Here is a 72,089-nt window from a genome sequence, read left to right as displayed (position 1 = left end):
TCTGCTGGAAGCAGCAGTTCCTGTTCCGCCTAGGGACAGTCCAGGTCACTTTATGTATCAGAAACATGGCATAAGCGCCATATTGTATCTAGATTTATGGGTAGAGTATACCAAACAGTTAGAAGAAAAGTATAGATGGCCCGTATCGGGTACATGGGATGCCGAATGTATCATGCGAGTAGAAGAAGCATTATGGAAAAAGAAAGCCAGACAGTCACAGAAAGATGCCATCGAGTTATGGCGTAAGGAAGCGCATAGAAGAACGGAAAAGGAAGTCAGAAAGTCAGAGTTAAGTAGAGAATCCCAAGAACGAGCCCAAGAAAGAGAATTAATCGAGATAGGTGAACAAGTCAAAGTCGAACAGTCAGACAGACAGAGGCATGCCCTTATTAAGGGTATGTATCCTCTCCTTGCCGAAGGCTTGCCAAAAGCGACCCCAGAGGCACCCAGTAATTTCCCACCACCATTAGTTCCGACCAAGCTACGTCACCAACCGACCGCAGCTGATATTTTTATTTCGTCCTATTTGGACGACACAGTTCCAGAATATGCAAATCCAGTTCGCGCTCCACCTGTCCCTGTAAATCAGGCACTTCCCGTTCCTCCAGACACCGGAGTACCTGTTACGGTACCCCCGGGTCAGCCTGCCATACAAGTTCAGCCCACGTTACAATTACCGACCCTGCAAGCACGAAGAATGTCAGTCGACGATTCCAGTCTAGGGGCCGCAGGAGGAGGTCCTCCTCAAACCCCGCCGCCACACAAGCGTCTATCAGCACTCGAATTACATGCTCAAGCATCACAGCGTACTCCTAAAAGTAATAAGTCTGTTACAGAAATCAGACAAGCCCTTGCCGAATGTGTCTATGACACAGTCCCAGGCGAGTATAATATGGTTTTATATTCCGTACGCGTAAGAAGGGTGACCGAGTATCTAGTCACCTTACCAAATATGAAAGAAGATCTAGACAGAATATATCGTTTCATCCGTACAGGGGATGATCCAGAAAGTATTGGCGAGATTATGTCTCAAAGGAAAGCCGAGATTCAGCTCATGGTATTAAAGTTCCTGATCAATTGTCTAATAAGAGAACAAGATTATCCGTCTAAAGATCCCGCCGAAATGAGAATTCTAACAAGGTGGAGTGATAATATAGCCGAGGGTAAGCACAAGACCATTAGTGCCATGGAAAGTATGTACAAGAAAATTCGTAAAGAAATAATAAGGTTACACGAACAGCGTAAAGCAGCACAAGTAAGCGAGAAAGAAAGTATCTCTGATCCTGAAGAGGAAGACGAGAATCCCGCCAGAATAGCGTATGTAGGAAAATCCAGATTTCCAGATCGCCATTTACGTCCAGAACCTAAGTCTATTTTTCATCATCCAGCACCAGAACAAAGCTCTTTAGAACAAGTATTTCAAGCTACCGATCACATTCTGAAATCACGAGTCGGTTATAGCGAATTAAGTACCATGCATGAACAAGAACTAGCCCGATCAGCAGTCCGATGGATTACTGATTCTACCACTTTTCCAGACGAAATAGTGGCACAAATGTTTCTGAAATTGCCCCCAGCCGAGCAACGACTGGTGGGTATGTATATGATCCAGCACCTCATTACCCTGTATGAGGGTCAACATTCTGATCCAGGCCCGTTACATGATATCCTGAACGAGTTACTCCAGTACAGATGGAGAGGTCTAGGTACCGATTTAATTAGTGTCATTCTAGAACAGCGCCACAAGTATAGAACGTTCCTGAACCCGCATTTTGTTCATGTCTCACCCCCAGAAAGTAAACCATTCTACATAGACAGACAGAATCCGCTACGAGAAGTCCACCCAGTCCAAGGGGCGGGTGGCGTAATGCAACGAGTGTTTGTATACACTCCGATATCAAAGATGGAACTTCTTGAAATGAAGAAATTAATTCCCTGTCATGACAAAGATCCAGCAGGGTTCCATAGAGAATTAAAAGACATGCTCCGAATGGGAGAATACACTTACCCAGATATCATTAAAATGTTAAAGGTCCTGCTACCCGCAGGGGTGTATGAAAAGTTAAAAGAAAAAGAATGGGAGGTGGGAGAGAAAAAGATCGATTGGACAGCTCTAGAAGCTGAAGACAAGGCACGAGTACCAGGTACCGGTCTTGGAGATAAATGTAAAGAATTACCAGAATTATTGATTCAAGTTTTACCCAGATTATTGACAACTAGGAAAGAAGACTGGGATGCAATCTCAGCCTGTAAACAGAAACAAGATGAGGATATTAGTGATTTTTATTCTAGATTTGAGAAATGTTTCAGTATTAATAGTGGTCTCAAGACAAGTAGTGAGTCATACCCTCATCTTTTCGTTACCAAATTAGTCGAGAATTCAAGTCCACAAATTAAAAACCGAGTTTTGAAAGTCGAAAGCACCTGGCAAGCAAATACTCCGTCCCAGATGCTCCAGATGCTCCAGTACCACCAGAATAGAATCAGAGAAGAGCAAGAACACGAAAGAAAACGTATGAAAGACACGAAAATGAAAGTGCTAGTTGCACAATCTATTCCTCAAGACAGTCAGAGGAGGGGTCCAGACAGATCAAGGATGGTTAACGAAGGGTAGAGCCACATGGTTTCTCCCCGATTCTATGGTTCAAGTCATTATTAATACCGCACATAGTCCAGCACATTTAGGAGAAAAAGCTATGTTAGACAGTATCCAGAACATTTGGTTCAACAAGCATTTACGAGCTGCAGCCAAGCAGAAAGTCCGTACCTGTATGATATGTTGTCAGTTTAATCCAGGTAAAAGTGTCCCGGTGGAACAAGGTGGTTTCCAGCCCCCTGACCACCCTTTTGAGGTCCTCCAGATGGATTATATTCAAATGGAGCGATGTCGAGGTTTCAAGTATGTCCTTGTAGTTGTATGCGCTTTGTCCAGGTGGACAGAAGCATATCCAGTCCCAGATTACACAGCCGCGACCACTGCCAAGCAGTTGGTTCGTGAATTCTTCCCTAGATATGGACTCCCTAGAGTCGTATATTCTGATAACGGCCAGCCATTCTCATCTGAACTCATGAGACATGTTTCCCTTTTGTTAGGGTACCAGTGGAAGTTCCATTGTGTACGCCATCCAGAAGCAGCTGGACTAGTCGAAAGGCATAATCAGACTCTGAAAATCCGTATAGCAAAAGTCTGTAAAGACAAGGGTGTGGACTGGTTAGTAGCTTTGCCAGTCGCTCTGTTTTACATGCGTATGGTCGCACATTCCAGATCAGGTCTGTCCCCGTATGAGGTCGTTTTCGGCCGCCCCCCTAATATGTGGGGTACTCCTAGACCCCGAAGTATTACCGATGTTTCATGTAATATGCTGACAGATTACCTAGCTTCCTTGATGTCTGCCCTCAACTCATGTCGTTCACAGGTTGCCGCCGCATTTCCAGACAATACCGAGGTGGCACCGCACGAGATCGTTCCAGGCTCCCTAGTGATGATCAGAAATTTCGACAGATCAAGTCCGCTGGAACCACGTTGGAAGGAGCCACGTCAGGTCCTCTTGACCACCCGAACTGCCGTCAAGTTGGAAGGCAGGAAGGGGTGGGTCCACCTTTCTCATGTAAAACTTTTCAAAGGATCGAAACCAGTCTTCAAAAACATTTCCAAGAACATTTCCCAGGATTCGAAGGATTGCCAGAACATTGTTTTAAAGGACTGTCCCGCACAAGACATTATTACAACCCCTCCCTTGTTAGAGAAAACTCCGCAACAGGAGTATAAGTTAAAGCTCAGGTCTAATAAGTCAGCCAGTTTGATTGTATAAGTCCTCCCCTAGGTGAAACGGTTAGACTGTTTCTGACATGTATAAAATAGACCCCCATAGTGAGAGAGTCAGTCAAAGCTCAATCAAATGTATCGTTTTTCTGAGTTTCGTATTATTCATCAGCATAATGATTTCCTGCACCAGCTATGCTTTCTATCTGTGTTTTTCAGTTCCTCATGTAAATATGTCTGCTCATGCTATAGTAGAGCACACGTTTAGTGATCTGCCTCCTCACGAATATTCATACCGCCTCGCCATGCGTAATAACACATTTATCCGTATGTTACATTATTCACACCAGACCAGCAATGCCACTAATTGTTGGGTGTGTGGTCGACTCCCCCCTTTCCAGACACCGAAGGGAGTTCTGCCACTCTTTCCTTATCCATTCTCACACAATGGTTCGTGTGGAGCATGGTCCACGTTAACGTCATCCTCAACAGATATGTCTTTTCTTAACAGTACATGTTTCCCAGACAAGCAAGGTTTCCCCCACAGAACAGGTTTAGATTTAGAAAATGAAGTATATAATTTAGGAAATTATTCGTCGAATTTCATGGTTCTGAATGTTCAGTCTGATACTACTCCAGACTCACCCGTTATTTCAGTACTACCAGTCAAAGGCGAATTATGTGTCCGTAGTTATGGTTCTGTACATATAGGTCATAGTGAATGTACTACTGTTATCCAGTATAGTGACAGTGGGAAATCTATTTTCAAAGCTTCACGTCATTCTTATTTTATTTGTGGTCAAACCGCATATGTCCGTCTGCCCCTCGATTGGGAGGGAACCTGTTACATTGCTTTCCTACTGCCACCTGTTTTTCTAGCCCCACCTGACTATCATAGGAATTCTTTCTTAGTACACACTAGACACAAGAGAAATCTCCCGATTGTCGATTATACTGAAACTGCCGCAGAGCAATTCATTGATATAGATAAAGGTGTTTTCCCTTATTTAGGTACAGTTGTAAATAGTAAGCTTATTCGTAGGTTAACAAGAACCCTTGAAGCAGTAGTAGATGAGACTGCCTCCGCTCTAGGTAACTTAACTGAAGAACAATCCTTTATGAGAATTGTCGTTTTACAGAATCGTCTCGTCCTTGACGTCATACTGGCCGATAGGGGCGGGGCCTGTAGAATTCTCGGATCCAGTTGTTGCATTTTCATTCCTAATAACGCGCCGTCTGTTTATTCAGCTATAACCAGACTCCATAAAATTGCCCATCTGTTACACCAAGATCTAGGCACCTGGACATGGTCCGGTTGGTTCTGGAATATAATTTCCGCATGGGGATGGAAAGTCCTGTCCTTCTTAGGTATTGCAGTAGCGATCATATTTAGCTGCTGCCTCTGTATACAATGTGGCCCTGCGATTTGCAGCATGTGTGCTACCTCTTGTATTCCCAGTCCCAAGCCCCGTTCTAAATCTCGTTCCAAGGCAATTCGAGACGAGCAAATGGTACTGTATGAAATGATAGATGGTATCATGAATATTGATGTTTCCTGATGAAAACGTAGTGACAAGGAGGGAATGTGGAAAAGTAAATTTTGCCATGTTCTGTGTCCCTACGCCTCATCCATCATATGTTATGTGTGCATGACCAATATGCATATGTTATTCCCCATTTCTGATTAAAGACGCAATTACAGTTGTGTCCACCTCTAGTATGTTAGTTTCCAGTCCTCGTGAATACTACGAATATCAGGCCTATGTAAGTAATGTTGCCACGTTTCTCAGTGTGCACGTTATTCAATTATAAAGTCCCCGTTTCCAGGCCTCAAAAAGGGCCCGGACCACAGATTCAGCTCCTGTCTCCTGAAAGCCTCGCTGAGGAGCGATACAGCCCCCACCTGTATCCTCGACCCTTCACTTACTTCCTGCCTTGCAGTGCCCGGTGCACCCCGGCTCTGCCTCTGAGTCTGCCAAAAGTATGTTATAGTTCCAGTTATCAGTTCAGTCCTCCTCCTCTGCATTCCTAAGCTACTGAACTGCATCAATAGTTTCCGTCATTGTCTAGCCTTCTCGTCTCCACGTTAGAGAAATACTGTATTTAATGGTCATTTAGTATTCTTCATCACGCACTACATGTAGAATAATGCATGGTCCAGTCTTAGAATCAAGTTAGCTTTTCCCCTCATGACTTCTAGTTTATATCAACATGTTCCCTAAACATTAGATACCAGATAGGGTTTAGGTACATGTCGCTCCGACCCTCCAGACTCTAGTCTCTGCTCCTAGCACAGAGTTCGTAGCCCCCAGCTTCTCCTAGTAACACGTCATTGCTAGTTTTCGCGCACCATTAGGTTAGAGGTCCCGGCTCCTTAGGTAGCCCCCTCCAATGTTTCCGCCCATTCATGACATATTCTGTTACGTTTTGCATCACATGTCTAAGTAAACTCCCAGTTACTCCCAGTTACACCTCTTATTTCTCTTATCTCTCGCGACTGCTACGCGTCACGCCTTCTACTCCACCCACTGTTACGCCTACTGCAATGTAATGCTATGTGTTTGCGCTATGTATATAAGTCAATGTTTTGTTATTAAATGTTAGCGCGCTCATCCCAGACCTAGCCCCAGCAGCTGCTGGGCCTCTTTTCCCCTGCTGGGCCCCAGTTGTCCTGCTGGGCCCTGTCATTCTGTTCCTATGCAGGTTGTCCTGATCCTGTCCTTATGCTGTAATAAACCTGCAGAAACTCCTACTACCTCGAATCTTGACTCTTATTTATTGAGCTATCTGTTATGCTATAAGTCTAGTCAAAAATAGGGTATTATTTATTTATTTACCACAGGAGACAGGACTCTGCTAAAATCATGGATGTTTTCTGCTGGTTCAATTTCCACTCTATTCTCAGGTGCCCTTGACTCAATCCACGCCCTCAGCACCTTTTGGAAGTGAGCTTTGTTTTTACATCCAGACTGTGAAACTCTAAACTTTAAGCAGAAGCCCTTCAGCTGGGCTAAGGAGTAGCTCTCTAGTCTCTCTTCTACCCATTCTATTCCTTCAATGTCAGAGACTACAGATGCCGCCTTTTCTCCATTGACTGAATCAGGCATGACTTTTCTTAAAAAAAAAAAAGGAGATCTCTTGGCAAAAACAAAAATCAACAAGCATGTGGCTGCGTTATTGATCTGAACTCATTACGTGGTGTTCACCAATTACATATATTTATCACAAATGCAAATTCACAATCCTTACCGCTGCCTCCAATGTTAGATTTGGGGGTCTCTGGTTGGCGCAGTTGAGTACTTGTGACAAGCAGGGACCCTCTCCTCTAATCAGGGCAAGGGACTTACTCTTTAAAATAACCCCTGCTCACCCTCTAGGTTGCGTGGCGCGAGCAGACAATGCTAAACTTCAGAGCGTTATAGGTTAAGCATTTATGACCACATACAGTAATTCAATGACACACCACAAAATGACACCAGTCTAGTTTTGTATAAAAAATAAGTATCTTTATATAAGGCTTAGCACAAGACTCAAATAATGTTTGTAAAATGAGGCCACAATACTATTTAGCAATAAAATGAGGATTCTGTTAAAAATGCGTAATTCTTGGTTCCTGTGCGCGTTGCACACTCTTGTCCGACTCTTACCATTGAAAAACAATGTCAAAAAGGTATTAAACCAGCGTTGCAGACTCCGTGGTCCGTGGCGTACACACTGTGGTACGCGTTGAGTGACAGTACCTTTTCTGAGATGAGGAGTCCGGTTCGAATGCAGCGTCCGGGACGTGCAGGCAACACAAAGATGCTGGCGGTTCCTCTGCGAGGAGGGCCCAGGCTCTGATAGGTGTCTCGGTTCGAAGAGTAGAGCAGGGGGGCCTCGAGGAGCGGGGCGGACGAAGCGGGTTGCCTCCAGCGTTCACAGCTTTTGAGCCGTACCTTCGGTTTGTAGCTGCTGATTCAATGTGGGCAGGCGCGGCAAGAGGCAGCCAGTACCAGGCGTACGGCTGGGCTCTCTTAGTGCGGCGCGCCACGAGTGCGATGTGAGGCGGCTGGTACGCTTCGTGAGTACGGGCCGTCCTTGGCTTCGTGAGGCACTCCGTTCGGCTTCCAGCAGTGGGGGCGGCGAGGCGAGCAGTGCGGCTCAAAAAGGAAGGAATAGTGAGGCAGAGTGTGGGCGGCCCAGCGGGACGATGCAAGGAACGGCTTGAAGCAGAGCAGGCTCACATGGTGCGGGGGCGGCCAGGCACAAGCGTCACGGAAAAGGAGGGGACGAGCTGCACTGGGGATCGCGGCTCCAGCGATAAGGAAGGGCAAAGTTCAGCAGATTTGTCAGCGAAGGCAGGAGTAGTCCAATAATCCTGGGACTCTGTTCAGGGGGCAAGCTCACCCACAAGCCCTTGGAGATTGTTTAAAGCACAAGTAGCAAAAGTCTCTTTCAGTCCTTTTTCTCTCCTTTCTCAGCAAGGCACCCACAACAATATACAGTGTAGGGAAACTTTGCCTTGATTGGATACACAGATCTACACTTAAGGATGTAAAGCAACACTTATCTTTACTTAAAGATGGAGCTGATCTTAGGGAATTGTTGCTAGGACCAAGAACACCGCGTCATAAACGTTTTATATACGCCGGCTTCTTTGCTGCTTATAATGAAGCATGGAAAATTACGCAAGCAGGGACTGCAGAACGAATCTGAGAAATTGATCGTATTAATTTAGAGAAATCTCTCTCTGTGGTTCACAATGGGTTAAAGACTCTGTGGTCCAGGATATATTCTTTACATAGCATAGTATCTTCTGCCATAGACATCATGGAACAGGACATGGTCATGTTGCAACATGGTCAGTCGCAAGTACGTTCTATCATGCTATTAGACTGGATAATGCAAAACCTTCATTCAGGCTATACTACGTCACTGTTTTCAGAATTCAATCTCACTGATATGCAGATCAAATTGGCACCAAGGGGAGCAGACAACACGGTGCTGAGCATTGAAAAACTGGAAAGATTGCCATTTACTGTAGCTGAAAAGCCAGTTATGGAATGGATTATACATTGGAACATTCACTCACGTCTGTTACAATTTTCCATTTTCAATATTGCCTACAACATATACCAGCAGGCACATATAAAAAGTTGGGTAAAGAATACATCAAGACATCCTGGGAATTGCTGTACACATACAGATGTTGGAGTGGGGGTCGTGAAATATTTCTTTGCGGGGAAAATTGTGAAAATGCACTAAACGGTTCTCTCCTATGTCAGGGTATAAACTTACACAGGGCCTGTGATAGTTTCTCTAAAAACTTATCCTGCCACCTGCAAGGTTTTTGGACAACTCTCGAATGGGAGTTACCTTACATTGAATGATCGCAGCTGCTGTCGCATGTTGCCAGGAATACCATATCTAGTAACTGTGTCAGCCAGGTTCACTTGCTGTATGCAAGTATTGTTTCCCAAAACCAAGACAGCCGGGAATCGCCACTGTGGCCTTCACTGAACCTCTCTTGTATACAAATTGATACTTTAAGCAGAGTGAAAACAATTCTTTTACAAAAAAACAGTGGCACTGACCTCGGCCAAAGAAACCTATGATCTGCAAGTCGCAAGGACTTCTGCAGAGTTACATGCCCTCTTAACTACAAATTGCCCAATACATTTCTCAGAAATGTTAAGTCGTATCTTAAACATGTCTGATACGAGTGGTATTCTACATGTATTTAAGACCGTATTTTCTGGACTGTTAGCACCTTTTGAAGCAGTCCTAGTAATATTTCCAAACTTTGTGCACTCTGTGTTTGGCGGATTGCCTCTCATTTTGGGACTCGCTGCAGGAATACTATTTTTGCTTCTATTGCTGCGACATGGCAAGTCATTTCACAAACGACACCTACTTCTCCATGGAGACAACTCTACTGGCAGTGAAGTGTCGTGAACGCATCGTCCAAATTTTGGGACTACCTTGTCTAAGAGAATTCAATACCACATGGTTTCTGTCATTCAGACCAATTTGGCAAGATTGCATCCTACCTGTTCTACGCTGCCTGCTAACCGGAAAAGAATGAGTGTTAGACACATGTCTCACACTCCCATCAGTCATGCCAACGGATGTTGATACTTTGCTTTAACCAGTAACGGCCCATGCACTGTGTTGTCCCCAGCGGCTACCGATTCTGATGATAGCATTCATTGAGATCTCACAGACGCAAAATGCTACTGCTGTAATTCATGAATTTTTATCTTGTGTTCTGATTAACTTGGACATATTATATTTGTCAATCTGTAACTTGGAAGATGTTTTTCTTTTATAAAACCGAATAAAGTTTGTTGCTAATAATCACTAGGGGATTCATTTACAGGGTAGCATGGTATCCCTCACACTAACTCCAGGAGTCATAGTCCACACAATGGACATGCTTTGTTCCCCCTACTTCCAAACTTACATGTACCCCTAATCACCTGCCCAAACCTCTCCCTGCTGTTGCCTATGTGGTCCTCCGTCATCCCACAGACCATATTTTTGGCTGCTTTGAAACTGCCCATACAATAAAAATGCTGCAGTTGTAAATACATATCAACTACCATTTGTTGTGTTTGAAACATTTTATTGAATAATAAAACCTAATAAACATAAGCTGATTATTAAAGCAAAACAAAACATCAGTCGCCATACACATAAGAGACAAAAGTAGTACATGAAAATCAACATACTGTAACACAGCAAAGTTATGTAGAGCACAATTCCTAATTTCGGGCAATCTTTAAAGTTTAACAATAGAAGCGTTCATATTGAACAGGAAAGGAAACAAAGAAGGTAGGATACAGTGATTTCATTAATGTAATGCTTCCTACATATAGAAAAACAAATACTAATTATTTAGCTTAAGCAATAAAGTCCTCACATTAAAATACTAAGATAAATATATTGAACAATGAACATTTCATATGTAATTAGAATTCAATTTGAATATTTTAACCTCCTCAGCATTATTTGACTCATGATTACAACCTGAATGCTTTCTGGAAAGGAACCACCTCATGGTGTTCAAAATCACATCTTTTCCAACAATAGGATTCAAATGATAAACTTGAATTTCAATTCAATTTATTTATTTAGGCTATTTTGGAGATCAACAATTTGAAATATATACAAAATCCATACACTTTTGTAAAATTGTCTCCTAAACTTGAATTCCATCCACTTTTTGATTAAACAGTTCCCATTCCAGCAAGCATCACAAGACCACTTTTTGATATCTTCCCAATTAGGGATAATTTTTCGGCTGGCAATAACAATAAATATGTTTAGAATTTTAACTCCGAAAGCAAAAACATGACATTTCTGAATCCTGGTGCACAATAAAATGTAGGAACAGAAGGGCATCTTTTGGTGTAGCATTCATGAAGGTTTGACCAGGCTTGAAACTAGAATTCCTGATTTTTTGGACATTTAAATGTCACATTTTTGAATGAGTTCTAACAGACCCAGCACGAGCTCCGTGAAAAATAGAAGATGACTGAATTGCACTTAGAGAAAATGTGCTGATAAGTAATCTATTGATGTAAAATACAGTGGTCAGGCAATGCTTGAGTATCTAATCTATTCAGATTTTAAGACCATAGTTTGTTCAATAAATTGACTGAGCATAATACTTGAAGGTCCATCTCTCAGATCAGTTCTATTACAGTTTTAGTTGTGATAACACTAATACAGATTATTGTTAAATAGATTTTAAAAGCCATGGGTGGAATTGACCCTTGGTCTAAATCTAGATTATTGTCTGCAATGGAAACCAGTACAAACAGATCAAATCTGAAATCATTGAATATGTTTATTATAGTGGTTTAGAGTAAACCCAGAAGACACACATTGTTCCTGAAACTCAGAAGATGTATCTAAAGATTATGATTACATCCTATTTGATGTCCAGAGACTGCTTTAGCTGCTTTCCTGTTTAAGTGACAACATTTGCAAATATATTTAACAAAACATTAACGCTGGATGTCAGAAATTCTGTCTTTAAGTATTGTGTAAGAGTTATGTGTGATAGTTTTTATTTGATCTGAAGCAACACTAACACTAAATAGGTACATGCACCAGTTATCATTAAACTAACAATATTAGCAAACTTAATTTGGAGGGAATTGAGAAAAATTGCCTCATGTTTTATTGTTAAAAAAATCTACTGGTTCAGTAATTCACAGAGTTTGCAAATGCTAAACCCCTTTTTGAAATGTACTAAGCCCATTTAACAATTCAGAATTTGTAAGGGGAATGTTAATAGTTTCCCTTCTGAATATTTAATACATTGTTAAGGTATGTATTGAGCTTTGAAACCATATGTGGACTAAAAAACAGTAACAGGAGGTAGTAACCCAAGGGGACATTTGTGAATCTGAAAGTAAAATGGGGTGCATGAAAAATGCCTTTATTTAAAAACTATCACAGACAAAGTAGTGTGCTGACTCTACAAGCAACCACTTTTTACCAAATGGAGTATTAGTACATGAACCTCTGTATTTCCTATATTGCTGAAATTTAGTCTCTAATATTTTTGTAATGTCGTGTAAATATTTGTTCCTGTTTGTTCAGAATTTCAATATTGTCATGAAATGTACCTATTCTTTTTGTCAAACATTAGGGCATTCTAAAAAGTGTTTTCACTGTCTAACTTGAAGCTTCCTAAGAAAAATACTGGCGCCAGTTCCTGGTTTCTCCTAGATCATTTAGCTTTCTCACTAAAACAAGCACAATATTAATTTGAGAGAGGTGATTATTGTAGTCATACGCACTGGGGTTTGTTTAGAAAAGACCAATTCATTAATCTTTCGAAATAATACTTGGAAAAGTTTATGTCAATAATTTCAAATAACTTGCCGATAAAGATATCAGATAAAGATCCCCAAATTTCTTATACCTTGTGGTATCAAAAATATGCTAGAATTAACATTCTAGTTATATTTGCGATGATCAACTTCCTGGTATTTTAACACATTTTGTCAGTGCACAGAGTATGTTCCCTACATAGATCACATTTCATGCAATGGTCTGTGCTTGAACGTACACTGAAGGGGTAAAAATGCATTTCTACCACAATCAAGAAACCCTTGGGTCTCTGAGGATTACTGTTGCAAATGAAGACCTCGCTAAGATGAAATATCCCTTTAAAAGGACGATTTCCCTCACCCACCATAGTTGGCATGCTTTCTTATTGGGAATCTCCTTGCACCATGAAACAACCCACTCACTGAGAGGGAGGAGTTCAGGCATATTTTGTTATAGAGAAAGGTATACTAAATACCACAATAATGAGCTCAGGGTAGTGGGGGCAGCAGCGTGAAAGTTAAAACTTGCTAAAGGGTATGTGGTTTCCATTATTTGTACACCCCTGGGCCAGGATTAAAAATAGGACACTGTGGGAGAAATATATATGCACTGTTAGAGTCAATAAGAGGTCAACATGTTTCAGCCTATTAACCCTCCAAATAGGTGTTTGCGGCATTCTTCAGGACTTAATCAAAAGTTCTGCCGCTCAATGTACTCAATCAATAACAAGCATTGTCATAGCCAATAGGTCTCGCCTTTGGGACCTTATAAGTGTTTAGCCATGCATGTTCAGTAACAATATGAAATAATTACTATTAAAAAAAGAAGACTATAAACTAACTAAGCTAGACATGACTTTATAACTGGTTAATCAAACGTTTCTGGAGGTTTAGTATATATAAACAACTCCTTTTTTCTATGGTGTGTCATATAAAGTTGATGATTTAAATTTTGGTAAGAGTACACAACGTCAAAAAATTCAATACTGCTTTTATATTAATATACCTTTGAAAGCTTGAAGTGAAAGACAATTCTAAGTGGCATTTGGTTATGAGTAGGCGCTAACGACTATTTCCGGATGACAATGTAATTAGCATTTTTTGTATAAGATGTGTTAAAAGTATGGGTAGGGAAAATGGCTATTTCGGCCAAAGGCTGCCCTTTCTATATGCATGCTATATGCATGGTAGTTTTAATTTGTAAACAGAATCACAATTTGTTACACTGTAATGTTAGATGAATCTGCTTTACCCTTCTGATAAGCAAGGGATGACGATGAACCGTTTTTTCGTCCCTGGTTTTAAATGGATTCAGGTTGGAACAGAAGAGGTGTTGGTTGACTTTACCTCAGAAAATGGTTGTTTCCCGCATGCTGCTTTCATGCGACTTAAATCCCTTCAGAAGAAGAGGCGGCTGCATGCCTGCATATATGGCCAGATCAGTACTTGGCTGTTTCGGTTCTCCAGTGGGGCTAGAATAGAAGCTGTTAAGGGCAGGGGCTTAGCTTCCCATTGGTGCAGCAGGTGCAGTGGCACCAGGTCCCAGATGCCTTAAAGGCCCACTGAACCCTGATAACTGCTGTTTGTCACAGTTCAAACAGAGGCCTGAGGGGCCCACAGAGCAATGATTATTGCTGTTTTCCACAGTCCAAATAAACGGCAGAGGTCACATTTCCTTTCTTGCCTTGGGGCCCAGGGCACACTGGCTAGGCCACTGGTTAAGGATGCAGTGGGGAAGAGGTGGGAGACAGGTGGATTATCTAAACAGCTCGACAATGACTTCATGCCTGGGTATTAAAGTATTCATTACAATTAAAGACTTAAGCAGGAATAGATATCATAATATAGGAAGGCCAATGTACAAATGCAGCTCGATTAGCGGCTGCCTTTAACTTCTCACTTATCACCACTCCTAATTTACAGTTTTATATTAGATGCAGACATACATCGTGACCTATGAATATGTTTATCTATCTTTAGGTTCAAATGACCCATCTTTTCCATATGCAAGTATCGGACAGGTCGGAAACGCCTAATGGCTTTGAACATTAATCACTGGTCTTGAAATGCAAATGGCAGCATTAGGCACGCAGAGGTGTATTCTACGTAATCTCATTATGTTCAGGGTATGGGAGAGTGTTTAGGGCATAAAGCACTTTGACAAAAACATTTCTGCCACCATAGAAATTCAATCTTGCTTGTCCTACCCTAGTATACAAGTAGTACCACATTCTTTGTATACCTGAATTAAATAGGCACACAAAATAGTACCGTATTTAAAGGCCCAGTTCAGAATTACATGGAAGGTGCACTGTCCCAGACTACACAACAGTGCAGTTTTCAGTGGGTGCTATCATCCCACACAGGGGGGAGCACACCAGATTTCGCTGGAAAAAACATGTGGTGCCCCAACGTAGGCGCAGTTGTAAACCACCGGTCTGCTTACATAGTAAAGCGTCTGGCAGCTATTTAGTGAGGTGGCAAGTTTCCCCTGCAGGTGGTTGGGGTCTGTCACCATCCTGTCAGGTGGGGGGTATACAATCAGTGCGCCTCCTGACTGCTTGTTTGCCTTTTTGCCTTTGTCAATAATACAGTGCAGTCCTTGGAGGAGTAGTCAATTTGTATTCATAACACTTGTGTTTCTCGGATGTGTAATCCCCAGATGATGCCTGAACTGTTCCCCAATGGGCTATTTGTATATCCTATTGAATTGTATGTTCTTATGAGGACTGTTAATAATAATAAAAAAGATTTAGTGAGTGTTTATTGCCCTCTATGTCACTCTACTTCTAAGCACCTAATACAGCTTGTACAGTGCTTACTGTCATCTGCTCACTTACATTATGCTTATTCTGCTTAATATAAATAGTGCACAATTTAGGCGTTTGTGTCTGCCTACAACGTGGACATGATACAAATAGCAGTACCTACAAGGTGGATGGTACAATTCAACAAGAGTCTAAGATACTCCAGCACAGATGACTTTGCATCAACATTACGGGGCATCAGTCTTGATGGCAAGCCCACTTAAAACTTATCAGTATTGTATACATTATTATCAGAGACTATACTTGCCTCTTGGATACAACTTTACAACGGAATTTTATTAATTTGTGTACAGTTGTGTGTATACAATAAAACAACCTTCCCACCATAATTGATCTGTCTATTCATCTTGTTGGGATCTGGAGTAGTGTGCTACTCGTCGAAAAAGCGCTTCAAAGTTCGTATGGGGTAGTAAGTGTTATGTAAATCTAAATACATTACAATTACTGTTTACATCGGGCTGCACTAACACGAGGATAGAAGTAGAGTGGGGATTAGAGTTTATCTGCCCAGAACAAAGCATACTACAGAAAGTGTGTGAACAGTCTATATGTTGTGCACCTGGCAAAGAAAAACACAGCAGAGGTGGGAAGAAGGTAGGTAATCTGATGGTCAGACCTATGTGGAAAGAGGCAATCACTTTGGGCAGAAAAGAGGGCTTACAAGGAGGACTACTTTGTTTGGATGGACAGCAAGAAAGGGAGGTCTGGAAGATAAGCCTGAAGCTCACTCATCCTGCAAGCAGAGGTGATGGCAAGCAAAAAACTAGTCTTCTAAGGAGGCGAAGAGGACAATTATGTAGGCGCTCAAAGGGAGCACACATAAGATAAGTGAGGTCAACTCCCACTAGGGTATTACGAAAAGAGAAGGAGGAAAGAGATGAGTAATGCACTTCAGAAATCTGTTAACAATAGGATCGAAGGCCATGTTCAAGAGCTCGGGGTACCAGACATGGGACTGATCGTGTTTGATCTTCTTCAGCAATCTTGGCAGAAGTGGTACAGGAGGGCGCAACTCCACTCGCAACGAAAAGGGTCGCCGAGCGAGAGCCGCTTTGGAAACTCTAACACGCAGAACTACTGACATTGAGCGTTCTCTTCGGTGGCGAATAGATCTAACCAAGGCTCTCCCCACTACTGAAAGAGACCTAGCACGACCTTCGAGTGAAGATGCCATTTGTGATCCATCATGCACTGGCGGCTGAGTTTGTCCGTCCTTGCGTTCAGTGAACCTGTTAAGTGTTGAACTACCAGAGATATGCCCTGATGTTCCAGCCATGTCCAAAGGCGAAGAGCCTCTTGACATACGGTCCACGACCCCACCCTGCCCTGTTTGTTACAGTACCACATGGCCGTGGTGTTGTCCGTGAACACCTGCACCACTCTTCCTTTGACAGAAAGAAGGAATGCCTTCAGTGCAAGACGAATCGCCCGGAGCTCCAGAGGGTTGATGTGGTGCCTGGACTCCGCCAGAGACCAGAGGGCTTTGATCTTCACCATTCCCATATGGCTGCCCCAACCCAGGAGTGACGCATCCATCACTACTGTGAACTCAGGTTAGGGAAGTTAGAGGGATCTGCTGTTGACCCAATCCTGGTTCGTGAACCACCACTGCAACTGACTTGCAGTCTGCTCCGAAATCTGAAAGTCATCGGAAAGATTCCCCTGGTGCTGCCCCCCTGAAACTTCAGGTCCCACTGCAGAGCACGTATATGCCATCTGGCATGATGCACCAGCAGGATGCAGGAGGCCATGAGGCCCAGCAGCCTCAGGGTCATTCTCACCGAACACCGGGATGGAGGCTGAAACATCAGTATCATAGCCCCAATATACTGGATTTGCTGCTAGGGAGGATAGACACAAAACTGTGTTGTGTCCAGAACTGCTCAGATGAAAAGGAGCTTATCGGATGGAATCAGGTGCGACTTCAGCACGTTAACTGAGAACCCCAGCAAATGCAGGAAGTCCGTCGTAGTCTGGAGGTGGGAGCCTTCAACAGCCAGTCGTTGAGATAGGGGAAGACTGGAACCCTTGATCTGCGCAGATGAGCTGCGACCACCGCCATCACTTTCGTGAACACCCGGGGAGGCCAGGGAGGGGGGACTGGTAAGGTCAAAGGGAAGTGTGCTAAACTGAAAATGCGTGTGGCCTACCGTGAACCGTAGGTAATGCCCGTGGGCAGGCAAGACGGGGATGTGAAAGTAAGTGTCCTGCAAGTCCAACGCTACCATCAAATCTCCAGGGTCGAAGGCAGATAAGACCTGAGCCAAGATTAACAACTTGAACTTCTCCTTTCGGAGAAAGCGGTTGATGTCCCTGAGAACTAAGCTAGGATGCAGGCCTTTGTCCTTCTTGGGTACCAAGAAGTAGTGGGAGTAGCAACCCCGACCTACTTCTGGCACAGGGACGCGCTTGACAAAGAGATCCATAACTTCCTGGAAGAGAAGGGCCAAATGATCCTCCACCATGGGATGAAATCACCACAAACTGCATGACCCTTACGCACTCCGCTGCTTGCGGAACTCCGCGTAGACCGCCAGAGTTTGTTTGTCATTTTACGGAGTTCCTCACTGAGGAACTCCGCATAGGCTTAATCTTATCATGAAAAAATAGATATCAGTCATATGTTAAGAAACAAGGGCGAGTAGAAACCTTTTGGGTGGAGTAAAATTTAGGACATTATTATTGTGATTTTTTGGGCAATTAGTTGATTTTTGCAAGCACTAACACTTCTCTGTGTAAAGTAAAGACCTTGAGAGTTTTGTAACTTTTAGATACTCAAATTGTGGATTCTGTTGCAATAAAAAATATTTCCAGGCCTGAAATTTCTTTGGAGGTTGCATGCGGGCAGCCTAAGTTATCCTGCAAGAGTTTCTTGATGAATTCTATTGCAACTACAATATGTGCTCTCTCATGTAAAGTCAGGTTGTTAGAAGCTTTTCTGCAACTCAAGATACGCCTTACTTTTCATGTTTAGTGATATCTCCTTTCTGAGTATAACGTTTCTGGCTTTCCCCTCCTGTATAAGGCTTTAGTCCAGTGTGAATTCTTTCATGTGAAATGACATTGTATTCAAGACTAAACCTTATCTGACATTCAGAACACACATAAGGCTTTTTTCCCCCGTGTGAGTTCGCTCATGTCAAGTGAGAAGTAATTTGTACCCAAAACATTGCTTGCATTTCGAGCACTCATAAGGTTTTACCCCAGAGTGAGATCGCACATAAAGCATAACACTATCTTTCATATTCAACCTTTTATGGCATAAGGATTTTCTCTAGTGTGGAGTTTCTCATGGTGAAATAGCATTTTTTTCTGCAGCTTTTCTGGCATTCAGAGCACTCATAAGGTTTTTCATCAGTATGGAGTCGCTTATGGTTAGTGAGGCTGTGCCTATCAAATAGGAATTTCTGGCATTCACAGAAATTGGTAATGTTTTTCCCCTGTGTGCGTCTGCTCATGTAGAATGAGATTGAGTTTAAAATGTATGCTTTTCTGGCATTCCGAGAACTGATTATTTTGATGGTGTGTTTTCTTATGGCGCTTGTAACCATCTCTACCTCTGAATCTTTTCTGACATTTAGAGCACTGATCACTTTTTTTCTCCAGTGTGGATTTTCACATGTTCAGTAAGATGAGATTTTTGTCTGAAACATTTTTGGCATTCGGAGCACTGATAAGGTTTTTCCCCAGTGTGGGTTCTTATATGCTGAGTGAGACGGCTTTTTACACTGAAACATATCTGGCATTCGGAGCACTGATAAGGTTTTTCCCCAGTGTGGATTCTTATATGCTCAGTGAGACTGCTTTTTTGACTGAAACATATCTGGCATTCAGAGCACTGATAAGGTTTTTCCCCAGTGTGGATTCTTATATGCTGAGTGAGACTGCTTTTTGTACTGAAACATATGTGGCATTCAGAGCACTGATAAGGTTTTTCCCCAGTGTGGATTCTTATATGCTCAGTGAGATTGCTTTTTTGACTGAAACATATCTGGCATTCAGAGCACTGATAAGGTTTTTCCCCAGTGTGGATTTTCACATGTTCAGTGAGATTGCATTTTTGACGGAAACATTTGTGGCATTCAGAGCACCGATAACGTTTTACCCAAGTGTGGGTCCTTGTATGTTTAGTGAGTCTCATTTTGTCACTGAAACATTTCTGGCATTCAGAGCACTGATAAGGTTTTTCCCCAGTGTGGGTTCTTATATGCAGCGTGAGATGCCTTTTTTTATTGAAACATTCCTGGCATTCAGAGCACTGATAAGGTTTTTCCCCAGTGTGGAATCTCACATGTGCAGTTAGAAGTGATTTATGTTTGAAATGTTTTGGGCATTCAGAGCACTGATAACGTTTTTCCACAGAGTGGGTTAATTCATGTCGATATAGACTCGGTTTGATACTAAACCTTTTCTAGCATTCAGAGCACTGAAAAGGTTTTTCCCCAGTGTGGATTCTCATATGCTCAGTGAGATAAGATTTACGCCTGAAACTTTTTTGGCATACTTTGCACGGAGAGTGTTTTCCCCCAGTGTGGATTCTCATATGCTCAGTGAGATAAGATTTATGCCTGAAACTTTTTGTCATACTTTGCACTGAGAGTGGTTATCCCCTGTGTGCATTCTGTCAAATTCTGAGAGATAAGATTTATGGCTGTATCTTTTTGGGCACAGGTAACTTTTTTCCCTAACTTCGGTTATTTTGCCTCAATTTTAGAGTCAGGCTTGTTTAGATAATGTTCAGCACTTATCTCTAAAACAAATTGTGTGTAATCTTCTCAACACTTGAATTGAGCCAAAAATGTCAGGAAGCAGTCCTGTAACACCTGTTGAAATTTTTCTAGCAGATAATAGTCTTTAGGTAATAGCCTCTCCGGCAGTAACTTAATTTGTGACTGAAGTTTTTCTCAAATGTATTTGTATAGGTTCTTAGCAATGCAGTAATAAGGTGTTAGTCTGATATTTAATGATTAAACTGATAAGTACCTTTTTGCACTGGTGTACTGGCAGTAACTGAGGGCGTTAGAGTACTATTGTGGATCATTAATCGCAGAACATCAGTTCCTTCTACCCTTTCTATGTTTGGGGTAAGGTTAAGGTTTGTAGTTCTGAGGATGAGGATTTATTTACATTAGCTATAGCGCAACGGTGCTCATTTAATCCATTTTTATATTTAACAGTTTTACATATCACTCCTGCACAACAGATAATGTTGAGGCGATTTAAATAGAATTACAGAACAGTACACAATAAAAAGGAAACAATCTGAGATGGTCATTAACACAATAAAGTGGTGAATTTTTAAGGTTTTCGCAAGAGTGAGCAGAGTGGGTCAAGGTGTTATATCCCGAGGCAGATAGTCTCAAACTTGAGTAACTGGTTAAAACGGTTGTTGAACAAAGGTGATTTTCCAATCTTTTAGTTGTAATGTGTCAGCTTCGGAGTCTTCTTTCAGCGTCTTTTCTTTGATGGTATCCAGAGAAACCTTTAGTTGTAACTTTCTTTTATGTAGTGTGTGCTTCCTCTCTAGAATTACATGATGCTTCAGATGAACGTTATTCTGTCATGCTGAGGCAATTTGTCTTTCTGATAATATTTCAGATGAGGATGCTGAAGCGGTCTTTCTACATTATTTCTGATGCTGTGTGCACAGATATGGCTTTTCTCTGGGTTAATGAAATACAAAATTTGAGACTTCACTTACAGGTATAATACTTTCCTCGCCACACTTAGATTTTTGGAAATTGTTTAAACGTAGAATGCTGGATGTCCTTCAGTTTTTCAAAATAATCCTTCTTATGGCACTGACTTCAGTTGCCTGGTGCTAAATCTTGCTTTCTTCGTCAGTAATTTCAATCACCTATAGTATTAAAATTAAATAGTTAATACATGTACATTTCCAAAAATATAATTTACAAGCCAAATCAATGCAGAATTTTGAATATGCTGAGCTGTTTTTCAGACAGAGCAGAGTGTAGAATGGTAGCATGAGAGTACTTGGATGTAGGAGTGAGGTTTTGTAGAATTTTCAACATTTTATTAAGCTCACAAAGGATACATGTACCCTATGGAGTTGCAATATAGAATCCCAAAGGCAGATATGAAAGTCATATGGACTGGCACCAAACAGATATTAAAAAAATATATACTATTAATTAATTTGTAATGCAGATTTCTGGGAAGGGAATGACTCCTCCACGGACAACAGGCATTTTCCCCTCCCCTGCCCGGTGATGGATCAAGCCCTGATCTTTGGACTGGGTAAGAGTGGTCTGCTCAATTCAGACACTCTGTTCATCACCACCCCCTTTTGTAAATCGATTTTGGCCACTATAGGTGTGGCAGGGTATACTCAGACATGAGTCCCTTTCTCACTGCTCCATCAGGATTCAAGCAAGCCGGGCCGAAGAGGCTGAAATGCCAGAAACCGGTCCCCGGTAGCTTGTCTCCTTTCTGGTAAAGAATTGGCTTGGTAGTTTAGTCTGCCCTGTTCCCATGATGCACTGGGCCAGGGACAGACTGATTTGCATATAGCCAGGTTCTGAGCTGGGTTGGGGCAGTGAGATAAATAACGGTGATGGATCAAGCCCTGATCTTTGGACTGGGTAAGAGTGGTCTGCTCAATTCAGACACTCTGTTCATCACCACCCCCTTTTGTAAATCGTGTGCACAGATATGGCTTTTCTCTGGGTTAATGAAATACAAAATTTGAGACTTCACTTACAGGTATAATACTTTCCTCGCCACACTTAGATTTTTGGAAATTGTTTAAACGTAGAATGCTGGATGTCCTTCAGTTTTTCAAAATAATCCTTCTTATGGCACTGACTTCAGTTGCCTGGTGCTAAATCTTGCTTTCTTCGTCAGTAATTTCAATCACCTATAGTATTAAAATTAAATAGTTAATACATGTACATTTCCAAAAATATAATTTACAAGCCAAATCAATGCAGAATTTTGAATATGCTGAGCTGTTTTTCAGACAGAGCAGAGTGTAGAATGGTAGCATGAGAGTACTTGGATGTAGGAGTGAGGTTTTGTAGAATTTTCAACATTTTATTAAGCTCACAAAGGATACATGTACCCTATGGAGTTGCAATATAGAATCCCAAAGGCAGATATGAAAGTCATATGGACTGGCACCAAACAGATATTAAAAAAATATATACTATTAATTAATTTGTAATGCAGATTTCTGGGAAGGGAATGACTCCTCCACGGACAACAGGCATTTTCCCCTCCCCTGCCCGGTGATGGATCAAGCCCTGATCTTTGGACTGGGTAAGAGTGGTCTGCTCAATTCAGACACTCTGTTCATCACCACCCCCTTTTGTAAATCGATTTTGGCCACTATAGGTGTGGCAGGGTATACTCAGACATGAGTCCCTTTCTCACTGCTCCATCAGGATTCAAGCAAGCCGGGCCGAAGAGGCTGAAATGCCAGAAACCGGTCCCCGGTAGCTTGTCTCCTTTCTGGTAAAGAATTGGCTTGGTAGTTTAGTCTGCCCTGTTCCCATGATGCACTGGGCCAGGGACAGACTGATTTGCATATAGCCAGGTTCTGAGCTGGGTTGGGGCAGTGAGATAAATAACGGTGATGGATCAAGCCCTGATCTTTGGACTGGGTAAGAGTGGTCTGCTCAATTCAGACACTCTGTTCATCACCACCCCCTTTTGTAAATCGTGTGCACAGATATGGCTTTTCTCTGGGTTAATGAAATACAAAATTTGAGACTTCACTTACAGGTATAATACTTTCCTCGCCACACTTAGATTTTTGGAAATTGTTTAAACGTAGAATGCTGGATGTCCTTCAGTTTTTCAAAATAATCCTTCTTATGGCACTGACTTCAGTTGCCTGATGCTAAATCTTGCTTTCTTCGTCAGTAATTTCAATCACCTATAGTATTAAAAATAAATAGTTAATACATGAAAATTTCCAAAAATATAATTTACAAGCCAAATCAATGCAGAGTTGCAGAATTTTGAAAATGTTGAGCTGTTTTTCAGACAGAGCAGAGTGTAGAATTGTACCCTGAGAGTACTTGGATGTAGGAGTGAGGATTTATAGAATTTTCGACATTTTATTAAGCTCACAATGGATACATGCACCCTATGGAGTTTTAACATAGAATCCCAAATGCAGAAATTAAAGTCATATTCACTAGCACCAAACAGATATTTAAAAAAGGATACTATTAATTAATTTTTAATGTAGATTTCTGGGACGGGAATTTCCCCTCCATGGACAGCAGGCGTTTTCCCCTGCCTGAGTTACCACCTACTTGTATCTGGTTTCCTGACTTTTGAGTTTTGGCCTCTGCCTCAAGCAAATCTATTGTGTGCTGCGAGGACTATGCCTAGACATATCCCTCAACTATGGTCCAGAGTATGAATCAAGGGCAATTAAGTTAAGGCGTACTTTCATGTGCTCATTTTATTCCACCTGATTATCAGTTGTTAGGTTTTTCTGCACCTGGATGTACCGGGTGCAGAAAAACAGGACACCATTTTTTTCCAGACAGGAAAATTAGACTGAAAAGACGCACAAGACTCTGGGTGCAGCAGAAGCAGCCAAGACTTATGCTGTTTTTTTACTAACTGGGGGAAACACAAAATTCTTCCCTTTGTTAGACATTTCTTTACCCTTCCCTCCCCTGCTTCACCCATCGCCCCCCCTCAACCAACCACATGCATTTATCTACCACCTGCTTAAAACTAGTGGTAAATAAAAGCAGAAACACACTATGAAATAGTGAATGGCAGGTGGATTGACAAGCAAGCAGAAGAATCTGTTCCTCATGGCAACTCCCCTGTCCATGGCATCAAACTTGTGACTGCACGTTACTGGGGTAAATATATCACAAAGTTAAAAAAAAACAATTACACGAGATTTTTCTGCCACCCCAGTACTATGCAACTTCTAACAAGGGACTATGAGAGGTCTTGGACCGGTCCTGTGACCTGGAGGGTCACACCAAGTGTACCCTTATTTAAGGCAGAGTACTGTCATGGGTTTAACAGCTAGAGCGGTGGTGGCAATGCACCCTGCTGTAAGGATCAATAGCCTGATGTGATCTTTGCATCATGGTCAGTGAAGTGGCGTCCTGCTGACACACCTATGTAATGCTCCATTTCTATGCCTGTGCACAGACTTTGCACTAACATCAAGTGCGTGTTTAGGGTGTTGGTGTGCATAGCATAAAAGCAATGTGAGAGTGCAACAGAGTAAACTGCATCTCCTGCCTGCCAGTTGTGTATACAAGTGGGACCATCTATCCCTTTTTTATACCCTAGTTCAAAGTCCTCTGTTACCAAGGAATAAAGTGCTCTACAAAGTACTTAGGTGCCTGCTGTGCCACCAAGGATGGTGTCAGGCTGACAGTCTATCTAAGTTGAAGGGACATCACCTGCAGGCTGAATTACTTAATGGAGAAGCTGTGTACCTGTCCTGAAGAGCCTAGAAGCCTGCCTGTCTGGTAAGAAAGGGAAGGGAGTTTGACTATCCAGCAGGAGGACAAGGCTGTCCTGGAAGAAGCAAGGTCCGACACATCCTCGTTATCTGTAGGGCGGGCCGGAAAGCCATCCAGCAGGACCAGCTAGTATGAGTGGCCCCCTCCTCCCCCGCCAAGACTCTCCCAACAGTTCAAGGCAGAAAATAAAACTCTACAACAACGAGATTGTTGAGGCCCAGTTGGACGATTGTGTGCTGCCAACAGCCCGTTCAAGGTTGCATTTGCCAAATTCCTAACACAACAGGGTCTGAATCTACTGGCTTCCTGGAGAGCATGCGTTGGGCTTTTAGCTGCTGAATGTCTGACTACTCTGTGTCAGAGGCCCATGAGGGACTACAACTACTCCAATGTCGAACACCCTGTCTGAGCTTACGCCTGTGGTCCAGCCGGCCACAGTGTGGGGTCAATTGCTGACGGTCGGGCCTCCAGAGGGGCTGCACTTCCCGACAGGCCAGGTGTGGCTGCTACCTTGGGACTGCTGATCTTCAGGCAAAGGCAAAGAAAAGACAGAGTGGGTGCCCTACTGTATGCAGCCTTACATCCAGGACAAAAGCGCTCCACAAAAGCCTGCTGGTGGGTCACTGCTCTCTCGAGTGTTATGGCGTGCCATTCAAGTGTCGGGAAACAGGAAAGAGACCCAGACAAGACTGACTCATCCTGTGAAAGGGTAAGACGCTTACGACAGAGCATACACGCATTGGGGTGACTGGAGTGACAGAACTGACCCTATACTATATTCATGATACTCCTAAATGCCCCTAGAGGGGAAGAGGGTATCAGAACCGGACGCACCTGTCTGCAGCACATGGTAGTCTGACATGCCTGCACCATCCTTTCACGCAGACTGTCCATAAAGTTGATTTTAGAGCTGCTATGCACATAGCAGGGGGAATCTCAGACCATTCGCTGGTGGAGGTGCAACTCGATGGTCCGGTTGTGGAATTCATGCTACCCCCAAGGGTTGATCCGTGATATTTTTAAGACAAGACGTTCAAAGCTCGTATGAGAGATGGAGCAGACTTCTATTTTAAGGAGAACGGGCGGCCTGTTGAATCAGCTTGTGTGCTATAGGATGAATTCAAGGCAGTGATTCGAGGCCACACACAGCCTTGATTGGGAGAATGCCAAAGGAACGTAAATTGAAGTGCGAGGCTCAGGACAGGGAATATGCTTTCCTGGAGGCACGCCTGGCAAGTGGGGAATCAGTTTCTCTCCCATTACACCATCAACTGAAGCAACACACATTAAGAGCACTAATGGAAAATAGCGTGCACTCATGCGCTGGCTACCCAGCATTGTCTCTATGATGTCGGTGATAAAGCCAATGAGTTGCTTACATGGTTAGAGACAAGACAAAGGACGGAACTGGATCCTTGAGGACACTGACAACAAGGCTCCCGTTAGAATTATATAAAGGCATGATGGATAAAATCAGGGAGTACCTCCAGAGTATGTTTCAGACTGCCTGAAAATAAGGGTGCCTCCCAGAGGACCAAAGAACGTCTGAGGTGGCGGTCTTCCCAAAAAGGACGAACCAGCAACTGAGTGTGGGTCTTATCGACTTATCTCCCTGCTTAATTTTGAGACTAAGGTCTTTGAATAGGCCCCGGCGATCTGCCTGCGGACAGTAGCTTCATGCCACACCAGGGAACGCGCTTAAATCTCTGACACCTTAATGGAGTACCACACGCAACAGGGGATTCCTTTGCTCAACCAGTGGCACTGCTGTCAAGCTCTTGAATGCAGCCCCTCTAGAGTGCATGCACGTCAATAACACAGTCACCCGAGTATTTGCCGTCCAACAGGGATGTTCCTTGTCTCCTATGCTCTTCACACGTGCGTAGGTTCGCCAGGACCTCTCATATGGGGTATTCCAGTTGATCAGGACTGGGATGAGAGAATCTCCCTCTACGCTGACGTTTTGCTGTAGGACACGTAATCAGCCTTTTCGAGTGAACAAATCCTACACATTTTTCACATATTTGGAGATTATTACGGATATAAGATCAATTGGAAGAAGTCCTTAATATTCCTGCTGGTGGCAGGGACCCTGCGGCTGGACTCTAGGTGCACAGTTCGGGTGGAACTACATGGCTTTAAATATTTGGGCGTGTTTATTACAAGAGAGCCACAGGCAGGAACATACTCCCGAAATTAGACCGGCTTCGCTAGGATGCCCTACACTTGCGGGCGCTCCCGCTCTCCTCACTTGGACGAGTGGCCCTATTTAAAGTGATGACCCTCCAGGGTCTCCTGTACATCGTGCAAAAACCGTCCTTTAACATCCCACAAGACATTTTCTTTCAAAAGGAAGACTGAGAACTTCGGCTCCTGTTGTGGGATGGTGGCTATCAAGCTCAATAAGGTGCAGAGGGGAGTTTAAGGAGGACTGGTGGTCCGGAGCATTCGCAAGTATTACTGGGCCACGCAGCTGGTGGCAGTCAACAACTGGGTTTTTGTGGGCCCGTGAGGATCCTGCTTACCGGGTAGATAGTTTGGCCATGGGCAAGAGAGGTTACCCCACCCCGGTGCTGTATCGAAGAAAGTATGAGTGCGCCCTACCTACTCATACCTAAACAGTGGTACGGGTGTGGAAAGAGGCTACCAAGTGTTTAGGCTGAGAAGGTAAGCTGACTGAAATTACTCCACTGTATGATGGTGTTCTCTTAAGTGCAGCGGGAGTATTGCAGGGCTTCAAAAAATGGGGATTGATTTGCTTAGAACGGCCAGGCGATGTGTGGAGGGGACAGGCGCTTGTGTCCTTCACAATCCTACAACAAAGGTATATTAGGTGACTAAAGACAGTTCTGACATTTGCAGGTGGGTCACGCTCTGCAAGGTCACATCTGGGAAGGGGGAAGTTGCCTGATGCATCCCCACTGGAGGACCAGCTGCTAACTAATCCCCTGACTGAAAAAGCAATCTCAACCATCTATTGGAAGTTGATCTACAATTCTCTGGATCCCTTGGGGATGTTTCAGGCGGCCATTCACCAACTTTTGTGTTTTTCAAAAAACAAGCTTCCAAAGCTGGAGTTGCTTTTTAAAAAACAATAACTAATCACCCTCACACCCTTGGAACTTTCTCCCTGATTAATTTTCTCCCAGGAAGTGGGATTCATTTAAAAACAAATTCTCATCACGACTGCCAGGTATTCCCTGGTGGTCCCGAATAAGAGAAAAATACGTCAGACAGCCTGATCTAGAGAGGAAGGGCCGTTTGATGTATTACACAGATGCCACTCAAGTAAGGCTGGACACATGACAATCCAGCTGACTTGCATTAGGTCAGGCAGACCATCCGTTTGTTGGACAGGATACTCCACCACGCTTGTGAAGGAGTACCCTGCTCACCAAACTCATAATCAAGACCTTTATCTTGTCTGTGCTATGCATGTATCTCTAGTTCTGCTTCATTATGTCCATCAGTCTTTGTATTAGCTACCTGTTATTGAGGCTTGTCAGTCAGTCAGTCAGTCAGTTCAACTTTATTCGGATACGACAGTACCCATAAAAACACACAAGACAATACATCCCAATAATGAATGCAAAGGACTAAAATAAAATATACAGGTTTCAGAAAGTGACTTGTGCAAAACTGTACATCATATCAGTATATGTAATTGTTAAAAAAGGAACACATCACAGTTTATGTTAAGCAGTATCAAGGGTCCATCATGGATCTCCGCGCCCTTATTGCGTTTTTTAAGAAAGTGCTAGTGCGAAATATAAGTTCAACATCATCTAATTCTACTATTAATCGATATGCTACCTCCAAAGTAATTGGTCTTCTTTTATTAAAATAGGGACATAAAAACTGTTTAAAATATTTGATATAGTATTTGCAGAAAAATATAAAGTGCATAATAGTTTGCTTACTCCTCCCATCACAAGAACACAAGTTAAAATTCGAAGTTAGGCTGTGGCCAAGTGGGAAGCAAAGTGAGAATCAAACTGTACCAGCTCTTAGACGGAACAGTAAGCTTGTCTTCCAACGGCTCATTGGTAAAGACAAATACATATGAAGCGGATAACTGTACCGTTCAATAGCCATGTAGTTGCGCACAGTTGTTTTCCTGACCTTTACCGTCTCCCGCTCATCCTTATATAGGGAGTACAAGGTGTTCTGCATTTCCTTTTTTGCAGATTTTTTGAGGCTTGTGTGTTTAGTACAGTTTAATCTTACGGTGTGTGTGTGGGTTTATTTGAACCCTGCGATTTAATATGCCCTTGTGGTTTATGCAGTGTTATCACACCCTTGTAATTATAAAAAGTATGTTACAGGCTGCCAGGTGTCTCTTGCCCGTGACTTCTGAAGAAGTAATGGTGCACAGTTAACAGAAGCAACATTGCAAAGTGTCAAGAGCCTGATTTAGAGTTCGCTGGCAGGGTTAGTCAGACACAAACGTGACGGATATCCTGGCCGCCGTATTACAAGCACCACTGCACCACTGAATATAATATATGGGAGCCTCATTTCTTTCTTTTGTACTTTCTATTTCTCTTGTTTTTATTATCTTTACTAGCTGTACCCGGCCTCGCGTTGCTGTGGCTCAGTCTGGTTAAAGGGAAAAGAAAGAAAAGAGTAAGCACATGTTTCTAATATGTTTAATTTCACAATGCTTGTGGGTATACAATATTTTTGTTGTTCCATTGTCTGTGCAGATGTAGAGATTCTCTGGTTTGCTGAATCTAGAACACGCAACATATAATTGTCCCTGTGAGAAGCAATCAGTGTCCAGATCTAAACCGCACAATTCTAAAGATTGGCCCTGAGCTTTTTTTTTTAAACAAACTGTATTGAAAACCACAGTTTGTAGTACATGGATCATAGTAAGTACTCATGTTTTTTTGTTTTTGCTGCTTGTTATCCAGTTTTTACCAATATCAATTTGATACATATTTAAATCACATCACATCAGTTAATATAACAGAAACAATCAGTACAGATGGTAGCTTTTGGACGCATCCTTAATATATAACATGTAATAGAACCGCAGGTCGCGGTTGCATCGTGTTCTTTTAAATTATGTTGCAAACTGAACCAACTCCTCCCCCCTTCCTCCACCCACTTCACGGTCTGCCATCCTGACACCAACTGTCCATCCTAATACATGTAGACTATTGTCTCTATGCGTACCTTGTAGTTGTTGCGCATCAACCAAATCAATAGTCTGTTCGGGCTTTCGATTAAAAACACGTGCGTATGCGACACGCGCGTTTCTGAATCCAACGTTGTGTATATAACAACATGCGCGTATTCAAATCCAACATTGTGTCAAAATTTTAAAGCAATCAGTGAAGAACTTTTGGAGATTTAAGATTTTGAACAAACGAACACTTTACATTTTTATTTATATAGATAGATTTTACTTTTTTTGTCCTCTTTCTTATTTCTTTTTCGGTTTCTCTCTATTCCTGGCTTAGCTTTCATTCATTTCTTAATTTAAGAATGCTTAGCATCCTAAAATCCTTAAAAACACGCACATATTCGACACGTGCATATTCGAATCCAACATTATGTATATAAAAGCACACATGTTTTAGAATCCAACATTGTGTCAAAATTTCAGAGCAATCGGTGGAGAACTTTCGGAGATTTGAGATTTTGAACAAACGAACAGTTACATTTTTATTTATATAGATAGATTTTACTTTTTTTGTCCTCTTTCTTATTTCTTTTTCTGTTTCTCTCTATTCCTGGCTTAGCTTTCATTCATTTCTTAATTTAAGAATGCTTAGCATCCTAAAGCATTTTATTCATTCAAGCGGCATTTCTTCTTTCCTGTCATGGGGATGACTGCACAGATATCCTTACAAGAAGATCTTTTGAATTCTGCATGAACCTGTTTACTAATGGTCCTAGTTGAAGGTGTCATTTAGAAGTTAAATATATGTTTCTTATGTGAGGTACAGTGGGTATGTGTGAGAATGTGTGTGAGTGAGAGAGTGTGTGTGTGTCTGTGTGTCTATGTTATGTTATGTTATTTGTACTTGTAAAGCGCACTGCTACCCTAGGGTGTCCTGGCGCTGAGTACTGGTGACCTGGGGTGTATCGGCTGTTTAGTGGGAGAAGAATCATGTTTTCAAACCCTTGCGAAAAGAAAAAAGGTTTGGCGCATTTCTGAGATGGAACGGAAGTTCATTCCATGCTTTGGAGGCACAGTGGAGAAAACTTCTGCCTCCCCAGTTAGTTTTCTTAAAGGTGGATGTTTGGACTAATTTGGATCCGGAGGAACGCAGGAACATACCAGGTAAGTTTGGTTTTAAGAAACTCCGGACCAATCCCATTAACCGCCTTAAAGACGACACAAAGTGCCTTAAAGCGTGATCTAAGTGGAACTGGGAGCCAAAGCAGTTTCTTAAGTTCTCCTTTGACCGAAGCAAACCTACGAGTTCCCGTCAGCATTCTTGCTGCCGCGTTCTGGCCCAGTTGCAACTTGTTCATATGTTGTTTCTGAACATTAAGATAGAGGCTGTTGCAATAGTCCAGACGGGACATAAGGAGTGCAGTGACAACCGTCTTTAGGTTGTCTGCCGATAGGAAGAACTTGATTTTTTTGCTGAAGTTACCTGATTCACTTGGTCCCCCATGGTGAGATTCTCATGTGGAGGACAAAGCCACCTTTTCTCACCGGCGTCATGCCTGGATGACTCTGTGGACATACAAAACACCGGGGCTCCAAGCATATTTTGGTCTGGGATATGGCTGGAAAACAAAAGAAGCCTTTTTAAAACATAGGTTGGGGATCCTACCTGCCATTCCATATCTACCACCGTGGCTGAGAACGAACTATGGGACTAGATGCCGGCTGTGCGGAATAGGAGTCGAAGACTTAGAACATTTACTATGCACTTGCTCGAGGCTGAACGAGGAGAGAGCAGCCCTGTTAAAAACAGCCTTTAACGAACTAAGTATCCGCTCACGCAGACAAGCAGTCCTTGCTTGTTTTGATCCTGGTCTTCCACCGCTAAATGGGAAGCTGGTGAAATGAATATGCTACTTACCAGTATGCATCTGTTCTTGGCATGTAGGGCTGCTAACATTCATATCTTAGCATTAGATCGCCGCCTAGTGTTGGGCTCGGATGATTGCACATTGTTGTCCTGGAAGAGTCTTCGAAGTATCCTGAGATAGGTGGCTCCTCCCCTGGACTACAGTGCGCATGGGCATCGGCTCCATCCCCAGATTGTTTTTCGCCATTGTGGCAGAAGATGGAGTGAAAAGTGTAAAGGATGTCCATGCTAATGAATAAATACAATAGTATATCTGCAGCTGCGACAGGCACCGGGGAGGAGGGCGGGCGATATGAATGTTAGCAGCCCTACATGCCAAGAACAGATGCATACTGGTAAGTAGCATATTCAGTTCGAGGCATGTGGGCTGCTAAATTCATATCTTAGCATAGAATACATAGCAGTCCCTCCATCAGCGGCGGTTGCCCGTGCCAGCTGCAGAAACCTGAAAAAGTGTCTTCAGAACAGCCTGTCCTACAGCAGCTTGCTGCTTGGAATGCACATCAACACAGTAGTGTTTAGTAAAGGTGTGTGGTGTAACCCACGTGGCTGCTCTGCAAATATCCTCTAAAGGAATGTTCCCTAGGAAAGCCATGGATGCCCCCAGTTTGCGTGTGGAGTGCGCTCTGGGGGGTATTGTTAAAGTGCGCTTTGCTTTTTGATAACATATCTGGATGCATTTAACAATCCATCTGGCTATCCCTGCTTTGGAAATCGGGTTGCCTTTGTGTTGTGGTGCGAAGGCAACAAAGAGTTGTTTTGTTTTTCTAAAGGGTTGTGTTCTGTCTATGTAGTACATCAACGCCCTCCGTACATCCAAGGTATGGAGCATTCTTTCCGCCACCGTTTGCGGGTTTTGAAAGAATGCTGGTAAGTCAATAGTTTGGTTTAGATGAAACTGTGACACCACCTTCGGAAGGAATTTGGGGTTAGTGCGTAGCACTACCCTATTTGGATGGATTTGAATGAATGGCTCTTGGATTGTGAGCGCCTGCAGCTCACTGACACGCCTCAGAGACGTAATAGCTACAAGGAAAGCTACTTTCCACGTAAGGAACTGGAGTTCACACGAGTGCAGTGGCTCAAATGGCGGTCCCATCAGTCTGGTGAGAACGACATTGAGGTTCCACACCGGAGCTGGCGGTGTTCTTGGGGGAATGACTCGTTTCAGACCTTCAAGGAAGGCTTTAATGGCAGGCACCCTGAAGACAGAGAGGTGCTGCCTGTTCTGGAGATAAGCCGCTATGGCGGATAGATGTATCCGAATGGAAGTGTACGCTAGATTGCACTTGTAAAGATGCAACAGATAGCAGATGATGTTGGGGATAGATGCATCTAGCGGGTTGATGTCATTGGCTGTACAGTAAATGACAAAACGCTTCCACTTTGCAGCATAGCATGCTCTAGTAGTTGGTTTCCTCGCCTCCTTGATGATGTGCATGCACTCCGGAGGTAGGTTAAGGTATCCAAACTCTAGGACTTCAGGAGCCAGATCGCCAGGTTGAGCTGTTGTGGATCTGGATGCTGAATGTCTCCATGGTTCTGCGTCAAAAGACTGGGCGTGAGGTGCAGTCTTTGATGCGGCACCACTGAGAGTTCGAGGAACGTGGTGTACCAAGGCTGGCGCGCCCACGTTGGAGCAACCAGGATGAGAGTCATCTCGTGCTGCCTTAGCTTTCTTGCGACCAGCGGTATTAGAGGGGCTGGCGGAAAAGCGTACGCAAATTTGCCTGACCAGTTCATCCATATCGCATTCCCCTGCGACTGTGGGTGAGGGAACCTGGCGGCAAAGAGTTGGCATTTTGCGTTCTCTGCTGTGGCAAACAGGTCTATCTCCGGATGACCCCACTGCTGGAAGTACGGGTGGAGAACAGATGGGTGTATCTCCCACTCGTGCATTTGATGGCTGTATCTGCTGAGCAGATCCGCCATCTGATTGTCCTTTCCTGGGAGGTGTTCTGCCATGAGGAAAATGTTCCTCTGAATGGCCCACTTCCACATGCTCTGAGCCAGATGAGACAGCTGTGGCGAGTGGGTGCCTCCCTGCTTTTGAATGTAGTACATCGCGGTCATGTTGTCCGTCCGGACTAGCACGACTTTGTTGCACAGATGTACAATGAAGGACTTGAGCGCCATGAAGATTGCCATCAGCTCCAGATAGTTGATGTGCATCTTTTGTTGCTGCGTCGTCCATAGTCCCTGCACTGTGTAAGTGAGCACATGAGCTCCCCATCCCTGGAGAGATGCGTCCGTTGTCAGGACAATCTGCGGCACGGGCTCTTGGAACAGTCGGCCCTTGCAAAGGTTGTGTGGAGTCCACCAATGCAGAGAGTCGTATGCCCGACTGGTAACCAACACTAGGTCTGTCAATTGCCCACGAGCCTGTGTCCACTGATTCGCTAAGCACTCCTGGAGCGGGCGCATATGTAGCCGTGCGTGAGGGACTATGAAGATGCAGGAGGCCATCATGCCTATCAATTGCATGAACACTCTCGCTGGAAGCGAGTGTTGTGGCCTGAACTTTTGGATCAGAGCCTGCATGCTGTCTATCCTGACTTGGTTTGGCTGAGCCATGGCCGTCAGGGTGTTGATCGTTGCACCTAGGAACTGCCGGACATGCGCCGGCTGAAGATGCGATTTTGGGTAGTTCAGGGAGAAACCCAGATCGTGAAGAAGGTGAATTGTAGTCGACATGTCTGCGGCGCACTGTTGCTCTGACTTGGCTTGCACGAGCCAGTCGTCTAGGTAGGGGTAGACATGGATGTTCTGCCTCCTGAGGTGCGCCGCTACTGTCGCCAGACACTTGGTGAACACCCTCGGGGCTGTTGTGACACCGAAGGGTAGGACTTTGAACTGGTAGTGCCTGCCTTGAATAGTGAACCTGAGGTATTTCCTGTGTGACGGGTGTAGTGGAATGTGGAAATAAGCATCCTTGAGATCTAAGGTTGCTAAGAAGTCTCCCTGGTTTAGCACGGGAAGAATCTGTTGCAGCGTAAGCATGTGGAAATGTTCTGATAGTATGTACAGGTTGAGGGGACGTAGATCTAGAATGGGCCTGAGAGATCCGTCCTTCTTTGGAATAAGGAAGTACAGGGAATATACCCCCGTGCCTTCCTCCCCCACCGGCACGAGCTCGATTGCTCCCTTTTGCAGCATCACCACTACTTCCTGCTGCAATAAGAGCAAGTGCTCTGCGGACATAGGCCGTTGCCTTGGCGGGATGTTGGGTGGAGTGGACTTCAACTCTAGGCAATAACCATACTGGACTAGTTGTCGCACCCACCTGTCTGTGGTGATGTTTCTCCAGACGGGCAGGAACTGCTGCAGTCTCCCCCCGACAGGTGTTAGGTGGTCGGGGGGCAGTGACAGAGAGTCACTGTTTGCTGGGAGTAGAGGTGCGGGAGCTGTTGTTTCCTCTGCCGCGACCTCTGTTGCTGTTATTCCTGTAACCTCCCTTGTTCTGTTTAGTGAACGAGGATTGTGCCCCACCTTTTGCGAACTGGGATTGTTGACCCATTTGTCCTCTGGTGACTCCACGTGCACCTGAGCGACGAAAATTGCTGCCACGAAACTGTTGTGACTATAGGGCCCCCATAGACTTAGCAGTTTCTGTGTCTTTCTTTATTTTCTCTAGGGTGGTGTCAACATCCGGACCAAACAGACTATCAGGATTGACTGGCTGATTAAGAATTGTTGTCTGAATATCCGGTTTAAACCCTGAGATGCGGAGCCACGCTTGTCGTCTCAGCATAACGCTAGTGTTGATAGCTCTAGCAGCTGTGTCCGCAGCGTCAAGTGCACACTTGATGGCTGCGTTTGAGATTAGCTTCCCTTCCTCAATAAGCAGTTTGGTGCCCTCTTGGAACTGTGGAGGCAGGTGTTGTACAATCTGTTCTAGGGTGTCGTAGTGCGCCCTATCATAACGCGCCAAGAGCGCCTGTGTATTGGCGATGCGCCAAAAGTTTGATGCCTGTGCAGCTACTCTTTTGCCCCCTGCCTCTAGCACTTTGGATTCCTTATCCGGGGGAGGAGCTTCACCCGTAGTCTGGGAGTTGGCACGTTTCCTGGCATTGGCGACCACAAGAGAGTCCAGTGGCAATTGTCCCCGAATGTATGCGGGGTCTGCAGGTGCAGGTCTGTACTTTTTTTCAATGCGAGGGTTGACCACTCTCGCTCTCGTAGGCTCCTTAAATATGTCCCCAGCATGCTTGAGGACTCCTTTAAGCATAGGCAGTGTCTTTACTGTCCTTTCAGAGACCGAAAAAGTGTCGAAAAGGAAGTCTTCCTCAACAGGGTCGGCATGCATGTCCACATCGTGATTGGCTGCCGCCCTTTCGAGTAGGGCATGAAAACCTGCTGAATCCTCAGTCGGGGATGCCCGTGCATTAAAAGGCTGCGGGTCCTGCCCCGCACCTTGGGTGTTCTGGTCACCAGTGTCATCATATGAATCCGGTTGCACATCAGGTTCATTGATTGGGAAATTGTACTGCTCGTCCTCATCATACCCCTCACCCGCAGAGTGTTCTGGGGAGGGAGTAGGGCTCCGTCTCGGAGGAGGCTGGATGGGTTCCGTGAGGCCTGAGGCGTCAAGGGGCACCCTCTTCTTCTTTAGTGGGATGACATAGGGGTCCACTGGCTCCGAAGTGATTTTCCTCTTATAGAGGGTCAGTTTGCCCGTGTCAGCGTCGATGAAATGCTCCGAATCGTCCTCGGATTCGAGTACCTGACGTGGAAGTGGGCCAGTCGGTGAAGAAATCACCTGTTTCGGTGCCGATTTGGTTGAAAATGCTTTTGGCGCCTCCTTCGGCGGCAAAATAAAGAGAAGTTTCCCAGACGGCTTCTCTGGAGTGTCTTTTCGCGGCTGCGTTGATGGTATCGGAGCCGACGGGGCAAAGGCCTTTTCCCTGATTCTTTTCAGTGATTCGGCTATGGGGGACGGCACACTCACAGTTTGTGTCGGCGCTGACGAGGATGGTCTGATTTTCCCCTCGGATCCGACGTCCTTGTGGGCCTTGTGCGTTTTGGGCGCGGATCCTGTCTTTACCGCCTCCGATTCCTGCGTTTGGGGCACAGACTTCTTTCCGTGTGCCTGCGTAGCCTCCTTGGAGCCGACTTTGGCGGGTTTTGACGGCGTCGTAGCCGCTGTCCCGTGCCGACCATCTTTCTTGGAGGACCCCTCCTCTGGCGTCGGTTTCGATTTCGCAGCATCGGAATCGACGGACTTCTTCGACTTCTGCGGACCGGAGGTCGACGGAGTCGATGGGGTAGCGGGCACCGTCGGTTTCACCGGCACGGCAGCCATCTTAGGGACACTCGAGTCCTTAACTTTCGGTTTCGTTTTCGGGTCGGCCATTTTAGGTGTTGTCGATCCCGATGGTTTCGGTTTCGAAACAGTCTGCCCAGCAAGTAAGTCCGTGGCCGGGCCCGAAGGCGGGGCTGTGGCTTGCGGCAACGGGTCTTGGGTAAGGCCGACAGGCGATCCCGTGTCCCGGTCGGTATCCTCGTAACCTTCGGGGCAGAGCTCGTCCGCTGAGCTATCCGCCGCGGCCCCATAAATCTCATCGACGTCTCCTACCTCGTCGACGTATTCAAGGCCTTGACCCGCGACTCCGTCGTCGTCTCCCGGATCCGCCTCGACCTCCGTCTCGGGTGGGGAGATTTGGAGATGATGACCCTGGTCCTCTTCGTCTTGGTCGCCGAAGATGTTCTCCGGATCCGGGGCCGCTTGTTTAGCTTCCATGCGCATCGCGCGCCGAAGCTTGAGAGTCTTCTTCGAGCGGAACTGTGCACACAACTTGCACTTGCCGTCGTCGTGGTCAGGCGAAAGGCATTTGTTACACACGGGGTGTAGATCGATGTGTGGGTACTTGGACCCACAGAGCGGGCAGTACTTAAACGGGCTCCGCTCCATGTCCGAAAAGGCTTGCAGTCGTGTCGCGATGAGAAGGCCTCAAAGTTCCGAGAGCGAAGAAAACTCCGCTTATTCCGGCTCCAAGAGACGGAAGACTCGAGACCGTGCGCAGACAATACCGACGCAAGAAAATCGAGGCCTTTTGGCCGCTAAAAGTTAGTTTTTCTTGGTTCCGACAGTAAGACGTCGAGACCACATCCGAACCCAATGGCGGAAAAAAACAATCTGGGGATGGAGCCGATGCCCATGCGCACTGTAGTCCAGGGGAGGAGCCACCTATCTCAGGATACTTCGAAGACTCTTCCAGGACAACAATGTGCAATCATCCGAGCCCAACACTAGGCGGCGATCTAATGCTAAGATATGAATTTAGCAGTCCACATGCCTCGAACTTTCTGATACTAGCAGAACGGAAACTACCATGCCAGGCAATCGGCTAAAGAGGAAATTTCGGGTGTGACCAGCTGCTATGAACAATTTTCCACTCACGTTTATTGATTTTAGTAATGTTACTTTTTAACTAAAATTTCTTGCTTTTACATTTTCTCTTTTAATTCTACTTGTGGAGATTGTTTTAATGTATTTTTTGTAATGGTTTTAATTAACCTAAACAATAAAGTTACAACACACACTGGTCCCCCATGGTGAGTTTGTTATCCACCATGACTCCCAAATTCTTAGCTTTCCTAGAGAGTGTAGGGCGACCAGTCTGGGGTCTAGACCCAGGTATTATTGCCAGATCAGGTAGATGAACATAAGTTACTTACCTGTAAAATGTGGTTCTCCAGCCTTGGTATCTTTGATAGATTCACATGCTTGAATCATTCCCAGTCGTCGAAGTGTGAGTCTCACGGTACATAGAATAGCAATATAGCAATAGCATAGCGGAATGCATAGCTGAAAGAGCAATAGGAAGTATTTTAACATAGAAGTTAATAGGAAAAAACTTGTCACTTTAATAACTTGTCCAAGTCATTAGATATGGTCCAGACTCCAGCCAATCAGGTGACAGTACCTTCTGGAACTTTCTCCTCAGAGGCTCAGGCTCTCAGATTTTCAAGCACAAGTGTAGCATAAGAGCCAAGGAGAAGAGGGGAGCCTCTGAGGGGAGGTGGGTGGGTCGCATGTGAATCTATGAAAGATATCAATACTGGAGAAGCACAGTTTTCAGGTAAGTAACTTATGTTCTTCTCCAGTATTGGGGTATCTTGCATAGAGTCACATGCTTGAATCAGAGTAGATAGCAGTAATTCGAGAACTGTGCATGGTAAACCATAAGTAAATCGTAAACAGAGTACGAGAGAATACATATATGTATATTACAGTATAGCAGTAACATGGGCACATCTGCAAAAGCAGAAATATATACATATATGCAATGTGTGCAGGAGGAGGTAAAAAACAGAGGCTCACCTTACTTAAAAAGATTACGTAGCACCGCTTGCCCCACAGCTGTGTCAGCATTGTTGGCAGCTTCAGGACAGTAGTGCTTGGTCGCAGCTCTGCAAATCTGATGAAGCAGAGCAGAGCACTAGAGCAGTAGAAGAGGAGACTGCTCTAGTAGAGTGCGCTTTAATCGTTACATGAAGTGTCTTGCCTGCTTGCTGATGGCAAAAGGAAATTGCACTAGATATCCAACATGCAATAGTCTGTTTAGCAACTGGAGGTTCTTTACGCATCCTACTTCGACTATAAAGAGCTGATCAGTTTTCTGGATACTGGTCGTTCTTTGCAAATATAATTTCAACCATCTCATCTAGAGAATGTTAAGTCTTTTCCGCTGGCGACTGTGGATTAGGGAGAAAAGTCTTTAAGATGACAGGCTCATTCAGGTGGAAATCAGATGGAATTTTAGGAATAAAGGCCGGATTAGTGCGGAGCACCACAGGGTATTTGGTGAATTGAAGAAAAGGTGGTTTGATAGTAAAAGCTTGTATCTCGCTGACTCGAAGTAAGAGCTAAAAGCAGCAATGTCTTCCAGGAGACAAATTTGTCAGTCAAATACTTTTATTTCGGTTAGAAACCATAAAAAGGCATATTACATACAGTGCTATTTATACATGGTTGTAAAAACGTTAAAAAGCATCATAGAATCACCATACAGTACAAGAATAAAAATCTCGAAAATGCTATAACAAGTCCCATAAGTGCTGTATCAAGTTGCAGTATCAAAAGGGGGGCCTCCCCATTTTTTTGCAGACTTTTTCTGGGTAAAGCGGCACAGGTCACCTCAGGAGAGGACCATAAGTCCTCCCTACCTAATGCCTTGGAGAGGCACCGAATGTGCCTTAGCCAGGATATTTTCCCCGCGCCCCTACTAGCTAACAGGTCCCGTAGGTCCTCCCTATAGCTCTCCAATTCAGGGGTGGCCCAGAGTCGTCTCCAGAATAACAGTGGACGATTCAAGGCGACGTCCTGTATACGAACCAAACCCAGGTCCAACTTTAGAGGTATGAGGGGTAACCTCAGGATACGCCTCATAAAACTGTTCTCAGTAATGGAGAGGGGCACCGCACTTAGGTGTCCCCACAAGTCCGCACCATAAAGTGCGCCCCCTCTCGCCTGAGCTCTGTATACTTCAACGGGGGGTCCCACCTGTTTAAGAGGAGATTCATTAAAAACTTTTAAAATGCCACCCGTTGATTGGGCAAGCCTCAGGTTGACTTTAGCAATCTGCGGCCCCCAATCCATCCTATCAGTTAAGGTGACCCCCAGGTACTCAAAGATCGACACACGATCCAGAGCCAGGCCATCCAAATGCGGATGAGGTCAATTGGGGCGTTTCAGATTAAATACCATGTACTTGGTTTTGGTGAAATTGATTTCCAGGTTCCTCTCCTTGCAGAACCTGGCAAAGGCCTCCAATGTGCGCTGAATGCCCCCGATGATTTCGACAATAGAAGGGTATCATCTGCGAACATTAGTGCCGGTATTTTCCGTCCCGCTAGTATTGGTGAGTCTAGATTTTTTGCTCCCAAGAGAAAGGCGATCAAACCGTTGAGGAATAGGGAGAATAGCGTGGGTGCTAGGACGCACCCCTGCCTTACTCCGCGTTCCACCGGAAATGAGGTTGAAAGAGCGCCTTCCCTCCCGTACCTCACCCTAGCTTACGTGCCCTTGTGCATCCGTTTGAAGAGGTCACACAGATAGGCCGGCACTCCCATGTCCCTCTGGACCAGGTCAAATGCGGATCGGAGGTCCACGAATATTAAATACAGGCTACCCGCTCCCAAAGTGACCGTCCTCCAGTACACAAGTTGTAGCCTGAACAGCTGGTCGGTTGTAGAAACCCCTGCCCGAAACCCCGCCTGCAGGGAGGTTAGGATGTGGTTGTCGTCCATCCAACACTGCAACCTGGTTAGGAGGACTCGGGCGAAGAGTTTCTGGAGGACGTCAATCAGGCTTATGGGGCGGTAGTTGGCCCGGTCCAGGGGAGAAGCCTTCTTATGGATGGGTATGACTACAGCTCCCAACCAGCTCGAGGGGATAACCAAATCCTGCATGATGGCATTGAAGAAGGTACAGATATAAGGTGCCCACACCCCTTGTTCAGACCGATAAAGGTCCCCAGGGATCCTATCAAGGCCAGGTGCCTTACCCGGAATCAAACTCCTTATGGCCGCCTTGACTTTCAAGATCGTGCAGGGATAACGGTCTGAGGCACCTCCCTCAACGCAGGTTGGGTCAGACAGACTATCTACTTCCGATGATTCCACTAGGGGACGCTCAGGGTCGAGGGAATAGAGGGGCTTGAAATGTGCAAGCCAAACCTCTTCACACAGGTTGGAAACAACTGCATGCGTCCCCGTGGCCGGCCCTCCCCGAACCAGGTTCCAAAAAGCCCTAAAGTCGTGGGCTTCTAGGGCTGCTTTAGTTTTCTCCCATCTGTCGACTTACCACTCCGCTTTGGTGGCTTGGGTCATGCTAGTATAAATTTGACGTGCATTTCTAATCGACAACTGGGTTCCCAATTTCACCTCCTTTATGAGGGTTGCTTTTGCCTCCCTACATTTTTTGTTGTACCAATTCTCACTCTTATAGGGTCTCCCCCTACCGGGCTCGGGAGCTGTAAAGAGGTCAGCCAAGGAGGTGAAGAGCTCATTATGGATGGACTGGATGGCCGGGAGATACGAAAGCCCAGAATTCCCATTCCTCAGGTCACTGACCTCAACTAAGGCCCCTGCTACGTTGTTGTAGATTTCTGCCAACTTATCCGGTGCCTGAGCCACCCTCTCCCACCTGACCCGCCTGCCTCCCCCTGATAAGAGTAGATGCCGATTGGTGGAAGTCCCAGGTGCATCCTGGGTAGTCAGGTTCCCCAGGTGACTGAGTAACTCAGGTGACAGTAAGTTGTGGTCGCTGTCGATTCTTGGCAATACAGCGAACAATTTTAATTGGGCCCAGAATTCCACGTTGGTCAAAATATAATCTATTGTCGTGCTTTTCCCCAGTCGGTTATAAGTGCGTGCGCCTGGTATATCTGGGCCTTAGGGAAAAAGCTATGAGCAAATTATTAATGGCAAGTGCCAACGGCGTCAGACGGTTTACTGGATACGTGGAGCTTTCAGGGATGTGCCACAACTCATCCTCCTTAGAAGTAACTGGGGGAATCCCAGAGAGAGGCTCAAAGTGGCAGTTGAAGTCTGCCCCATGATTTTATGGTGCGTGGGGGGAAAGGAAGAAAGGAGAGCCTCCAAGGCATCCAGAATAGATAGACCTTGTTGTCGGGGAAAGGGAGATGAATTTAAGATCAGCCCTACGAATGGGCTCAAATGGGGACTTCATGAGTTGTGCCAACACAATGTTCAGATGCCAAGGAGGAGCATCTGAAGGCGGGCGTCAAATTGGGGGGAACATCCGAAATAAGCCTTTGAAAAATTGTTGAATAATTCTTGAAGAATAAAGAGAATTGGAGCCATCCTGCCGGAATCTGTAGATTGCGGCCTGAAAAACTTCAGGGTAGAGTGAGCGAGGCCAGATTTTGCTCATTGTAAGAAAAAAGGCAGAAGCTGCTCTGGCATAGAGTGAACAGGGTGAACATTTGAAGCTTTGCATCAAAGACAACCGTTTCCACTTGAGTTTGTAGGTTTTGATAGTGGAGGGTGCTCTAGAGTTAGTGATGACCACCCTGCAGTCGGAGGAATAATCCAATCGGCAAACTCATAGTGTTCAGGCACCAGGCTGCCAATCGCAGAGAAGTTGGATCCAGATGGCAGATCAGGCCGTGGTTCATAGTAAGAAAATTCGAAATTGGGCGCAGCCAAATTGGATTGCACTCCGACAGGAGGAGGAGCTCTGTAAACCAGAACTGGCGAGGCCATCTGGGGGCTATGAGACGAATGCGGCAGGGTTCTTTTGCATTTTCCAAAGTACCCTTGGGACAAAAGGAGTCGGTGGAAAAGCGTAAGTATACATTTTTGACCAGTTCATAAAAAATGCATTCCCGCACGATTCTGGGTGGGGAAGCCAACTTGCATAGAATGTGCATTTGCGCTTCAGGTTGGTCGCAAATAAATCCAGATTGGGGCGTCTGCAAAGCTGAAAGATGCGGTCCAGCGTCGGCTGATGAAGTTCCCACTCGTGGTTTGATGAGACCGACCTGCTCAGGGAGTCCGCTAGAAGGTTGGACACTCCCGGAACTTGGACTGCTGTTAAAGTGATCTGATGTTGAATCACCCTATCCCAAATTTGCTGAGCTTGTAGGGATATCATACACTCCACACTTTCTACCACTGACCTTACGTCATACTTTTCTCTAAGATCACCACTTTTGGGAACACCCTGCTACTTCACTTACTGCCTCTCTTTAATCTCTTTGCTAAACACTCTCACTTTAATTCTTTTTTTTTTCACCTAGCCTGCATAGAACCCATTTCAATTTTAAAATCAGCCAATCCATCTTCCACACAATCTGACCTCTTCATGGGCATGAATGTTAAACACCTTTTTGGATACATTTCGCGGCTGAACCGCACTACTAAATCTCTCCAGCTTAACTAATATCTATTCACTGCTTCAAAACTGCTATTGTATTATCCCTTATCAAAATCTTACTTGTGACGGTTTGTCACATGGCTCAGTTAGGCCCAGGGAGAAACGCTGCAGTTTTAACATGGACACGTTCGACGAAAGTTGGCTTTTCTTTCACATGATGACTTTTGAAGCATTTGCATCTGTGAAAGTGAAGGATTAGTTTCCATGAAACTACTTTGCTTACGAATTCCACTTCGTAAGAACACTATCACTACACCTTGACCAACTCATAAGGTCTGAACATACATTGTGCAGATGGGACGGTTTGTTATTCGTCCATGAGGCGAAGCATCTATCAATAGATCATGAACAAGGGCGGCCTGACTAAGGTCTCAGCCTGGAAACAAGAATGCTTTTTGCTATAAATAAACAAGCATTTCTGGGTTGGGGCAGAGGAGCACTTGCTATCATTGCAAGGTCACTCCCTGCTAAAACCTCAACTCAGCTGCTTGCCAATCACTCTGCGAGGAGGGATGTCCAACCTGTGAGCAAGACGGGTGTCAGGAAGCCCCTGTAGTACACAATGGGCTAGAGGATAAGGAGTGCCATGCCATCTCTTCATATATTTCTCCCCTCCTATATTCACAAGTGGAGAGAGGGGAATCGGCAGGAGGCCCCTTTAAGCCGGTAATGAGGACAGACGTCACACGATACACGATTCAAGAAGGCGGGACGGAGAGCACGTCAGGTTGGTCAGTAGTTGGTCCAGCTACACGCAGCAAGGGAGCGCGAGGTGGAGAAACCAGACGGAGAAGACCTAACAGCCTTCCGAGAGAGAGAACCGGAGCCCAGGGGAGGTCACAGCTTGTCCGCAAACAGAACACCAGAACCCGGCGGAGGAGGAAAAGCCGAAGAAGGAGACCAGACATCAATGAAGGACGCATAGTCACTACGCCACGGGCCCGGAGGGACGTGGCACTTACAGCTACATGGCATCTGAAGGGGTTTTGGAAAGGGGCTGAGTCAGAGAGGGACGGGAGGTGAGGTGGAGGGGTGAAAGGGACCCAGGGAAAAGGAAATAAGTGAGACGGAAAAGAAAGGCAAGAGCAGAAATCATTGGCTACTCTTTTTATTTTTTGTTACTCCAACCTCTACCCCCTCCCTTCACATGAATGCATAGATATTATTTATCCCTCACATCCTCCCTTGTCTAAATCATGAAGCAAAAACACTTACCTGAGTCTTTTCCTTCTGTCCGAGGGACGACGGCGGCCGAGGCTCACCTAAGGGACTGAAGTGAAAGACCCTGTGGAAAAGAAGTATAAAAAAGAGACAATCAATCATTGTGATTTCCTGTAATACTAATAAAAAGTGCATACCAAGAAATTATTCAATGCAGACAGCTCCTTCTTGACCGACTCTTTTAAATACTTGGTGTAGAATGTGGGCATAATTCCATTAGTCCGATAAAATGGAAAGCCTAATACAACAACTAATTTGTGGTCAAGAAAAATTGGAATGGGCCATTGAGAGACAGATGGCGACGGCCCAAGCCGACAGGGAAATGTTCACGGCTTCGCTCACCCAGCAGGTTCAATGCATACATAAGGTTGCTGACGGTCAAACACCCTAAACCATCAGTCAACAGAGCCACCAAGGGGTACATGCAGGGCACCCCAACATATCCCTCTAGAAATATCAACCGGGAGAGGACCCGGATGCCTTCCTTACGAATTTCGAAAGGGCTGCCCAAGCTGTGGATGGCCGGAAGGGAAGTGGGCTTTCTTTTTAGCACCGCTATTGACAGGGGAGGCCCAGGCTGGGTACCAAGTGGCTAACCTCACAGGAAACACTCCTTAAAAGGACATTAAGACTGTCATATTGGACCATTTGGGAATGGATTCCTAAGCATATCGGTCAAGATTCAGAAAGGAACGAGGTAACCCTGGAGATACCCCAAAGACAATATTTTTAAAGTTAAAGGCGACTGCGGATAAATGGTTAAGACCCCAAGAGAACAGCAAGGAACACATATTGGTGGTCATTTATCTGGAGCAGTTTCTTGATGCCTTACCAACACCCACCTAGAGGTGGCTATGTCAACAGCCACATCTCTCTGTGGATCAAGCTGTGGAGATGGCAATGTCCTTTGCTCGGGCCCAACCAAAGACACTAGCTTTTGAACCTGATAGGTCCTCACGGTATGCCACAGGATGCATGCAAAATGAGAAGAAAACCGTCAGGCCACCCTAGGAGCCTCTGAAAGGCAAACCCTCTAGAGGGGATGACGCTCCGTTCCAGGGACCCAAATGCTACGAGTGTGGGGAGTGTGGGTATCTAGCCAGGACCTGTCCGCCAAAAAAGTCAACGGAAGAACCGATGGATGTCAGTTGTATACCCAAAACCATCGTATATACAGAAGAAATGGGTTCTGGCTTCTACGTAAGTCTTACACTCAATGGAAAAAATGTGACAGCCTTACTGGATTCGGGTTGTAGGCAGTCCGTCGTACAGAGCACACTGGTGAAAGACTTTCAGATCTGCCCGGAGCAGTGCTTAATTTGTAAAATATTAGGTGCAGGTACTCACATTTTTTTAGGAGGCCACCCCCCCCTGCCCCGCCCTTTCCTCAGTGGCCCCACCCACTTCATGTATTAGCTCCACCCACACCCATAAGCCTCAACACATCAGAGCCGCCCCCTCACCTCTTGAGTTCCGCAAGAAGCTGAAACCCTGGCTCTTAACATAAGCACCTTGGGGGGCCTCACACCTACACACCTGTCCAAGCGCCTGGATACCCTCTTGAGTGATTAATACACTATGCAAATCAATATAACATAATATTATTATATGCGAACGAGGCTGCAGTGCGCCTGGTTCTGTGTATAACCGAAGGTTGAGTTGTGTGGGAAGATTGTTTGATGGATAAGTGACCGCCAACCTACCGCCAAGGACTCTTCAGCGGTGATGGAGGCTGGCGTGGCTGCCAGGATGTAAACACAAAACCTGTTGTGTACCTTTCTTGAAACACGCTAACAATTAGCAAATATTAAAGCCAAGATATTGCACCTATGCTTTTATTGATGAAATATTATTATTATTATTATTATTATTATTATGGAGATTTCTAAAGCGCCTGGTTACGCGCACCGGCGTGTCCCCGCGCTGTGGTGAGAGACAAGTGAACAGGACAGTAAGCCATTAATCTAGTGTAGAACAAAATAAATGGGTTTTAAGAGCTCTCCGAAACTTAGCCTCCGAAGGTTCCAGACGCAGTTCCATAGGGAGCCTGTTCCAGCTCTTAGCTGCAAGATGTCTAAAAGATCTACCTCCCATTCGCGCTTTCTTAATTTTGGGAACAGCTAGTAAGCCAACACCGGTGGATCGAAGTACCCAACTAGGTTTGTACGGTGTGATGAGGCCCAGCAAGGGGGCGGGTGCCTTGCCCCCAATAATGCGATGACATATGCATAGCGCCTTAAAAGCAATCCTCTCCCTGACAGGAAGCCAGTGGAGAGCCTTCAAGGCGGCTTTGGAGGCTGCTCTTTTAGGGAGCCTCAGTACCAGCCGTGCTGCGGCATTCTGTAACACCTGCAGGCGACTCAGAACTTTAACCGTGGTCCCCAGATAGAGAAGGTTGGCATAGTCTAGCCGTGAAGTCACCAGTGCGTGCACCAGCGTTCGTCTTGCACCAACCGGAAGCAAATCCAGAGTCTTCCGCAGGTTTTTGAGAACGCCAACACACGTCCCAACCACACGACCAATCTGGGGAGTGAATGAAAGGTCTGAGTCAAACATTACCCCAAGATTTTTAGCCTGCTGACAGGGTACAAGAGTGTTGTCTAGGCATGCCGGTCACCACGCCGATGACCACACAGACGGGTCGCCCCCCACCACGAGCACCTCAGTTTTGGCACCATTCTTATTAACTTCTATACTCAGTTTCTTAAAGATATTTTTTTTTAAGTGCTGAGTTGCGGTCTTAGTGATTACAAAAAGCTAGTGATTATGATTTTGTGTGTCAAGCCAGGTGTGAAGTCACGCCTAAGTGTTTATTTATTGAAATGGCCAGAATGTCAACTTAGGTTTTGCCTAATACGCACAAACTGTACTCCGTCCTTTTCACTTTCTTTTGCAAATGCATTGTGTATTTTTTTTATTTATTTTTTTATTACATTTTATTTTCCAAATTATACACACTTTTACTTATACAATTCAACATGTCTGTATACAGTACTTACTCAAATTATACATACATACAATACATAATCAAAAGAAAATATTAACCTTTTATCGGTTTTAATAAAAACAACACCACGTATTTAGTAATTACTCATTCTTACTTTTCACTTGTTTACTGGATCCCATATTTTTAAACCCAAGGCCTTTTTCCTCTTGCCCTTCCGGGCATAAATATTCTTTTCCAAATTATATACTGATAATAAATTGGCTAGCCAAGATTGCATTCCCGGGGGATTCTTATCAAGCCATGCCCTGGCTATAGTTATCCTGTACACTGCCATAGCTACAAACAAAAAATTCCGTGGTGTTTCCTCCCCATATGCACCAACCCCTAAAAGTATCCAAGATGGGGTGAGCACAATTTGTATTCCTAGTGATCTATGTAAAAACATCTCTATATCCCTCACTAATGTATGCAGTTGAGGGCAAGTGGCGAATATATGGACACTATCTGCCTCTAGGGAGTTACATCTAGGACAACAAATACCCGCAGTACCACCCCACTTTGCAATCCTTGCTGGCGTAAAATATAGAGAGAAAAGGGTTTTATAGTGTTGCGATTGCAAAGGGGATGAGCACAAAATTGTTCGTCCCAGTTCCAGAGATTCCTGAAACCAACCCTGGTCGCCACCCAGTTTCACAATCCACTTATTACTGTGTTTTTCCATATCATCATTCTTACTTTTTACAAGGATAGCATAAAAGGATCGTATTGTACAATCCCCTGACGTCTTTATTTTCTCTAAGATATCATTTCTGCTGAAGCCAGATGCTCCCCCCTGCTTGTTACCTAAAAAACTCCTAATTTGAAGATATTTAAAAAATGCCCTATTGCTTAAGCCGTATTTATATCTCATATCACTAAACTGCATCATTCCATCAGAATTAATAACATCACCGATCTGTGTGATCCCCCTTGACTCCCAGTCTGCCATTACTATATCTGAGAATACCTCTGGGGGAAACGATTTGTTTTTATACAACATAACATATCTGTTGTATCTACCTAATTTATATTTTTTCAAAAAGGCACTCCAAATATTCACTGCAGCAGCTATTGTTTTAAATGTTGTCCTTTTAAAATATCCAAGATCAACGCTATTTAACAAATAATTTCCCGCTTCTGCCCCAAGTATTGTTGCATATACCTCTGTAGAGAAGCTAGATACCCTTCTATCAAGATTTGCCCCTCCAATTAAACCCTGCATATATTGTAAGGCTACAGCCATGTAATACAGTCTAAAATCTGGTGCTCCCCACCCTCCCTTCTCTCTCGGGAGGGAGATAAACCTATACGCCCTACGTGTCTTCCCTTGTGCCCATATAAATCTATTCATCAATGCCTCTAGTGCATTAAACCAATTTGTTTCAAACATTAATGGGATAGACCTAAAAAGAAAAAGAAACTTAGGGAGTATCAACATCTTAATTATATTAGTACATCCGACTAGTGACAAATGTAGATTGTTTAATCTGTCCAAGTCTACTTTTACCTGAGCCATTAAGGGATCCATGTTGTTCTTGATTATATTTCCTAGATTCGCAGAGATCGCAATTCCCAAATATACTGCAGAATCAACCACCCTCTCATCATTGCAATCTACATACCTATTCTTTACAATTTGCGTTTTTACGGCGTTTAAACTATACCCCGATATCCAACCAAACTTTCTGGCTTCCAGCTCCACCTCCCTAATAGCCCCTACCGGGTTGGGTGTCATAATGGCCACATCATCTGCATACGCCAGAGATTTTATCGATCCACCTTTCATCCGCATTGCCGGTATCTTTGGATTCTGTTCTAATCGTCGGAGAAAAGGATCCAGATATAGCGCAAATAATAATGGGGAGGAGGGTCATCCCTGTCGGGTCCCCCTACTAATTTTAACCCAGTCTGAGTGCCCTCTGTCAACCCTGATCATAGCTTTTGGATCCTTATAAAGAGTTTGTATAGCCTTTATAAACCCATCCCCTATGCCACTCCATTTCATGATAGCCCATAGATAGCTCCAGGAGACCCTATCGAATGCTTTTTCAGCATCTAGGAATAGTGCTGCCATAGGGTCTCCTGAAGTACCTGCTGCATCGAACATAGTGATTACTTGCCTGACATGTTGCGTTGTACCCTTTCCTGGGATAAACCCATGCTGGAAGGGACTAACCAATCTCTCAATAACCCTTGACAATCTTTTAGCCAGTATTTTAGAAAACACCTTTACATCAGCATTCATTAAAGTGATGGGTCTATATGAACCTGGGGCCGTTGCAGGTTTACCCTTTTTGGCTATCACTATGATGTCTGCAGCCCCCCACGAGTCAGGTATTGACTCCCCCTTCTGGGCCAGTATCATAATATTAAACATGTCAGCTGCTAATACCGTCTGAAATACTTTAAAGAATTCCAGTGGGATTAGGTCCGGGCCCGCTGCCTTCCCGGAGGGTAGACTCCCAAGGGCCATGAAAAATTCTTCCAATTGGAATGTGGCTTCTAATTCCTCTTTATCCTGTGTCTCAATTTCAGGGGGAGAGACACTCCTCAGATATCTCTCTATCTCTTCCTCACCTCCTATGTTGTCAGAGGAGTAAAGATCGGCGTAAAACTGTCTGAAAACTTCCCTTACCTGCCCAGCCTCTGTAAATGAATTACCCTGTGGGTCAACGATTTGCTTGACATCCGAGTTTGCTGCCCTTTGTCTACTCCGTGCCGCTAGGATGTGCCCCACCCTTTCGCTAAACTCGTATGCCTTCTCCCTTTGAGTCAGATACCACCTTTTTAGCCATTCCTTCCAAGGCTTCTGCTCTTGTTACAGCAATCCTAAGCAGTAACTGGTCGAGTGGGGAGTTCTGCACTATAGCAGCTGCTAAGTCTGCTTCAAGTTTTAAAAGATTTTGTCGAGTTTCCTCAGCTCTTAGTTTCTCTTTTTTTTATTAAATAACACGAAGCTCAGTGTCTCCCCCCTTACCCCTGCTTTAAATGAGTCCCAAACAACTCCCGAGGGTGCTGTCCCTCTATTTATGTCCCAAAAGTCCTTTATCCATGTGTTCATATAATCCCGATATGCCTGGCCTTGTAATAATGCCCGTTCAAAGGTCCATGAAACCTCTCTTTTTAGACTCTGGCCTAGCATAAGTGTTACTACCAGTGGACTATGGTCTGAGACTAGTCGTGGATGTTTCTCAATTTTTGAATCAGTGATCAAGTTCTTAGAGATTAGAAAGTAGTCCAAACGAACCAGCACCTTGTGTGGGGCTGAGTAGAATGTACTACCGTCTAAGTATGGGTGCCACCTTATCCAGGGGTCCTCCAGGAAGTTATGAAACACCATATCTGAAAGTGCTCTATAGACCCTTTTTTTCCTCCCTATATATTGTCCCCCAGGTTGTACAAATGAGCTACTAAGATCATGTATATTGAGATCCCCGCAGCAAACAATGGGCTCGGGCCATTGAGCTAACTCAACATCCAAATACTGAAAAACATCTGGGTCATCCTCTGTTGACCCATAGATTGTGACCAACGTGAAGGTATCCCCTTTAAAAACTACTTCCAGTATAGCCCATCTCCCCCACTGATCTTCTTTCTTTCTTCGCACTGTTACATCCCTCTTTCTCCCTAAAACCGCCACTCCTCTGGTCTTAGTCCCTTGCTTAGAGTTCGCTAGTAGTGAAAAACCCAATTGTTCCAGTAAGTAGCCTTTAACACCCTCTATGTGAGTCTCCTGTAGGCATACTAAATCCAAGCGCAATGTTTTAAGGAATGCTGCTACTCTTTGCCTTTTATTTATTTCATTCAGCCCGCAAACATTTATCGTGGCAATTCTACACGTCATCTCGAAGCACCCCTTGTCCTTTCAAAAAACCTACAAAGTGTTTAAGAAAATTCCACTTTTGCTGACTCCATGCCATCTCCCTCTTGTACTGTATACATTCTGATTCTGCTGCATTGCTATTTTCATGTTGTATGACTTTTATCACATTTTCTCCACAAGTGTGAGTTACCAAAACAAAAACAATCCAAAATGTCCTTTTTCTCCCCCCATCTCCCACCCTGCCCCGCCCCCAACCACCCCCTTCCATCCCAGCGCCCCCCCTCCCCTGAACCCTCCCTTCCCCTTTACAGGCAAATAGGTCAGCCGACCTATGCGTGCCCGCCTTGAGTTGTGCTGTTCGCATCCCTCTCCTGCTTTTCTCTTTGATGTGTCGTTTACCCTCCCCTTCTTGTGCTTATATTCAAAAAGTTTGTGGAGTGAGCTCTATATAGCAAGAGTCTATACCTCCTCATGTTATCCGCCTTTCTGTTTCTTTGTCTCTTCTAAAAACTGCTGAGCTTTGATCTCTGAAGAGAACATCTGGGCCTTCCCCCTTACGATCACCTTAAGCCTTGCGGGAAAGAGGAGATACGCTTCACAGCCTAGGGCCTGAAATGGGGCAATCATCTGTCTAAGCCTCCACCTCCTCTCTATGGTGACGTGGCAGAAGTCAGGCCTGGCAAAAAAAGTAACACCTTCAAAAGTTCTTCTACTATCCGGTCTTGCCTTGCCAATTATCTCCTCTCTCAGTAAAAAGTTCCCTATATTTACCAAGATTGCCCTGGGTAAATTCCCCTGAGTCTCACCTCCTGTACCTCCCATACCTCGTGGCTTCCTTATTGTAAAAGGGAACCTGTGTGCCCTCTGTACTTCCCTGTCCCACTGCCACTGGGACTCTGGAAAGGCTCCTTTCAACAGATTAACTACAAATTGCCTGACATCCTGCCCTTCCGCCCCCTCTGCCACACCCAAGAGTCTAACATTATTTCGCCTCTGCCTGTTTTCAAAGTCTTCCATCTTCCAGCTCATGTCTTCTGTCAGTTTCTCTTGTTCAGTCTTGAAGGCCTGCCAATTCCCCACATTGTCCTCCAGTCTGCCCGTGCGTTCTTCTACTTCGGTGACTCTCACCTCTACTTCCTTATTTTTTTCTCAGTGAGCCCTGGATTTTTTTTGAGTCTTGTCTCGCTCTCCGACTCTCAGTTTTTGCCTCTGCTTGCATCTCCTTTAAGGTATCAAATAATGCTTTGAGAGAGTTTTGCTGGGGTCCAGTGTCCAGAGTAGGGCCCCCACCTCCTCCACTACCACTACCGCTGTCCTGGTAGACCTGGGATGTAGCTGAATAATCCCACAATAATTGACTGTCTTGATGGGGGGGGGGACTCTGAGGTGCGCCTCCTTATTTTAGAGAGTTTTTTTCTTTGTGTAGACGCTTTACCCGTAGTACTGGAACCAGAGTCTGTTGCCTCATCCTCAACTTCCTCTTCTTGGCTCTCAGAGGAGATTATCGATTCTGTGTCCTCGTTTACTGAGTAAAAGTCCTCGCCTTCTATGGAGCCCCTTTCTACCTTTTCTGTTAGTTGCTTATTCTTATTGCTCTCCCCCTGTTCATTATCATCTGCCATGGCTTCCACGCTACCCCAGGATTTGATTCTCTGTTGTTGGGCTGTTTTATTCCCTTCTTTCATCTCTGCCTCTACCAGCATCAAGGCCCCCAACATATCGGCGCTTCCCAGGGACCCCCCCGTGTCTATTTCCCTTGTCATTTTTACCAGCGTCATACCTACAGACTCCGCCATCCGCTTCACTGTGGAATCATTTGTCGTTGCCATTGACAGGTTTGGCTGTCTAAGCGCTCCAGCAGCATCCTCCATTGCTGCTTCTGTTACTTTGCTCTCATCGGCCAAGCTAGCTGCCCGACCCGCAGCTGCCGCCTCAGCGCTCTGGATTAGTTGCATGGCAACCGGGCTCCCAGCGGCGTCGATCTCCTCCGCTGCGTCCTCGCGGACGCTCTCCCCCGGTATCTGCGCCTCCAGCGAACCGCCCGGCTGTTCAGGAGCTGTCATGGAGAAAACCTATGTTAGGGTAGGCTGGCGCATCCCGCTGTCTTTGGGTTTATTTTTACACGCTCTGTCTTCTTTTGAGGTTTGTTCCACTGTAGTCGCATTTATCTTTCTCAAAGCTGTGTGATTCTCCGGTATCTTCTTTGGGAGCACCACAGCCTTACCGCGGACTTCTGTTTTCCTTTTCGGCGGCATAGTAGGAATAGCAGGTACCTTACAGATTGCCCCGAGGTCCTTCCCCGTCGGTGTCTCGGCCTTCCCCGCTCCTTTCATTTCCCTGTCTGCCACCTCTCTGGGCTTATCCTGTCGCGGCGGGGGTCTGGGAGGCATCACGATAGCTAGATCCTTTCCGCTTTTTAGTGCTTTAATCGCACTCACCAGGTTACAGATGCACGCTTTCACCCAGTTTACTGCTGCACTTCTAAATCGGAGCTGCAATCTGAGTTGGCAATGCTCTCTCATTCTTTTCACTCCACCTTGCCACCATAAAACTTCAGGGGGAGCCCGACGCCCTAACCTGTAGAGTCATTCTGGGCAGGAGAGGAAAGTGATGCGACTGCTCAGCTCAACCCCTCAGCGGCCATCTTGCCCCCGCATTGTGTATTTTTTAAAGGAACATAGCTGATAAGGTTTCAAAAAAATCAACGTCTGTGAGATTAACTTTTTTTCTATTGCCATGATTGGTCATTCTTCTGTTCTTGTGTCCAAATTACGCAGTTTGGTACTGATGCTATAGAGTTTTCCTCTACCATGTCTATAGATTGCCCACAGTGTAATCAATACCTTTTGAACCTGTTAACCATTGCAAACTTCAATTTTCACACATCATTCAGTAAATAGCTGTTTTTGCATATCAGGCAGAAGTGCAAATGTCGGTGCAAAATGGTACAGCAGGAGAGCAAAGTGTATGACTCCTGACCATGGCAAACAGAAGTGGGACACAGAGGTTGAGTAGCTTGATCAGGGTACTATCTTTTTGGAATGGGAAGCCAAGATTTGATTTTAGAACATTTTGTTCCAATAGCGTAGCCAGTGTGTCATAGGGCCTAGTGTAAAGCAGAAAATGCCCCTACCCACACCCCACTCCTAGCTGCTGTTTGGATTGTAAACAATAGCAGTAGGCCAACTGAATGAGCCTCAGTGCTACTGCACCTGCTGCATCAATGGAAACAACGTTCCTGGTTAATTCGAAACCAAGAAAGTAGTCCTAAGATCAGCCCCTGCAAGTAAAATCCTAAATAAATACTCTCATCCCTCCGTGTCACCACAACAGAATCATAGCTCTGTACGAGCTACTCGCTGAGGAGTCGCTGGACCTAGGAGGTAAGAGTGTGATTGAGAGGGTGGGCTGTGCCTGTGTGGAGCTTGTTCCAGAGTTTAACACTTCTCTCTGTGGGATGCACATTCCTGTGGTGGCCATGGTGGTGTGTTAATAATGCTCGTCATTGCAGCATGAATGACTGGCCGTGCACTCATGGCACTGTCCTGTGAAGCCCGGGTCCTGCAGCGCCCCCGTGTGCACAGAGTATAAGCGATAGTGAAAGGTAGACTGGAGTCCTCTGCACACAACATTTGCCAGCGCCGAGCACCATCTCTGACAGAGCACGCAGCACATTGTGCCTAAGGGCAAACTGCCCCTTCGGAGAACGACTGGAATGACTAGCTGGGGGTGGCGGTTAGAAACGCTGGGCTTGGACTGGTCTGTGTGCGCCTTTTTCCTTTTATAAAATTCAGAAACAGATCTTTTGAGGGAACACCAGGCTCTTGGAAGAGACAACTTCATTATTAGTTAAGATCTGGCAAGAGGACTTATTTTATCCCTTTTGCTCAAGAAAACACACCCCCCTAGCTCCCAAGCACTCTTTCCGTCCCTGCCTCTATGCAACATTTTTTCCTAATGCGTACACAAAATATGGCATTTGACTTTCTGCTAATCACAGTTGTTTATATTTCTACCCTAAATAAGCCCCAGCAGGAATCTGCACTTTTGTTAGAAAAGAAGTTTCAATGTGTCACCTTGGGAAAAACTGAAAATGTATTTAACATGGACCCTATTTTACAAAGAAGACTGATCATCATATTTTTTTTTGTTTTTAGGGTGTATCCATTTCTGGTACTTGTCTTAAATCTCTCACCTCCAACTGATCTGACATTTTACCCAGTGCTGCCAGAAGTTGTTAGGGGATTCCCAACTGTTCCCTCTGCCACTTCCTCCGCTTGCTCCATGTCCTCTCATCAAACTCAACTGTTCCTTCTCTTTTCCAGAGGATTCCTTCGTGGCCAGACCCGGGGGATTGGATGGGGAGAAGCAACCAGGTCTCACACTGCCAGGAGTGCCCCGGAAGTCGATTTGTGCCTGTTCCATCTGCATTGAGGCCTGCCCTGTCCCTGAAGAGTCTTGAAGCTGCCTCCAACCACAGCCCCCCTCACCGCTTCATTACTTGCTCTGTAGCTGACCGACTCCGATCGAGCCTCAAACAATGAACGAAGCTTCACCATGAAAAAGTCAGCACCTGCAACACTCCTCAGGCTTTGGAGCATACCCATGGCTCTCAATTCTTATAGACCCGGCCCTGAGAAATAGGTGCTTGTGCTTAGCACCTGAAAGCACCGGCACAAATTAAGCACTGGCATGGAGAAAAATACACTCATCTGCTCCGTTCATGGAGACATCAGAACCTATCCAATACCCGAAATTCCCATCAAGTTACCCAATAACAGTACTCTACTGGTCAGGGTAGGAGTATTGGACAACCTACCCGAACAACTCAGTTTGGACACAGACTATCGAGAATTCATCTTGTTGCTCAAATGCACACTGAGGGAGACTCCTACACCCCCTTGTACGCTGCTCTGGTCATTTCAGTATGCTCAATTCAAAGACCCCACCTGCCAGAATGCCTGGCAACAAGCGCAAAACCCAGTGATACCGTCCTCAATCCCCTCATTCATCCTCAAAAACAATTTAATATACAGGATAGGAAAACAACACGATCCCCCACAGTTAGTGGTTCTCAAGAGATTTCGCTATCAAATATTATTTTTTGCCCAGTCACACATTCTAGCAGGTCACAGTGTGCCTGAAACAACAACCCAGACTGTGTTGAGATATTTTTTATTGGCCAGGGATATTCGCCAATGTACATAAATACTGCAGGGAGTGTGAAATATGTCAGAAGAAGGACCCCAAAAAACCCCTTACATCCTCTACCAATCATTGATAACCCCTTTGAGAGGATAAGTATGGATTTACTGGGTCCTCTCCCAAAATCGAAAAAATTATATATCTATATACTGGTTATTGTGGATTACGCAACTCGATACCCAGAAGCATTTCCCCTACGAACACCAAGCACGAAAAAAACATCAGTGAAAAGTTACTAGAACTGTTTGAGGGTAGCATTTCCCACAGAGATTTTGACAGACCAGGGTACCCCCTTTGTTTCTTGTTTAATGAAACAAGTCTATAAAACCTTGAAAATTACCCAAATAAGAACATCGGCTTATTGCCCTCAGACAGAGGGTCTGTGCAAGCGATATAATGCCACCTTCAATCTAACCATGAAGAAAATGCTAACCACCGAAGGTAAAGAATGGGACATGTTGTTGCCACTGGGAACAAGAGAAACAAGAAGACACACAACACCCTCTAGAATACACCCAAAGCCTAAGAAACCGCATACAGAAATGGAGAGATTTTGCTCATGACAACCTAGAAAAAGCTCAAAGAAGCTAGCAGATGTCTTGCAATAAAGGAAAGAGGTGACAGCAGTTACAAGTCCATGACTAGGTGTTCCTACTCCTACCTTCCTCTATACGCCAAAAAAGGGCAGAATTGAAGGGACCATATGTAGTTGTTGAAAGGATAGGCCTCACTACTTACCGGTTACGCCTTTCCTCAACCAAAACCCAGATATACCACATAAATCTACTAAAGAAATTGTTGGGACCCCTCCCCAAAGACACTTATTACGTTTTGTCTGACTAAAAACCCATTCCTTCAATATTGACTCAATTGCTCATAAACGAACATCTAACAGAGGAACAAAAAGAGTCTCTTCAGACCCTCTTAGAGTCCTTCTCCTCCATCTTTTCCGACCTCCCGGGAAAAACAACAATCGTCGAGCATGCCATTGTTGCCCCACCAAATGAAGTAATAAAACAACGCCCCTACAGAATACCATGCGCTAGGCGGGACGCGGTTCCTGCCGCAATAGAGAGCATGTTACAACTAGCAGTCATAAAACCTTCCAGCAGTAACTGGTCCTCCCCCAATGTCATAGTTCTGAAACCGGATGGTTCCATCCGTTTTTCTATAGACTTCCGATCAATCAATGCCATCTCGAAATTTGAACTCGTCACCACGCCACGGCCCCGGAGGGACTTTGCTCTTCCAGGTGCATGGGCGTCTACGGGGCTTTTGGAAAGGGGCTGAGTAAGAGAGGGACGGGCGGAGAGGCAGAGGGGTGAAAGGGACCCAGGGTAAAGGAAATAAGTGAGACGGAAAAGAAAGACAAAAGCAGAAATCATCGACTACTCTTTTTCTTTTGGTTACTCCAACCTCTAGCCCCTCCCTTCACATTTATGCATAGCTATTATTTATTCCTCACATCCTCCCTTGACTAAACCATGAAGCAAAAACACTTACCTGAGCCTTTTCCTTCTGTCCAAGGGATGACAGCGGCCTAGGCTCACCTAAGGGACTGAAGTGGAAGACCCTGTGGGAAAGAAGAATACAAAAGAGACAATCAATCATTGTGATTTCCTGCAATACTAATAAAAAGTGCATACCAAGAAATTATTCAATGCAGTGAGCGCCTTCTCAGCCGACTCTTCTACAATGGGGAGCTACAAACTCTCCCTCGAGGGAATGGGAGTAAGAGACAACCACACACACACACACACACACACACACACACACACACACACACACACACAGGAAAGCATCGTAGGAAAACGCCTGATACAGTTTTTATATGCTGGCATATGTACATTGTTTTAGAAAGATGGTGGAACTATTTATTTTGTTCAATGTGCTTATACTGCTAATTACTTCTATCACCTCTTTCCTCACCGGTAGAACCCAGAGAGTCCGCCTCCCCCTTTCCGATCCAAAGCCACCACGATCACCTGCGGTGTACCCCAAGTATCATCCCTCAGCCCTACCCTTTTCAATATCTACATGGCACCGCTCGCCAACATCATCCGAGCACACCACCTGAACATCATCTTGTACACCGACGATACCCAGCGGATCCACTCCCTCACCAATGACCTGGCCACCACCAAATCCAACCTCCAAAAGGGAATGAAGGCTGTTGCAGACTAGATGAAGACTAGCCGGCTGAAACTGAACTCGGACAAGACGGGAGGTCCTCATCCTCAGATCCACCCGCTGCGCATGGGACGACTCCTGGTGGCCGGCTATGCTGGGAGCTGCCCTGATACCCACCAACATCACATGCAACCTGGGGTTCATTGTGGACTCCACGCTCTCTATGGCCCAGCAAGGTAATGCTGTTTCCTCTTCCTGCTTCAACACCCTCCGCATGCTCTGAAAGATCTACAGATGGATCCCCACCAAAATCAGAAGGACGGTCACCCAAGCAATCGTCAGCAGCAAGCTGGACTACGGCAACGCCCTCTACGCAGGAACCACGGCCACACTCCAGAAGAGACTCCATTGCCTACAAAACGCCTCTGCACGCCTCATCATCGGACTAACTCGCAACAGCCACATCACCGCCCACCTGAGAAACCTGCACTAGCTCCCAGTCAACAAGAGGATCACCTTCAAGCTCCTTACCCACTGTGCAACAGCACTCTGCAGCACCACTGTACAGCAGCACTCTGCAGCACCATTGTACAGCAGCACTCTGCAGCACCACTCTGCAGCACCACTCTACAGTACTCCTTTACAGCACCAATCTAAACCACCACTCTGCAGCACCACTGGGTGTGGTTGTGTGTGGGTATGGTTGTGTGAGGTAGTGTGTGTGGTTGTGTGTGAGTGTGTGTGTGGTTGTGTGTGGTTGGGTGTGTGTGGTTGTGGGTGTGATTGTGTGTGGTTGTGTGTTTGTGTGGCTGTGTGTGGGTATGAGGGTGTGTGTGTTGAATGTTTATGTGTTGGTTGTGACGAAAGGCTAGGCAGCGAAGGGGGTTCGAACAGAGGAGGAGGGCTGCGTGGGAGGGGTGGAGGAGCATGCTGTAAGGCTTACTGAGCCATGAAAGAAAGGAACAAGCTACTTAATGACCCATGACTGAGGAGACAGATGGCGGCTGCAGCGTGTGCACGCTCGCGTGAACTCAAGGCTGTAGCCAGCCTGTACCATTTTCAAAACTCACTTACTAAAGTATCTCCGAGCAGCGCATACGCGCTGACTCAGCGAGACCTAAAAACATACTGACATTTTTAATTGTATTATTCCAGTTTGTACCCAGCCATATGCAAATCAATCTTGACCCTGCACCCAATGGGAACAGTCCAGCCCGAACTGCCAGGCCAGGCCCTCCCTGAACTGGAAACAAGCATCCTAGGAACGGTTTCGGGCTTTCAGCCCTCATCAGCCAGGACAGCTGGACTCCAGTGGCATGGATAGTGTGGGACCCACATCTGGGCATACCTGGCCCACACGAGGTGACAAATGCAAAACAAGCCTTGGCATAGCCAATAGGTCTCACTTTTGGGACCTTATAGGCATTTAGTTATGCAGCACAATATCCTTGGTGCAACAACATTAAGATCCCAAAGGCGAGACCTATTGGCTATGCCAATGCTTGTTAATGTATGTTGAATATCTAATTAACTGTAGTACAATGTAAACAAGCATTGGTAAATGCATTAGGTTACTCCTATCTGATTAGTAATTAAAAAAAAAAGTTTTAACTTGGTGAGCTGTTCTGCAATATAATTTAAAGGAACTTTGAAAAAGCGTTATGACTTGTTTGAGAAAGGCAAATAATGAAAGGTAACGTGTGCAGTTCTATGCAGGGAAGAAGACTAGTTATCAGCGGTGTAAGTTACAAAGAAGAGAACACGAGCAGAAGAATGTGAAACTGCTAAGTGTCTGTATGTCTTGTGTGACGTCATTCATTTCTGGCAGGCTTCACTTTCCCAGATCATTGAGAGTGCACTATGGCGCTGCGGGGACTGTACGGATCCGATTTGAATGCACTTTCTTTTCTTAAGTCACAAATGTATGAAACAGTTCAGAGTCTGGAAACCACTGCAGCCCCTGCCCTGAATGTTTACCCTCAGTGTTCTGAATATGCACCCATGCTGGTGAGTCACCCTAGATGCATCAGATAAAAAAGCAACGACCATGGCTTCGTTGTTTAGAATATTTAAAATGATTCACTTCTGAAATGATGAGACTGTGAAAGAACTATAAGGAGTCTCTTTGAATTGACATACATAGTGAAGGGTGCTCCTGCTAGAGAGATCCGTCCCACTTAAAGCCCTGCGTATGACGATATGAAAGAACCTTGTGAACAGATACAAATACTATTCCTCTGTAGAAAGTGCGCATGTTTACCTGCTAATAACCACAAAGCATCATTTCTGAAATGATGAGACTGTGAAAGAACTATAAGGAGTCTCTTTGAATTGACATAAAGAGTGAAGGGGGGTCCTGCTAGATAGAGCCCCGTCCCACTTAAAGCCCCACGTATGACAATATGAAAGAAGCCTGTGAACAGATACAAATACTATTCCTCTGTAGAAAGTACGCATGTTTACCTGCTAATAAACACAAAGCATCACTTCTGAAATGATGAGACTGTGAAAGAACTATAAGGAGTGTCTTTGAATTGACATACATAGTGAAGGGTGGTACTGCTAGATAGAGACTCGTCCCACTTAAAGCCCGAGTGTGACAATATGAAAGAACCTTGTGAACAGATACAAATACTATTCCTCTGTAGAAAGTGCGCATGTTTACCTGCAAATAACCACAAAGCATCATTTCTGAAATGATGAGACTGTGAAAGAACTATAAGGAGTCTCTTTGAATTGACACATAGTGAAGGGTGGTCCTGCTAGATAGAGACTCGTCCCACTTAAAGCCCCGCGTATGACAATATGAAAGAAGCCTGTGAACAGAAACAAATACTATTCCTCTGGTGAAAGTACGCATGTTTACCTGCTAATAAACACAAAGCATAATTTCTGAAATGATGAGACTGTGAAAGAACTATAAGGAGTTTCTTTGAATTGACATAAAGAGTGAAGGGGGGTCCTGCTAGAGAGAGACCCGTCCCACTTAAAGCCCTGCGTATGACAATATGAAAGAAGCCTGTGCACAGATACAAATACTATTCCTCTGTAGAAAGTACGCATGTTTACCTGCTAATAAACACAAAGCATCATTTCTGAAATGATGAGACTGTGAAAGAACTATAAGGAGTCTCTTTGAATTGACATACATAGTGAAAGGTGGTCCTGCTAGAGAGAGATCCATCCCACTTAAAGCCCTGCGTAGGACAATATGAAAGAAGCCTGTGAACAGATACAAATACTATTCCTCTGTAGAAAGTGCGCATGTTTACCTGCTAATAAACACAAAGCATCATTTCTGAAATGATGAGACTGTGAAAGAACTATAAGGAGTCTCTTTGAATTGACATACATAGTGAAGGGTGGTCCTGCTAGAGAGAGATCCGTCCCACTTAAAGCCCTGCGTAGGACAATATGAAAGAAGCCTGTGAACAGACACAAATACTATTCCTCTGTAGAAAGTACGCATGTTTACCTGCTAATAAACACAAAGCATCATTTCTGAAATGATGAGACTGTGAAAGGACTATAAGGAGTCTCTTTGAATTGACATAAAGAGTGAAGGGTGGTCCTGCTAGATAGAGACCCGGCCCACTTAAAGCCCGAGTGTGACAATATGAAAGAAGCCTGTGAACAGATACAAATACTATTCCTCTGTAGAAAGTGCGCATGTTTACATGCTAATAAACACAAAGCATCATTTCTTCACGGTGTTTACATCAAATGAAATGAATGCTTGCCCTGAATCTCGGCTTTAAACCCATCGACTTGTAAACTTGTGACGCACACTGTGGCTGCAGAGCATCCTTTCTGCCACCAGGCTGAGCTCACGGCCACAAATGCTGCAATCCTATTATTAATAACCCTCCTGCCCAGAGGCTCCGTGCGGCCTCTGTTGTCTCGTGCGTGTGTCTCGAGCGCTCTCTGCTTTGAATCAAACCTTTGCCTCCTCTGATGTCACTGCCTTCAGTCTCCCTGAAGCAGCCACAGGCTGTTGTTGTTATTTGGAGTTAAGCGCAGCTGATTCAGGGCTGACACCCTCTACCCTGGAGGGCAGTTAAACTATTCATTCTTTCCCCCACCTCGCCATGCAATGCAGGTTTATTGCGCCCAAACCGCAGCGGCTTTGAGGAGCTCGGATCATCCAGAGGCCCCCCCACAGACGACCTTGGGGTGCCCTTTGCTTACCGTGGGACGTACAGTATTAGTGTGGAAACCCCCACAGAAAAACCTGCAACGAGACACAAAACCCACCCGAGAAATGTGCCCATGCCTGACGACGTCATTACATTGGTACTATTTACAAGATTTATTTAAAAAGAAGGCGGCGGAGGACCACTTCCCTAAGAGCAGGCTACGACAGGTATAAATACAACCACAGCAATGCAGCTGAATGAATGAATGAATGAATGAACCTGCCGTCACTGACCCGGAAGAGGAAAGTCCATTTTGCCTTTCACCAGCGGAAAAACACAAATTATTAACACTACCAGAATGTTAGCCCCATAACTCCCAGTGCATTATGGTATATGCAGTTCACTGTAATCTTTCATGACATGTGACACTCACCAACAGGGAATAGTCCACTTGGTCTGTGGGTGCCTAATTTTCAACTTTCACTAGCTCCATTTTAGCAACGAGTGCACCCCCATGTTTTGTCCACTGCATTGAACCCACAGCTTCCAGAGGCTCTTGACAAAAAGAGCTCAAAGCTGCAGGTTAGTCAAACCGCAACTGGCAAGAGCTACAAATTCTATGTCCATGGGTTCTTGCTTCACTCAATGTGTACACATTCTATGTCCATGGGTTCTTGCTTCACTCCATGTGTACACATTCTATGTACATGGGTTCTTGCTTCACTCCATATGTACATGGGTTCTTGCTTCACTCCATGTGTATCAATGTGTACACATTCTATGTCCATGGGTTCTTGCTTCACTCCATGTGTACACATTCTATGTACATGGGTTCTTGCTTCAATCCATGTGTACACATTCTATGTCCATGGGCTCTTGCTTCACTCCATGTGTACACATTCTATGTCCATGGGCTCTTGCTTCACTCCATGTGTACACATTCTATGTACATGGGTTCTTGCTTCACTCCATGTGTATCAATGTGAACACAATCTATGTCCATGGGTTCTTGATGCACTCCATGTGTACACATTCTATGTACATGGGTTCTTGCTTCACTCCATGTGTACACATTCTATGTCCATGGGTTCTTGCTTCACTCCATGTGTACACATTCTATGTACATGGGTTCTTGCTTCAGTCCATGTGTACACATTCTATGTCCATGGGTTCTTGCTTCACTCCATGTGTACACATTCTATGTCCATAGGTTCTTGCTTCACTCCATGTGTACACATTCTATGTCCATGGGTTCTTGCTTCATTCCATGTGTACACATTCTATGTCCATGGGTTCTTGCTTCACTCCATGTGTACACATTCCATGTCCATGGGTTCTTGCTTCAGTCCATGTGTACACATTCTATGTCCATGGGTTCTTGCTTCACTCCATGTGTACACATTCTATGTCCATGGGCTCTTGCTTCACTCAATGTGTACACATTCTATGTCCATGGGTTATTGCTTCACTCCATGTGTACACATTCTATGTCCATGGGTTCTTGCTTCACTCCATGTGTACACATTCTATGTACATGGGTTCTTGCTTCACTCCATGTGTATCAATGTGTACACATTCTATGTCCATGGGCTCTTGCTTCACTCGCTTCACTCAATGTGTACACATTCTATGTCCATGGGTTCTTGCTTCACTCTATGTGTACACATTCTATGTCCCTGGGTTTTTCCTTCACTCCATGTGTACACATTCTATGTCCCTGGGTTCTTGCTTCACTCCATGTGTACACATTCTATGTCCATGGGTTCTTGCTTCACTCCATGTGTACACATTCTATGTCCATGGGTTCTTGCTTCACTCCATGTGTACACATTCTATGTCCATGGGTTCTTGCTTCACTCCATGTCTCCTACGTCCATAGGTTCTTGCTTCACTCCATGTGTACACATTCTATGTCCATGGGTTCTTGCTTCACTCCATGTGTACACATTCTATGTACATGGGTTCTTGCTTCACTCCATGTGTATCAATGTGTACACATTCTATGTCCATGGGCTCTTGCTTCACTCGCTTCATTCAATGTGTACACATTCTATGTCCATGGGTTCTTGCTTCACTCCATGTGTACACATTCTATGTCCCTGGGTTCTTCCTTCACTCCATGTGTACACATTCTATGTCCATGGGTTCTTGCTTCACTCCATGTGTACACATTCTATGTCCATGGGTTCTTGCTTCACTCCATGTGTACACATTCTATGTCCATGGGTTCTTGCTTCACTCCATGTCTCCTACGTCCATAGGTTCTTGCTTCACTCCATGTGTACACATTCTATGTCCATGGGTTCTTGCTTCACTCCATGTGTACACATTCTATGTCCATGGGCTCTTGCTTCACTCCATGTGTACACAGTCTATGTCCATGGATTCTTGCTTCACTCCATGTGTACACATTCTATGTCCATGGGTTCTTGCTTCACTCCATGTGTACACATTCTATGTCCATGGGTTATTGCTTCACTCCATGTGTACACATTCTATGTCCATGGGTTCTTGCTTCACTCCATGTGTACACATTCTATGTCCATGGGCTCTTGCTTCACTCCATGTGTACACATTCTATGTCCATGGGTTCTTGCTTCACTCCATGTTTACACATTCTATGTCCATGGGTTCTTGCTTCACTCCATGTGTACACATTCTATGTCCATGTGTTCTTGCTTCACTCCATGTGTACACATTCTATGTCCATGGGTTCTTGCTTCACTCCATGTGTACACATTCTATGTCCATGTGTTCTTGCTTCACTCCATGTGTACACATTCTATGTCCATGGGTTCTTGCTTCACTCCATGTGTACACATTCTATGTCCATGGGCTCTTGCTTCACTCCATGTGTACACATTCTATGTCCATGGGTTCTTGCTTCACTCCATGTGTACACATTCTATGTCCATGGGTTCTTGCTTCACTCCATGTGTACACATTCTATGTCCATGGGTTCTTGCTTCACTCCATGTGTACACATTCTATGTCCATATGTTCTTGCTTCACTCCATGTGTAAACATTCTATGTCCATGGGTTCTTGCTTCACTCCATGTGTACACATTCTATGTACATGGGTTCTTGCTTCACTCTATGTGTACACATTCTATGTCCATGGGTTCTTGCTTCACTCCATGTGTACACATTCTATGTCCATGGGTTCTTGCTTCACTCCATGTGTACACATTCTATGTCCATGGGTTCTTGCTTCACTCAATGTGTACACATTCTATGTCCATGGGTTCTTGCTTCACTCCATGTGTATACATTCTATGTCCATGGGTTCTTGCTTCACTCCATGTGTACTATCACCCGCTTCTAAGTGACCTGGTCTCCAGCTCTACCAAGGCTTACAGAACCATCCCCACATCCCTGGGCAAAGAGGTAACCCCAGAAGAACGTTTATATCCCGGGGGACAGTCTCAAAGTCCATGTTCATCCAATACAGCTATCACACACATTGCTGCCAAGTTTTCAGATTGCAATGTGTGACATTTTCAAAATTTCATTGTAATTATGAGTGACACTTTATCATGAGCAAAATCATGAGGAAAACTTATAAAAATCAGAAATTACACTCAATTGAGTAATGGGAACCTGTAAAAAGATCTTAAAACTACTACAAAGCACCAGAAATGGAAGGGCACTACCCAGAGACAGACTGCGTGACTGCAGTTCTCAGTAACGTAAGGCAAGCAGGCACTGCAGCTGCTCAGAAGATCTAATTGATTTGAACATTCATGACAGCATGGTAGCCTAAAAACAAAGTTCATAGCAAGTGCAATTTGGAGATTATACCATAAATCAGGCCTCTCCGAGACCGGCCAAACTGAATGACAAACTAACTTTGGTTTTCTTTTCTGTTCGAGGACTGACTAAAGAACACGCTGAACATTTAACACAGCAGACACCATCCCAAATGCAAACATTTAACACAGCAGACACCATCCCAATGCATACATTTAACGCAGCAGACACCATCCCACATGCATACATTTGACACAGCAGACACCATGCCACATGCATACATTTAACACAGCAGACGCCATCCCACATGCATACATTTAACACAGCAGACACCATCTTACATGCATACATTTAACACAGCGGACACCATCCCACATGCATACATTTAACGCAGCAGACACCATCCCACAGGCATACATTTAACACAGCAGACACCATCTCACATGCATACATTTAACACAGCAGACACCATCTCACATGCATACATTTGACACAGCAGACACCACCCCACAGGCATACATTTAACACAGCAGACACCATCCCACATGTATACATTTGACAGAGCAGACACCATCCCACATGCATACATTTGACACAGCAGACACCATCCCACATGCATACATTTGACACAGCAGACACCATCCCACATGCATACATTTGACACAGCAGACACCATTCCACATGCATACATTTGACACAGCAGACACCATCCCACATGCATACATTTGACACAGCAGACACCATCCCACATGCATACATTTGACACAGCAGACACCATCCCACATGCATACATTTGACACAGCAGACACCATCCCACATGCATACATTTGACACAGCAGACACCATCCCACATGCATAGCTTTGACACAGCAGACACCATCCCACATGCATACATTTGGCACAGCAGACACCACCCCAAATGCATACATTTAACCCAGCAGACACCATCCCACATGCATACATTTGACACAGCAGACACCATCCCACATGCATACATTTGACACAGCAGACACCATCCCACATGCATACATTTGACACAGCGGACACCATCCCACATGCATACATTTGACACAGCAGACACCATCCCACATGCATACATTTGACACAGCAGACACCATCCCACATGCATACATTTGACACAGCAGACACCATCCCACATGCATACATTTCACACAGCAGACACCATCCCAATGCATACATTTGACACAGCAGACACCATCCCACATGCATACATTTGACACAGCAGACACCACCCCAAATGCATACATTTGACACATGCATAGATTTGACACAGCAGACACCATCCCACATGCATACATTTAACACATCAGACACCATCCCAATGCATACATTTGACACAGCAGACACCATCCCACATGCATACATTTGACACAGCAGACACCACCCCAAATGCATACATTCAGCATTAGGATCCCTCGCGCTAGGCTCAGGGGCTTTTTGTGGCAAATATATCTTGTCACCTCTAGTGATCTATGTGAACAGGAAAGGCAGAGCTTTGCTCTTAAAATAGAAAATGCAGAAGAGAGATAATAAAACATAAAGTGTCCAAGTGTCCGTCTCTCTGTCCAGACCCCTGGATCATTCTAGAGCCAGGTATCTTTGTTCTTTCTAGCAGTCATTGTTTCTTAGTGTTCGAGATAAAATACCCTGAGAATTTCTTAACAATGTTGACTTAGATATAAATAAATAAATAAATACTCTTCATTAAACGTGTGGACCCGCGGGGTCAGAGGCCTCCCTCCCCTCTGCTCGTGCTCCGGTCCGTGGGGGCTGCAGGGCCCGGGGGGGATCCAGGGGGCACCGGCCGCCTGTGAGGAGTGGGGTCCGGTGTGTTATTCCAGACTGTGTTGAGATATTTTTTATTGGCCAGGGATATTCGCCAATGTACATAAATACTGCAGGGAGTGTGAAATATGTCAGAAGAAGGACCCCAAAAAACCCCTTACATCCTCTACCAATCATTGATAACCCCTTTGAGAGGATAAGTATGGATTTACTGGGTCCTCTCCCAAAATCGAAAAAATTATATATCTATATACTGGTTATTGTGGATTACGCAACTCGATACCCAGAAGCATTTCCCCTACGAACACCAAGCACGAAAAAAACATCAGTGAAAAGTTACTAGAACTGTTTTCGAGGGTAGGATTTCCCACAGAGATTTTGACAGACCAGGGTTCCCCCTTTGTTTCTTGTTTAATGAAACAAGTCTATAAAACCTTGAAAATTACCCAAATAAGAACATCGGCTTATTGCCCTCAGACAGAGGGTCTGTGCAAGCGATATAATGCCACCTTCAATCTAACCATGAAGAAAATGCTAACCACCGAAGGTAAAGAATGGGACATGTTGTTGCCACTGGGAACAAGAGAAACAAGAAGACACACAACACCCTCTAGAATACACCCAAAGCCTAAGAAACCGCATACAGAAACGGCGAGATTTTGCTCATGACAACCTAGAAAAAGCTCAAAGAAGCTAGCAGATGTCTTGCAATAAAGGAAAGAGGTGACAGCAGTTACAAGTCCATGACTAGGTGTTCCTACTCCTACCTTCCTCTATACGCCAAAAAAGGGCAGAATTGAAGGGACCATATGTAGTTGTTGAAAGGATAGGCCTCACTACTTACCGGTTACGCCTTTCCTCAACCAAAACCCAGATATACCACATAAATCTACTAAAGAAATTGTTGGGACCCCTCCCCAAAGACACCCATTACAATTTTGTCTGACTAAAAACCCATTCCTTCAACATTGACTCAATTGCTCATAAACGAACATCTAACAGAGGAACAAAAAGTGTCTCTTCAGACCCTCTTAGAGTCCTTCTCCTCCATCTTTTCCGACCTCCCGGGAAAAACAACAATCGTCGAGCATGCCATTGTTACCCCACCAAATGAAGTAATAAAACAACGCCCCTACAGAATACCATGCGCTAGGCGGGACGCGGTTCCTGCCGCAATAGAGAGCATGTTACAACTAGGAGTCATAAAACCTTCCAGCAGTAACTGGTCCTCCCCCAATGTCATAGTTCTGAAACCGGATGGTTCCATCCGTTTTTCTATAGACTTCCGATCAATCAATGCCATCTCGAAATTTGAACTCGTCACCACGCCACGGCCCCGGAGGGACTTTGCTCTTCCAGGTGCATGGGCGTCTACGGGGCTTTTGGAAAGAGGCTGAGTCAGAGAGGGACGGGCGGAGAGGCAGAGGGGTGAAAGGGACCCAGGGTAAAGGAAATAAGTGAGACGGAAAAGAAAGACAAAAGCAGAAATCATCGACTACTCTTTTTCTTTTGGTTACTCCAACCTCTAGCCCCTCCCTTCACATTTATGCATAGCTATTATTTATTCCTCACATCCTCCCTTGACTAAATCATAAAGCAAAAACACTTACCTGAGCCTTTTCCTTCTGTCCAAGGGATGACAGCGGCCTAGGCTCACCTAAGGGACTGAAGTGGAAGACCCTGTGGGAAAGAAGAATACAAAAGAGACAATCAATCATTGTGATTTCCTGCAATACTAATAAAAAGTGTATACCAAGAAATTATTCAATGCAGTGAGCTCCTTCTCAGCCGACTCTTCTACAATGGGGAGCTACAAACTCTCCCTCCAGGGAATGGGAGTAAGAGACAACCACACACACACACACACACACACACACACACACACACACACACACACACACACAGGAAAGCATCGTAGGAAAACGCCCGATACAGTTTTTATATGCTGGCATATGTACATTGTTTTAGAAAGATGGTGGAACTATTTATTTTGTTCAATGTGCTTATACTGCTAATTACTTCTATCACCTCTTTCCTCACCGGTAGAACCCAGAGAGTCCGCCTCCCCCTTTCCGATCCAAAGCCACCACGATCACCTGCGGTGTACCCCAAGTACCATCCCTCAGCCCTACCCTTTTCAATATCTACATGGCACCGCTCGCCAACATCATCGAGCACACCACCTGAACATCATCTTGTACACCGACGATACCCAGCGGATCCACTACCTCACCAAGGACCTGGCCACCACCAAATCCAACCTCCAAAAGGGAATGAAGGCTGTTGCAGACTAGATGAAGACTAGCCGGCTGAAACTGAACTCGGACAAGACGGGAGGTCCTCATCCTCAGATCCACCCGCTGCGCATGGGACGACTCCTGGTGGCCGGCTATGCTGGGAGCTGCCCTGATACCCACCAACATCACATGCAACCTGGGGTTCATTGTGGACTCCACGCTCTCTATGGCCCAGCAAGGTAATGCTGTTTCCTCTTCCTGCTTCAACACCCTCCGCATGCTCTGAAAGATCTACAGATGGATCCCCACCAAAATCAGAAGGACGGTCACCCAAGCAATCGTCAGCAGCAAGCTGGACTACGGCAACGCCCTCTACGCAGGAACCACGGCCACACTCCAGAAGAGACTCCATTGCCTACAAAACGCCTCTGCACGCCTCATCATCGGACTAACTCGCAACAGCCACATCACCGCCCACCTGAGAAACCTGCACTGGCTCCCAGTCAACAAGAGGATCACCTTCAAGCTCCTTACCCACAGCAGCACTCTGCAGCACCACTGTACAGCAGCACTCTGCAGCACCATTGTACAGCACCACTCTGCAGCACCACTCTGCAGCACCACTCTGCAGTACTCCTTTACAACACCAATCTAAACCACCACTCTGCAGCACCACTCTGCAGCATCACTCTGCAGCACCAATCTAAACCACCACTCTGCAGCACCACTGTACAGCACCACTCTGCAGCACCACTCTACAGTACCAATATAAACCACCACTCTGCAGCACCACTGTACACACCACTGTACAGCACCACTGTACAGCACCACTGTGCAGCACCACACTACAGCACCACTGTGGTTGGGTGTGGTTGTGTGTGGTTTTGTGTGTGTGTGTGTGTGGTTGTGTGTGTATTTGTGGTTGTGTGTGTGGTTGTGTGTGGG

The 72,089-nt window shown here is 45.0% G+C and overlaps 1 long non-coding RNA gene across 1 annotated transcript; it reads right to left on the bottom strand.

Moving 5' to 3' along the window:
* Positions 1-23,276: 23,276 nt before the first annotated feature.
* Positions 23,277-70,588, bottom strand: LOC144805861 (uncharacterized). The gene is made up of 4 exons (XR_013605617.1): positions 70,518-70,588; positions 58,588-58,657; positions 45,065-45,134; positions 23,277-23,313 (listed from the first exon to the last, which is right to left on the bottom strand). It is a non-coding gene; the product is annotated as an uncharacterized LOC144805861 (long non-coding RNA).
* Between the last annotated feature and the right edge of the window lie 1,501 nt (positions 70,589-72,089).

Source organism: Lissotriton helveticus (genome assembly GCF_964261635.1).
Source record: "Lissotriton helveticus chromosome 1_1 unlocalized genomic scaffold, aLisHel1.1 SUPER_1_unloc_3, whole genome shotgun sequence".
Taxonomy (NCBI): domain Eukaryota; kingdom Metazoa; phylum Chordata; class Amphibia; order Caudata; family Salamandridae; genus Lissotriton; species Lissotriton helveticus.
This window is presented reverse-complemented; position numbering and strand designations above follow the sequence as displayed.